Consider the following 72,089-nt stretch of genomic DNA (forward strand, 5'->3'; position numbering starts at 1 on the left):
AAAAGTTATCCCAAAATAAATTTTACTGTTAGTCTCCACTGTTAATGTTCCCTTCTGGTTACTATTGATCAGCTAATCAGCATCAATATAACTCTAAGATACAATTTGTTTATAGTTCTTTAATGGATCTAGAATAGCATATTGTCATACTTAATTCAAATGCTCTAATGCAAAAATTCAGTTTTTTGCTTGAAGCTTTATTTGTTTAAAGTGGTGCAAGGAAGTAACAACTCATATATAGTTCTTCAACTGTTAACAAAATTTTGAATTTTTTGAGATACTAAGGAGTCTTTTGTAGATGAAACACGCGTCTGGCGTATATACAAAATTTAGTCCTGGTATCTATGATGAGTTTATTGCTAAGGTAAAACTAGAAAATCGCATCAGACACATAAAGTTTGTAATTTGTTGTCATGTGCCATACATGGGGAACCTTCCTGTTAATATTTCTGAATAGTTTGGTTCACCAGTTGTGAGTAAAATTTCAGTTCCAAAAAAAATCTTCAGACTTGTTTACTGTGGAGGATCACTTTGTCTGCAAATAAGTCAGAACTTGTGACATTTCTTACTTACATTCTGACACATTTGGTCTCATTAAAATTGTTATCAGCCATTCAGGAAATTTTATTAACAAGTGTTTACAATAGACAACTTTCTAGTTCGATGCATTTCCATCAATAACTTAGGTATAAGTGAACGTCATTTGTGCATTTAGGGGCTTCGTCTTTTCCGTTCCAATGTTGAGCGAGTGGTTGGAAAACACAATGTCATATTGTACAAATTATTCGGCAAATTGAATTCTCATAATCGACAATCAGCACTGCTGTCATTAGGAAACTGTGATTACGTACCTTCAGAACAACTATTATTTCTAGTTTATCCTGCACAATGACGATCACTGACACGCTTGATGAACGTTAATAGTGCGGGAAAACAAGGGATCCCCTCTATCTGGTAAATGACGTCATAAAGGCGCTCGTAATTGACAAGTTTTTCCGGTGACGGATGAACTCGAAATTGGTCTATTGATGGACACCAAGTAATTGAATGTTATATAAGTCATGTTATAAGCGATAAACAATGAATAACAAATGATGGTAAAATTCAAAACTGACAACTGGCTAAATTTAAATGAACTAATTTACAATATATTTTTATTGAAGTTACAATGAAGGTTTTCTTGAATTAAATACTTTGACACCATTCTGCATAGATGACCTGGCATACTTAGTCAAGAGTCCACCAACATCTAATTTGTCTGTAGTCAGATCTCTGAAGAGAAAAAAGATATTTTAATCAAAGCGCTGTAAGCGCTGAAGGCAGTTAACCAAAAACCAGGCAAACGTAATTATGTGCAGTGGCGGATCCAGAAATTTTCATAATTGGGGGCCCACTGCCTGCCTAACAGGGGACCTGCTCCAGTCATGCTTCAGTGATTCCCAATATAATCAACCAAATTTTTTCTCAAAAATGGAAGGGGGGGGACTGAAAAACCCTCTAAATCTGCCTCTGATGTGGCATTAAACATTCATATATTGTACATTTATGTTTATCTAATGAATTAATTATTAAGGCAAATAATTTATATGTTATCAAGGTTTTAATAGCAATGAATATATAAATGTATATTTTTTATGGTGAGTCTGCAGTGGTACAAGTTCGCAATGATTGTAGTTGTTCTAGTTGGTAGTTAACGTTGGTTTTAGTTGACTGTTAGTTGTACGTGTTGACTTAGTACGAACATGTAATAGTATGAATGGACTGGTTTCCCTGGAAAGAAAACTAAGTATGTGTTCTATAGTACAATAGTTATGCGACACAAATCAGACAAATGTTCACTACTGCAAGGATCAAAGGTGAGGTCTGACTGACCTGCCCATAGTAAATGTAAATGATTTGTTATATTGTCCCATACATGAATATATATGGTTTAGGGGTGGGGATCTCGAGGGTTTTCAAGTTCTCAAACAGGAAGGGGTAGGGTGACCCCAGGGACTTCCCCTATATTTCATTTGATTTGTTATATTGTTCCATACATGAATATATATGGTTTAGGGGTGGGGATCTCGAGGGTTTTCAAGTTCTCAAACAGGAAGGGATAAGATGACCCCATGGACTTCCCCTATATTTCATTTGATTTGTTATATTGTCCCATACATGAATATATATGGTTTAGGGGTGGGGATCTCATCGGTTTCCAAGTTCTCAAACAGGAGGGGGTAGGGGGACTCCCCCTATATTTCATTTAATTAGTTATATTGACCCATACATGAATATATATTGTTTAGGGGTGGGGATCTCGACCGTTTCGTAAGTTCCCAAACAGGAGGGGGTGGGTCACCCCATGGACTCCCCTTATATTTCATTTGATTAGTTATATATATAGTCCCATACATGAATGTATATGGTTGAGAGGTGGGGATCTCATCCGTTTCAAAGTTATCAAACAGGAGGGGGTAGAGTGGCCCAAAGGACGCCACCTATATATCATATGAAGGTAGTTATTTGTGAAAATAAAGTAAGAATCTTCCAGCTACTTTAACTGACCCTTCAAAATTGAGAAAAAAAAATACCCCTTCAAAATTGCAGTAATATGTTTACAACTTTAAAAGCATCTTACATGCATTATCAACATTTATCACTGATAAAGAAAATTTATACTGTGACCAGGAACATATATAATGTTAGATATACTGTACCCAGCCGTCACATTGTATTGGATTTTGACATTAAAATTTGTCAAAAGTAATTTTGAGTTTCTGTTTAAAATATTTTCTGCTTTTTCTTTCTTTTACATATATCTTTTGGTTTTCAATTCTAGTGTTTATATTCATTTACCATGAATAGATGTATTTTGTTACCTGCCTGGATTCGCCAAAAACCCGGAATTACCCTTATCCGCTTCCGGAATCGGATCCGAAATTGTAATTGTCTTTTCACGGCAGCCATTGTCATTGTGTTCCAATGTTGTTTTTGTCAGTCAGATACGATTTTACTCGTATTAACACATTTTTTGTCGGCGATTTTCTGTATATAGAGTAGCGATCGAACAAAATTGACATCGCTGTCATGAATAATAATGATTAAAATAAGTTTTGAGATCGTTTATTTGGAGACTTTGGCGAAAAGGTTTGCAAAGCTATTTTTATTTTCTTTCAAGTGGAACTGAGACTACTATAACTGTGATATAGTTGTATCAGAGTGGAAGGCCCGTCGGGCGTGGCTAGTAACCAAGTTGAAAGTGGAAGGTCGCGGACCTCGGACCACCGCTAATTTGAACCCCTGCCTCCAAATTGAAATGATACGAATTTCGTCTTCTAATTTGAAATTGCTGCCAACAGCATGAACAGTTGAACTTATTATATAATAGACTACTGACGTAGTTGTACTACGTATTGACGACAAACAATATTCCTACGACTTTTGCCATTTGGGAAATCTAAACTACTAGTCTTAAAAGATTTTCGGCGATTAAATATTTCGTACAATTGTTTTGTGACATCTTAGCCAAAAGCACAGGCGATAATAAACTACATAAGAATTCCTAATGAGCACTACTTCCTATGTGCAACTTCAAAAGTTGTGGGTGATTCGACGATCATTTAAAGGTTTTTCTAGTCATATTTTTTGTAATCCAGAATTAAAAGTATTAAAAAAGTGTTCAATTAGTTATATATAACATAGTAGCCAGCTAGATAATAACAATGGCCAGTATTTTAGCATTTATTGGGTAGACCACAAATCTAGGGTGCTCGCATAATGCAGATTAACTGCATAAAAATATTGATTAATCTACTATCCACATTTCAATACAAAATGAGCTATGCTTGAAAATGAAAATGTATGATCAAGTTAATTGTCTAACTTAATAGCTAAAATTTCAACAAAACAATGCAAATCCCATGTTTGTAATTTGACATATAGGTTTATAATTTATTGATCATTTATCTATCAGATAAATAACCTAATAAAATATGTCATGTATGTGTTGTGATTCAAATGATTAAGTAGTTACCTTCCTACATAAAGTCACATCGTGAAGAAAACTTAAATATCAGTTTTGAACTACATGGACATATAAATGTGAATTACTAATTATAACCCAGCTATTATATTCTAGATTGATATTTATCTGTTTTTAATTTACATACAGCATTTCTATTGCACTTGTTTGCTCATCTTATTTTGTTGGAATTTTTTACCAGTTTTCACTTTTTTTCTTCTCATTCTTTTATAATTTCAGAAAGAAACAACAACATATGTAAATAAGGGTCCATTTAGGATTATAACCATGTTGACTTATTTGTTTATCTAACTTTTGCTAAACATTTTGGTTCTATCTATCTCCATCTTATTATAATTTCTGCAAAAACACAACAAATTGGTAAAAATCTTCTCTTGAGTGCAATAACTCCTTAATTGATAATTCTGGGTGTGTTAACTTATTTGTAGATCTTATCTTGTTGAACTGTTGTTGTATAAATATTTTCTGAATCAAGTTTCTGCCAAAAAAATCTTCATTGAGTGATTGATAGGCAACAACTCCTACAGGGGTTCAATTGATGAATTTGGCAATGTTGACATTTTGAGAAACATTTTTGCTTTTTAAAGATTCTCTCTTTCTACTAAAATTCTGCCAAAAATTCCCAAAAGGGTGAAAGTCATCTTCTATATCTGGTAAATTGACCATCTACAAAAGTTTGTAATGTAAGATAATAACTAAACAATGCAAATTTGCTTTCAAAGGCTTAACTTCCAAATGTGAAGTCAAAATTTTCTGGGAATTCTATAGATGACCTATAGATATTTTTACCCATAATAGTATCTATAAAACTGCTTTAAATTTTTGAGATATAAGCCAAAAACAGCTTTTAAGCCCTGTGATTTATTTATTTCAACAGCGTCGGTTTTCTTTTATGGATAAAATCCACAGGTTTAATTTTTAAGGAAGCTGGCTTGTCATGTTTTGGATTTTTTGTCAGATTTTCGTAATCCTTTGGTTTTATCCAATTGAATGCCTTGAAAAAATTTGCCCGGTGACACCCATTTTTCTTTTTGTAAATCTTTTACATGTATCATGATAAGCCATCATTTTAATTATTTTTTTTATATAGTTTTTGAGAACTTAAACTTGTCAATGATAAAGCTATGAAAAGTCAAGAGAGAATATTTTCCCGCCAGAATTTCAATAAAAGTTAATTACTGTGAAACTGAGAGGCCAACTCCCTTAAACTTGACTGCTAAAGAAAAATTCAATTTATAAAGCCAATTCGTGATAGATTTTTCTCAAAGTTTACCACAACAGAGGTTTAGAGATGGTAATAGCTCACCTGCCCTAAAAACTATTTATTTATATGGTTTCAGATGAACAAAAACACTTTTGCCTTTATAAAATTCACACTTGAATGCATAAAATTTGCATCTTTTTAAATATTTTTGATATGTATGAAACCAAATATTCAAGCAAGATTAAATAACACCTTGATTCAAAGATGGAATGTGCTAATAAAATGAGAACTAGTTCTGTCAATTAAGGGGTCATCCATAATTGTCAAACATTTTCCAAAGTGTACAAAACGTACACTTGGGGGGAGGGGGTTAAAAAATCACCATTTTTACCGTATGCTTTTTTTTATTTCGGAAATTTATTTCGTTTCCGTAGGGAAGGTCAATGTATAAAATCGAGAATTGGCTTGGGTGTGTTTCTCTTCTTATTTCTTCTTTATTATTTTCACTTGATATTTATTTCGATATCATAGTTCTCCTCAATCCGGATTGAACGATTAAAAGATTAAATCAATGAAAACTAAATCTTTCAAAAATGTGAACTAGTAAAATTATTTAAACAAAAAATTTGCAAGCATTTCTCAGTACCCCCGATTGTCAATTTCACCTGCTTCATTATAGATCATTATCGTTTTATTCTGTTTAATAAATAAAATCGATGGAAACACTAAATTCTTTGAATATTTTGATTTTGACAAGACACGATTTTGTGAAAAGATTTTAAAACTTGTCCTTCGATTAATTTCCTTGTCAATGCTTGTAATGCATTCCAAAATAGTAAACCAGTAATTGGAAGTAAACTTATTTTTCGTAGTATAAATCTCTTTTAATTAGGAGCACCTCCATATGAAGTTTAACCTTAACTTAAAAAATAACCAATATATGTACACGTTACAGTATATAGATACATAAACGATAATAGTGCCATGAATGGCAAATTTATAGGGACTTTTTAAATAGAAATACAGGTGTGAAATTTATAAACTTAAAATGTTTTAAAACATTACACTTTTATTGATCGCTGTCTTGAGCTCTGATTCCATCAACAGCTGTCAGTCCACACTTTACCAATGCAATATAACCTTGCATTTCCCTTTCTTTGATTCTTAGCATAATTTATGTGCCCTTTTGTTAATCTTTTGCATGCTCTAGGTGCCCTTTTTCATTGGAGTTACCAGTCTCACTGTGTGATAGGGGAAACACTTATCTTTGTACTCTTTATTCTGACAAAACACAAGCATCACAGATAGATGCCATCAAATAAAACAGTCAGATACGTTTTAGTTTAATTTCTATATTAAACTAAAATATAATAAGCAGGATCTTCTTTTTATTTAGAATGATCGATTCTTCTCTTTGAACTCTGAAAATGGTTGATGTACACTTTTTGAGGGAGGGTGGGGGGTCTAAAAAAGTGTATGTTTTGTACACTTTGGAAAATGGTTGACAATTATGGATGACCCCTAACATGACAGTAAACAATAACTACACTTTGACACATATATATTACAATGGACACATGACAAGGGGTTTATGTCAGGGCTTCCAAAAAACATTTGAGCCAGCCGGACATTTTATATCTGATTCCGATTTTAATCCCTTAAGACTTAATCACAAAAGGCAATTATGGTAATCAGATGGCCATTCCAATGATAATGACATTAGATTAAAAAACGATTTTAAACTTTACTTTGATATGAATTTGATGTTTGGATGTAAACTGTTAAATTGGCAGTGCATCATTCAAAGTATGCACATCAGCGTGCTCATATCTGCCATAGACTCTTTATTTGTGCAAAATGACATGTCAAAAACTTTATTTTTCGTTTTTAAAATCACATTTTTCTAAAACCGGATGTTGACTTGACAATGGTAAAACATGGACCATAAACTGATACGTAAAATCCGTATACGTTTCAAAGCATGACTGAGTGAAGAAGCTCTTTCCATGTTATTTCTTCAACAAAATACTTGAAATGAACGATTAGATACAGGTATCAATGATAATTTTAGCATTTTGAAGAAATAAAGGATGCATAATTAAATTTCCCACCTTTGCACATGCGCACACGTGTTCTAGTTCATTCAACGTAGTTCGGACTATTTTTCATTTAAACCTTTTAAAATTTTTCATCAAATCATGTAGATAAACTAATTTCTTATAATTTTAATCTTTTGGACTAAATCAATGAGCTACAAACCGCTGAAATGTAAGAAAATAATTGTGAATAGACTGATCAATTTATACGATGTCCAGTACTGAACATAGTTTACCTGTCACCAAAACAGGTAGATATCACCTGTCCAACAATTAATTAGCCTTGATTAAAATTAGAAAGTATTGATGTAGGGGTTGTTTTGATAGTAAATAATCATCATGTCACTTTTATGACCGGAAATGGCGGAAATGTGTGGATGTTAAAGGCAAAGGTTTGGTCAAAAAGATCGTGAATTATGTTAAAATGACCGAAAAAAGCCTTGAAAACTAAAATGTATATGACCGTTTCATGCTTTGCCCAGCCGGACTTTTACCGGACATTATTCAAATGTCCGGAATATATGACAGTTTTGGAAGCCCTGGTTTATGTGGAAAGTTCACTTTGTATTTTCTTCTTTCCTTCATAAATACTGACCTGATATAAGGTGATATTTCTTCTAATGACCACTTTTCTTTTGTTCTAAATAGCTCATCAAATCTACAGTAAAAAGAATAGTTAAATAAATTAAACCTTCAATCTAGATGGTACAGGTCTTTCCATGTACAGCATGACCAGAGAAATGGAAGGAGAACTCCTTTCGAAAACAACACAATCTATTAGCTCTTTCAATACTATTAAAGTTTGTTTTTTATTCTAAGTCTTGTTTCATTTATTGATTAAATTTGTTGAGTTTAAATACTGATTGATTTTTGATGTAGAATAAGATCTTGAGTTTTTAAAACTCTTTGGTCAACAATACAAATTTCCTGTTTAATAAAAATAAAAATCCTGCAAAATCTGAAAATCTGATAGTCATGGAACATGGAATATTAACTCTGTTGGGTGTACTTTCAGATATTTACTTAGAAAATATATATACCTTTCTGCCACATCCTCAGGAAGATCATCAACAGAATAGTAAGTAATTGTCTCCAGCTGACTACTTCTGTCTATTAGAGCCATACCCTGGAAAACATTATACAAAACTCTGGTTACAGCAATCAATACATTACTTTGATGATCAAACTAAAATAGTTTTGTGGCTGCTAAATGACCAGTGTCTAACCCTAATGGATACGATAAAAAGAAAATATGAAACCTTGTGTGGTTCTAATCTCAATTTCAATAACATATTTTTCTTTATAGAATGCAGGTGTATTACTGATATCAAAAACTCCATTACAAATTGATTAACATATTATTTTACATATCTTCTACCAATAATTATGAAAGTACATATGAAAAAATGTTTCATGCTGTTCTTAATATTATTTATTTTTATATTGGCAAATTTACACAATTTACAATCCAATTACTTATAAGGCCAAAGACTTAAAACAACATTTTTTTTTGTCAAAGACTGACTAGAGTTTAAGCTTGCCATTATTTGATTTTGTATTTTTAAAATAACAAGTTGTTGGTGAGAAAAATACAACAAACTTTCTCTATCATTTTATGTTTAGAACATACATGTATTGGGTTAACAGGAAGTTGACAAGTGAGAAATCTGTAATTGTGTTACAGTATAGCTTATAAATATGAGGCTTGACACCAAATATGCAGAATCTCTCTAATTAGTAAATGCAAACAAAATGCAAAAAACTGTTATAAGGACAGGCAGAGATAAACCAGTATATCTCACTTTATTTGAGCAAGGGTATAACTTTGTTAAAGTTCAAAATTATACAATATTAAAATCATTATGCACATTTTGGATTTTTATTAAATAAACTTACATGAAAACTATTTATTTTAAGAAATTTTTAAACCAAATTCTAAATAACTCAAAAGAGTTAAATCATTAAAGAAAATTTTCAGACAGCCATAAACTACTTCAAAAGTTTTTACAATATTTAAAATAACATACAAATTCCTTAAACATTTTTTCACCCTTTCTTTCCATTTCTTGACCAACTTTTAATAAATTCTAAAGTAAGCTTTATATTAAAAATATTTCAATCAATAGTAAAGTCTATTTAAGGAGGCTCTAGGGTACAAAAATTTAGCAAAATTTTAAATATTTTATTTTTCATTACACATTTTATTTTTTACACTATAAGTTGTTACTTTGTGAAATGGTACAAATATCAAACAAAAAAAAAATTGTTTTATTTGGCCCAAGATGACTTCTAAAATGTTTATATTATAGAAAAAGCTGAAAATTATCTCGCTTTGGTGCAAAAATGCCATTTTTTTGCATTAAAATTGAAATATCTTTTTTAACTCATCAGTGACCTATATTTTTTATTATGTTTTTCAAATAAGCTGTACTTAAACTAACAAATTGTAAAATTTAAGTAATTTCTGTAATTAAGTTCTTTTTTGTTTTGATATTACCTCTATCTCTCTTATTAAGTTCAACAGAAAAAAAGTACCTGATCAAAAATGCATGCTTCTATCTAAGGCATTTTTATCAAAAGAATATAGCAAAACTAGGCATTTTCATTTTTTCTTGGGAGCTTCAAAGTATATTTATTTGATGAAATCTGAAAACATCAAAACTGATATGTTTAAGACAATGTTTGTTTGAAACACTAAAGAATTCTACAGACCACTTCACCTTAAAGATAGTTGTTTTGCAAGTAATTCACTCATGACCTTTTCATCAAATCACAGATAGAAATTATAATGACTGACCACTCCTTCCATCATTATAGTTATAATACTGACCTGTAGTTGTTGATCCATTGTCTGCATACCTGAGGGAACTGTTTGCTGCCAAGTATTACTAAAATCTTCATAGTTAAACTAGGGAAAATAATAATACTATAATTTTACACAAAGAAAAAAACAAATCTTTTTTCTTAATTTAATGAATAAACAAGAATGTGTCCCTAGTACATGGAGGCTCCATCTGCATTATCACTTTCTATGTTCAGTGGACCGTGAAAATGGGGTAAAAACTCTAATTTGACATTAAAAATTAGAAAGATCATATCATAAGGAACATGGATACTAAGTTTCAAGTTGATTGAACTTCAACTTCATCAAAAACTACCTTAACCAATAACTTTAATCTGAAGCAGGACAGAGGGACGAAAGAACAGACAAACAGACGAACCGATGCCAAGACCAGAAAACATAATGCCCATAAATGGGGCATAAAAATTTAATAGTACAGGTATTTGGAATAAATTGTTCACTATGACAAAGTCATATCTAACAAGAATGTATCCCTAGTACACCGTGGCCCCATCCACACCATCATTTTCAATGTTCAGTGGACCGTGAAAGTGGGAAAAAATTTGTAAATTGGTATTTAAATTAGAAATATCACATCATAGGAAATTAGTATACTAAGCTTCAAGTTGATTGGACTTCAACTTCATCAAAAACTACCTCGACCAAAAACTTTAAACTGAAGCGGGACGAACAGACGTACGTACGAATGGACCCACAGACCAGAAAACATAATGTCCATAAATAGGGCATAATAAAAATTTGTAAGGGTTCCATGGAACCCAGTGTCTCGCCTACTTCTGCTGTTAATGGCAGACTCAACAAAAATGAGGAAAAACATCAATAAAAATTTCCCTCTCGATACTGTCTTTTGATTGAAAGAAGCTTCCAAGTTTGGTAAAAAATTCAGGATAGTTTATGAATCTAATAAATGTTTTATAAACTTTAACTGCAGACTGTATGTAATGTTAACTGGAAGAATCAAAGCGCGAAAGCGCTGTAAAGGCAGTTAATTACAGGTTGTGTGTATTTCTAGTCCAGTTATATCATTATCTTCCATAGAACAGAGGTGGTTTGTAGTATTTAAGATTTAGAGTTCTCTTGTACCTAGTTCACCTATATATATAGTCTACTGTTTACAGTATATTTTCTGTACCTCGCCATGAAATGCATTTTTAAGACATAAGAACTTTTCCTTTTTAATGTAAATAAAACTATTTTTAATTATTGATTATATACACATATTCAATTACTCCTATCCTATGAAAAATAATTCACAAAGATTAACTAGTCTCCGTTCTGTGTGTATTGCTAGAACATCAAGTAACATAATGGTTAATGTACATAGTAACATGTCAACTCTTTTGAAGACAGAACTTTTTTAAAATTCTCCCTCCAAGCAAAATTATTTTTCAGTATAAACATGATAAAGTTATCTACCTGTATTAATGACCTAGAGACTCTCAAGAGCCTGTGTCGCTCACCTTGGACGGTCTATGTGCATATTAAACAACGGACACATATAAAATGACAAAATTGTGTTTTTGATGGTGGGGATGTGTTTGTCGATCTTTCTTTACTGAACATTCTTGGTGCTACAATTATCTCTATCTATAATAAACATGGCTCAGTATTTACAGTTGAAAATATTTTTTAAAAATTAACAAAAAATACAAAAATTTATGAAAATTGTTAAAAAGGGCAATAACTCTTTAAGGGGACAACTTAAAATTTTGGTCATATTGACTTATTTGTAGATCTTACTTTGCAGAACATTATTGCTGTTTACAGTTATCTCTATCTATAATAATATTTAAGATAACCAAACTCTGCAAAATTTCCTTCAAATTACTAATTTGGGGGCAGCAATCCATCAACGGGTTGTCAGATTTGTCTGAAAATTCCTGGGCAGATAGATCTTCACTGAAGAGACAATTTCACCCTATGTCAGATTTGCTCTAAATGCTTTGGTTTCAGAGTTATAAGCCAAAATCTACATTTTACCTGTATGTTCTATTTTTGGCCATAGTGGCCATCTCGGTTGGTTGACCGGGTCTAACCACACATTTTTTAAATTAGATACCGCAATGATGATTTTGGCTAAGTTTGGTTAAATTTGGCACAGTAGTTTCAGAGAAGATTTTTTGTAAAAGTTTATGGACGACGAAACCAAGTGATGAGTCAGGTCAGGTGAGCTAAAAAGGAGTTTTTAATCAAGGTAACAATGACATCTGGTGGCCATAAAAGCTGTCTCATTAGCATTTTAACCACTTCCCATATTTGCTTTTAAGACAATAGAAGAAAATTATTCAATGCAAAAACAAAACTTACTTGTAAATATGAAATTCTCTTTACAGTATGAGTTTTTCTCATTGTTGGAGATTGTACAGTAGTACAGTCCTGTAACTGCTTATACCCATTTCTTATCCCCTTTAGATTGATAAACTCACAGAATATCATATATTTACATTGTGCCACATCTCCTTATTTTTATATGCATTACAATAACATGAACAATTGTAATTCAAATCTATATATCAAAGCAAAATGAATTTCACTACTTTCATTCATGCATCCTTTGGAAAAATATAAGTTCTAAAATGACACAATATATGTTTATTTATATAAAAATAATATTTAGTTTTCGACTCTTAACAGGTATAAACAAGAATGTGTCCCCAGTACACGAATGCCCCACTCGCACTATCATTTTCCATGTTCAGTGGACCGTGACATTGGGGTAAAAACTCTAATTTGGCATTAAAATTAAAAAGATCATATCATAGGGAACATGTGTACCAAGTTTGAAGTCGATTGGACTTCAACTTCATCAAAAACTACCTTGACCAAAAACTTTAACCTGAAGAGGGACAGACGGACGGACGAACGGACGCACAGACCAGAAAACATAATGCCCCCCTACTATCTTAGGTGGGGCATAAAAATGCACAGCTGTGTCATGATTTGTGAAATCTGTGCTGAAAACATAGGCATTTATGGTGTTTGAGTAATTCCATCTGTGAAGCTCAACATTAGCTCGTCAGTTGGTGGTGGACACTAGGGTGGACAGGTATAAATCTTTCCTGCAGGATGAATGTACATCTGTTCAGGAAAACCAATTTCACAAATCAAAACTTTCCTCTAGATTTCTCCTACAATATTCATCCAGTTTAGTTCTTTTGGTTTAACGGGACACCGTCCTGATTTTTAATTTTGTAAACCATTCAGTCTCTTGCTTACAAATGGTGCATGAAAATATGATGGGAATGCATGGCAGTAAACAAGTCTCTATAAAGTGGGTATGTGCCCTGAAAAAAGTTTTATAACATTAGCTTTTTTGAAACTTGTGAAAGACTTGTGCAACACACATACCTAAATAACTATAACATAGGTGGAGAGCATCATTCATGTCAATGTTTTGTTCCTGTTTACATTGTCATTGATATTTTTCAAGAAAGCCCGAGGCATAGCTCATGAATTCTTGTCATTACAACCGAAATTTACATAATTACTGCTAAAATAATTATCAGTATAATATATATCTCTTGTAGAAAAACCATACAATTGTAGTATTAACCAAAAAATGTCAAACAGATGATATTGAATCGTAATCCCAAAAGTTATGACGTCTTGAATTCACCCCCCTTTTTATTCTAAAATGATAATTGCGGTTGCAAACAGACTTTGGTTTACTTGCATGGCGATTATATAAATAACAGTATATATTTCTTAAAGAAAATAAAGTTTTACCATGAATAGTTTCCTGAACGTAGTAGTTTTCAGTAAAATGTGCCTTGCAAACAACAGCTGGTTCTACGATTGCATCGCACATGACAATCTACGTTTGAGCCATGGCGTTGATCCAACTTTTCCTTCTTATTAAGTCATTTAGAAATGCAAGTCCTCCTCTTAAATGACACTCAGGTACACACCAACAAGGACTAGGCATCGTTAATTGTGTGATTGTTTTGCAGTGCAAAAACAGAAGTTAAGGACGGAACTGACTGGTCTCACTAATAAGAGACAAGAAGAATTTTAGAGACAAACAGCGACAAGAAGTTTAATTTAGTGACGAAGCGACAATAACTAACAAGGGACAAGCGAATCGTAATTCTCTCACGAGGCTATTCTCATTTGATGTGATAGGGTGAAGCTACACCTATCAAATATGTCCCTATGAAAAAGAAGAATTTCACTGTTAGAAAGGAAATGATATTGCATGGTTTTGATTCAATAAATTCTTTAAAAGGAAATTGAATTTTTTTTGTTTTGATGGCCAATTTTTAGCGTGTGCATAAAATATATTTTTTTTTATATCTAATAAAAACTAATCCCTTTCTTCTTAACAAAAACATATTTTTATCTATCAATGTACAGTAATATAAAAAATGTTTTATAACCGCCGCTATAATAAAAAATAATGCATGTTTTTTTTTATCTATGGGGAATAAGTTGTTGCAATGACATTTTTTTTATTTATGTATAGTCGCTATATAGTCTTCTTGACGCTTCTTCTCGCTAAATTAATTATATTGTCGCTTCTTATCGCTATTTTAATTTTATTGTCGCTTCTTATCACTTTTTGACGCATCTTGTCTTTAATTAGTGGAACCCTATTCAAGAACGATAATTTCATATTTTACATAACTGAGACCGAAATAACTATAACGTCATACGGCTTCACGTACAGAAATACTTTAAATTGTATATTATGCAATATAATTCACGGTCAGTCGACTTTTAATTATAATATCATGTTATATCAACGAGTGAAATGATTTTAAAATATCTTTAGATCGCAAATAGTACTCGAAATTGAACGGACCTCTTTCCACACAGAATTCGAATAATGATAGTTTGTAATCAGATTGACTGCTTATAATGCAAAATACACATTAATAAACAGATTTTTAAAACGAACAATACACACTGATCGTTTCTTTATTTCCCAATGTTAATGAAAGGAACAAAAACCAATACATACCACAAAAAGTAGAGGAGAAATTTAAACATTTCCGGATCTATTTCTTGCAAAATGACCCCCAGCAAAGATTTGCGTAAGGAAAGATGAACCTCATGACTTGAAAGTCAGGCCTTAAGGCACTGCCTTTAAAAACTAAGTCCATTTATAAGTAAAATACGGAAAAAGTGAATTTTTTTTTTACAAATTTAGCTTCTGAATAATATCTTATGATCAGAAACAAGCTTTTGTCTAAGTTTGGTAGAAATCCAGGATAGTCTAAGAACATTATAAAAATTTTAAAAACTTAAACCACAGAGTGAATGTTTTGTTTCTGGCAAAAAAACTAAGTCCATTTATAAGTAAAATACGGAAAAGTGGAAATTTATTTTTACAAAATTTTCTTCTTGATACTATCTTATGATCATAAACAAGCTTCTGTCCAAGTTTGGTACAAATCAAGGATAGTTTATGAAAGTTATTAAAATTTTAAAAACTTTAACCACAGAGTGAATGTAATGTTTCCTCGCAGAAAAACTAAGTCCATTTATAAGTAAAATACGGAAAAGTGGAAATTTATTTTTACAAAATTTTCTTCTTGATACTATCTTATGATCATAAACAAGCTTCTGTCCAAGTTTGGTACAAATCAAGGATAGTTTATGAAAGTTATTAAAATTTTAAAAACTTTAACCACAGAGTGAATGTAATGTTTCCTTGCAGAAAAACTAAGTCCATTTATAAGTAAAATACGGAAAAAATGGAATTTTATTTTTACAAAATTTACTTCTGGATACTTTCTTATGATCATAAACAAGCTTCTGTCCAAGTTTGGTAGAAATTCAGTATAGTTTAAGAAAGTTATTAAAATTTCAAAAACTTTAACCACAGAGTGAATATTTGTGGACGCCGCCGCCGCCGACGGAATGTAGGATCGCTTAGTCTCGCTTTTTCGACAAAAGTCGAAGGCTCGACAAAAATCTGCATATTATCTTGTTGTTGACTTTCGTTGCAGGTGAGACAACAAATATTTAATAAATATATTTTTATAATTAAGAATTTATTAATGATTACAAGCTAGAGGCTCTCTATATTCTTTAGTTTTTGCTCGAAACACTTTAAAAGAGGGTAAACAAATTATCCTAATTTAAGGGCAATCACTCAAAATTTGACTTGTTAGTAGATCTTGCCTTGTATTTTAGGTCAATTTTGGTAAAAATAAACCATAATTTTAATTATTTTTGGCATAATTAACCTTGGCCGCTATCTATCATCCAAAAAGATTTTATATTGATGAATTCTATATCAAAGTTGGAATCTTTTAGTTACAAAACATTTTGAATCGTAGGTGGTGGCCAATGTTTTCCTTTAGCTTTTAAGTCTGAAATTGCACAAAATCATTATAGTTTGACAAAATTTTCAAAATGGGCCTACTTTGGAGAATATTATGTACTTTTATGAAAAGAACAGATTTATTTAGCATTAAGGCTTTTGAAATAGACTAATTTAAGAACCAAATTGTGAACTTTTGGATATTTTATGATAAAGTTGATATTTTAGGCCATTTTGTGCCATAAGTGAACCTTGTCTTTTATTCGATAAAATCTGGATACATCAAAACTGATATGCAGTAGACAAGGTTTGTGTGAAACACTAAAAAAATTCTGCTGGCCATGTCACCTTAGAGATACAGCTGTTTTGTAAGTCATTCTCTCACGACCTTTTCATCAAATCACAGAAAGCAATTGTGATGATAACTTTTAGGCCAGGTGAGCTAAAAAGGAAATAAATGAACATTTTACTATACCTTTCCTTTTGAATGTTTAAGAATTTGTTCTGCAAAAAAACGGCAAACTTTGTCCTTATTCAGATAATAAAAATCAACATCTGAAAGGGAAGACAAAAATAAATTATTATAACTTGTTTTTAGACATAACATGACAGTAAGCAGAGTAGTTAAACTATATTTGTTCCTTAAAAACTTCTGAAAGTGCCCTGTAATTATTGAGGCTCACAAGTTTTTGTAAATGCATCAAAATTGCATCATTACAAACTGGAGGCTCTCAAGAGCCTATGTCGCTCACGTGTTACTGTATTTACTGATGTCAACCATCTTGGTTGGTAGGCGGGGTCATTACTCATTAGACACTTTTTTAATATAGATACCCTAGTAATGATTGTGGCCAAGTTTGGTTAAATTTGGCCCATAGTTTTAGAAAAGAAGATTTTGTACAAGTTACAGAAAATGACGAAAAAGTTGTTAAAATTGACTATCAAGGGCAATAACTCCTTAAGGGGTTGACTGACAATTTTGGTCATGTTGACTTATTTGTAGATCTTACTTTGCTGAACATTATTGCTGTTTACAGTTTATCTCTATCTATAATAGTATTCAAGATAATAACCAAAAACTGCAAATTTTCCTCAAAATTACCAATTCAGGGGCAGCAACCCAACAACAGGTTGTCTGATTCGTCTGAAAATTTCAGAGCAGATAGATCTTGACCTGATCAACAATTTTACCCCAGTCAGATTTGCTCTAAATGCTTTGGTTTTAAAGATGTAAGCCAAAATATACGTTTTACCCCTGTGTTCTATTTTTAGCCATGGCGGCCATCTTGGTTTGATGGTCAGGTCATCGTACACATTTTTTAAACTAGATACCACGAGGATGATTGTGGCCAAGTTTGGTAAAATTTGGCCCGGTAGTTTCAGAGGAGAAGATTTTTGTAAAAGTTTACGGACGACGGACACAGGACGCCAAGTGATGAGAAAAGCTCACTTGACCTTTCAGGTCAGGTGAGCTAAAAATAAAGAGATATGGTATGATTGCCAACGAGAGTGAGAGAAGACTATACATCCTAGACTGATTATATATGACAAGAATGTTAAATATGACTGCTATTATTTCAATTTTTTTTAAGGGTTTATCACACTTAATTCAAGCCTAACAAAATTGGAGTAAAATTTACCAATTTCCATTTGATCTTCATCATCTTCTATGTTAGATGGTTTAGCTTTGTCTGCATAACTCTGTAACACATGGTCTAACACCTCTCTAAAAGTGAATGCAAATTTAAACACTAATTGTTATGAATAAGAGGAAATATTGGAGAATACATCAGTTATTAGTGAGACAGCAGCATAAGAAAATACAATCAGAAAAGATGTCAACAAAAGAACCACATGTAAAACAAGCTCTATGGGAGCCCATGGGAATGAATTTGACAGACACTTTCAAAAAATTCCTAAAACATCATAAACTTATTAGAAAAACACACAATAAAATAAAATAAACAAGAAAAACTGTGAGCTTCTGCTCACTGATGATACCCTTAAGTGGATAATTTTAAGTGTAAAAATATGTAAGTATTCGGTAAACAGGAAGTTGTTGATTGATGAATCTGAAAAGGCATCACACGGTATAGAGGACTTATACATATTATATAAACCCTGAAACTAAATTTCAGAAATCCCTGTAGGGTAGATCCTGGGAAAAACATGATGAAAATTTTCAACTTGGCTATCATGTGTAAAATTGTGCAAGTGTTCAGTAAACAGGAAGTTGTTGATTGATGAATCTGAAAACAAATCACACGGTATAGCTGACCTTATATAAACCATGAAACTAAATTTCAGAAATCCTTGTCCTGAGAAAAATGGAACAAAAAAAATATTAAGGGATCGACGGACAGACAGACAGAGGTACATTTTGTAAAACAGTAAAGCCACACTTTTTTAAAGCGGGGGTATAATAACATTGATGGGTTGTTGTCTCAGAATCAGTGTTATTACCAAAAGTATACATGTAGCAGAGTTAATAAAGAAATAGTGATGCAATTTGGGTTATTCCACATACATGAATGCATGGGATCCCACTAACATGTTTATCCCTCCTACATTATGTATGTCTGTGCAGCTCCCACGTTAGCAGCCTGTAATTCAGTGGTTGTTGTTTGTTGCTGTGTTCCATATTTGTTTTTCGTTCATTTTTTGTACATTAATAAGGTCGTCAAATTTCTTGTTTGAATTGTTTTTTACATTTCTCATTTCGAGGCCTTTTACAGCTGACTATGGGGTTTTGGCTTTGTTCATTGTTGGAGGCTGTACTGTGACCTGAAGTTGTTAATTTTGATTCATTTGGTCTTTTGTGAAGAGTTGTCTCATTGGCAATCCTACCACATCATTTTTTTATACATTTTGATTCAAGATGAAGTCAACTTTATCTGTAATACCTTGGGAACAGATCCTCTAATGTCTTCATACATTCTTCATAAGGCATCCCTGACTTTATCCAATCATTCTCGTCACACAGTTGTATCACATGACTTAATACCAACGATAAAAACTGGAAATCAAGTATTCTCCAATACCCTATGAATAGAAAATATATCAATATGATAAAAACTGGAAATAAAATATTCTCCAATACCCTATAAATAGAAAATATATCAATATGATAAAAACTGGAAATCAAGTATTCTCCAATACCCTATAAATAGAAAATATATCGATATGATAAAAACTGAAAATCAAATATTCTCCAATACCCTATAAATAGAAAATATATCAATATGATAAAAACTTGAAATCAAGTATTCTCCAATCACCTATAAATAGAAAATATTTAAGGAATGACTGTAATATTTTTTCTGTCTCAAGAAATAACATAAAAATGTGGTGCACACTGAATAACCTGCATATAGGTTATATAAAGTGTGCACCACATTTTTTATATTATTTCGAATAGGCAGAAAATTTTTTACAGTCATTTCTTATAATTTAATTCTTAAGGATGTTTACTGCTCAGTTTCAAAATAAATAACTTTACTTAAAACTAGCATGTATTGATAAGAAATAAATTGAGGAATCAAAAAAGCAAAAAAAATATAGTGGTCAATGTGCTTGTTTTTCGAGATATTAGCCATTGGAATTTTTGCAGGAAAATATTCTCTCTTGATTATTTATAGCTTTATTATTGACCAGTTAAAGTTCTAAAATACTATTAAAAAATAAATAAGATTTTATAAAACTTTTACAAATGACTTATAATTATACATGTAAAAGATTTATCAAAAGAAAAATGGGGGTTCATGGGGGTTCCTGGGGATTTTTTTTTATATGCCGGCATTCAAATGAATAAAACAAGAGGATTCCGGAAATCTGATAAAAATTCCAAACATGACGAGCAGACATCCTTAATTTCATTTTAAACTGGATTAAATCATGAAAAAACGGTGATGACGTCATGGTTACATGACAAAATTATGTCTATGAGCTGATTAACAAACCGATGTCAGCCAATAAGAAGATGTGTTACATCTAAAATTAAATTATATCAATATGATAAAAACTGGAAATCAAGCTTTTAATAGAAAATATATCAATATCACATTATTTGTTCAGTTTTTGATGTAGTAGATTTAAATAGAAGAGGTTATCACATAGAAAGCAAACCTAGTGTCTTATATTCATAGTTAAAGCAATCAAGAGCATGACAACAAATACGCAAACATATTTGTATACTACTTTATATATAAGTAAAATACTCAAGGGGAGGCAATCAATTTTTTTAAAAGGATAAGGCCACAATTAAAAGAATGTATGTTTCCCCAAACCCCTACCCACATTTTTGTAGGTGGGTAGGTAGGTAGGGTTTTTTTTTTTTTTTTTATATCTTGATATTTTTTTTAATATCCAACAGAGCAAAACAAATCGATTATGTGTATGTCTGGCATATATAGCCATCTGTAGCAACTTAAATGTACGTGTTAAATTGTCTAAATGTTTGTAGCTCTCTGTGTCAGGTGTCAACTTGACATTAATTTTATTTTATTTGATTTTATTTGGATTTGTATCTCAGAATTGTTCATGACTGTGATTTTTTTCCCTCTTTGACAGTGACTACTAAGTAGCAAACTGTTTTAAATATATATATGCATGTACTGTAGTTGTTCAACCTGAAGAATGTTCCATCAAACAATTTACCCTCTGACAGCTCAGGACTCAGATTTTGCTTCTGACATTGAGGAAATCACCAATATTAATAAAATTATTAGAATGAACTTTATTTGAGCTAAAAGATAACAAACTAAACTAATATGCATATAGTCTCAATAGATACAAAGTGATTTTTAAGTCCTGAGTAATGAGGGGGTAGATTCTTTGCTGGAATAGCCTTGACACTTATTTATCAATACATCAGACAGATTTTAATGCTTTAATGAATTTTGAATTAAACAAATGACTAGATTGAAAACAAATTAATAGAAATAAAACAAATGTCAGACAGAACTTCAAACAATGAATCAATAAAACAGCAGAAAAACTGTTGCGGTTCTGGGTGTCAGAGTCTCTTCATTAAGTACTTTTGAAAATACAAATATGAATGTCAACATTTCACTTTTTGGGATTTCTTTTGGGGATATCTTTCTTTCTTTGGATACACTCTCCACAAACAGGTAATATGACTTTAAATTTTTTTAGCAGTTCTTGATTCTTGTTCGTTTCAGGTGAAGCACAATGAGCACATAGATCCACCCTACCAATATTGGAGGCATAAAAGGCAAATTCAATGTGGCTAGAGCATGACAATTGAAGTCTTACAAATACTTTCCCATGTAGAACATCACCTGCAAAAAATCAAATTTCAAAATTTAAAATAATCCTATATACCATTAAAGTGTTCATTTGAATGATTTGAAATCTTTATCATACATGACATACGTATTCTGTTTTCAAATTAAAATTTCTTTGAAAAATATATTTACAACTGTAGTAAAAGGTAACAACACAATATTGACGGTGACCAGAGTCGAACCCATAACCCTTCAGTAACTAGCTGCGGAACCGTAGCTCTTTAGGTCCTTATGTTATTTTTTTTATTTTTAGCGGAGTCTGCAAAAAATAAAAAAATACCACAAGGACCTAAAGAGCTACGGTTCCGCAGCTATTCAGTAACAAGCCCTTCCTCTTACCACTGCCAGGTTATCATTCAGGTGTCAAAGATGCAAAAAAAAAAAAAAAATTGGATATGTGGTTTTATCTGTATGGTATATTAGTTTTTTTGAACAAATTTGCTGTAACCAAAAAAAATTTGAGCAGGGGTTCCCCCCATTTTAAAGCTTTTTACCCCCAACCCTTAACCCAGGACTGTCAGATGCAACAAAAAAGAGGAGATGGGAGAAGGTTTCCCTTATCCTAAAGAAACCAATCCCCTCTTTGAGAAATGATTATGTTTCAATTTACCTACCTGTGAAATTTGCTGCTTTTATATCCTTATGTTTGGGATCCTTTTTAGAATTACAGGAATTCATCATGACAGTGAAGGCCGACTGTGTTGTAGAAGTGGTTTTCCTACTGTCTGGGTTGGTCAAACCAACATCTTTGTCTCTGTTTATAGTAAAGGTTACATATTTCAATGTTCTGTCAAATTCCTTTACGATTCTGATGGGTTCTTCCATATCTGGTTTAAAAGTTGCCGTTCCCGTTAATGTATCGGAAACACATGTAGTAATAGTGTCAGTTTTGTGGAACGGGAAGTTTTCTCCTTCCAAAACGTCATGCAGCACGTCGTTCCATGTTTCTTGATCCTCATACTCGTACAGGTGATTTTTGCACAAGTTTTTTATTTCATTACCACATTTTGCAATTACTGAAGAACACAAGGTAAACGTTCCGCCACCCTTAACTCTTTTGTCTCCTCGTGTAGACGACATTTCATAGCAGACCACCTAAATATTCGTATCGTTTCTTGACTTTTAATAGAATCCGATGAAAAATTAGAAACTTCCGGTCACCATAAAATGATCATTGGCACCGGAAACAACCCCGAAAAATTTCCGGAAATAAAAAAAAAATGTTGCAAAAAAACGGAATAAAAACTTTTGAGTCGGCGGGATTTCTCTGAGTCGGTCGGGCGAGGGGAAACAAGCCATATTTTTATTTTGGCCTAAACTTCAATTCACCAGATAGCTCTATAATTCTTAAGCTGTGAATGCAATTATAAAGGAACATTCAACTGATTAGTTTAACATAGACACCAAGGTAGAGTTAAAATAATTCACATTTGTTAATAATTTGCTTTAAACCAACTGATTAGCAATGTGAGTATATCACACCTCTGGAAATCAACTTGGTCAATATAACTCTAGGTGGATATATCATCGTATTGCGCTCCTAAAAACGGTATACCAGTAATTGTTTTATGTCAAATGAAACATGGTATGATTGCCTATGTGACATCTATCCAAGAGTCCAAATGATGCAGATTTTGGCAATTATAGGTCACCAAAATGCCAGCAACAAGATTATTTACATTTAACCCTTTTACTGATAGCTGCCCAGACAGAAGCTACTCTGAGATGATGGCTTCCCTGGCTACTTTTACTCAAGTAGGAGATCTTCATAATAAATGTCAATAAAAACTTGTCTGTAGTTATTTGTGTCTTTATTTCATTCACTAACACCATGTTCACAGTTTTGGTCATGTTTTGATAAAAAAAAAAATTCATAAAGTATTCAAATTTTCAAATTTTCAGCATTATCTAGGTGAAATTCTCAAAATTCTGCTCTTAGTCCCAAGATCGTAATTTTTTAACCTAAAACGGCAAAATTTTGAAAAAGTTAATGAGGCTGTATAAATTCCTTATACTGAAAGATGTCCATTCCAAGCGTTTTAAACATAAAACAACATTTTATGTAAAAAAAGTATACTAGTTTGGCTTCAATTCTTCCATATTCTTTCCAAAAAAATCCTCATTTCAAATTGGCGTAAATTCCAAAAATTTCTCTGATTTTGACATGGTTTTCAACAAATGGAAGCGCCATGTTTACACTTTCATCTGGGTATTCAACAAAGAAAGATAACTCGTGTTTGCACTGTTTTGAGCGGGAAATATAAAGGAGGTATCCCAATCCCGGTAAAACGGGACTCATCGTCAGCTATCTGAAGCGTGAATGCTGGTAAAACGTGACTCATCGGCAAGAGACTAACATACTAAGACTAAATGTCACTTTTGACTATACAGTATACCCATAACTATTTTTATCATGTAGCTCATACAATCTTACCTTCAAGCTTACAAGCCTGTACTTTCTTTAGTGCTGTTTGTAGCTCAATTCTACTGGCTTGAACCAAGTTCAATAGGTCATCATAAGTATACTACAAAAAAATGATTACTGTAGAAATTATCTAAATAGCACCCCACAAAATATAAGTGAAAAATTTAATGTTTAATATACTACAATTAATAAGTTTCAAACATTTATAGGTTTTGGTATTCTAAAGGATTGTTTTAATCTTTGTATTCATACATATTTGATTTATACGGTAAATAATATAATTAACTCTTACACTTAAAGTGTCGAGCAACCAACCCAAGATTTTTTATTGGATATATTCTTTACAAATGGGTGACAACTTTGACCATAATTTTCTTCTGGAATCATGCTGCTAAACATAACTAGTCTTTAGGTATACCTTCTTTCCCTGATGTTCTTCATCTTCTTCGCATTCTTTTCCACTGTACATATTTTCTTCCAGTAATAGTCTTAATTTCTTCACCTTAGGTTTACAGTGTCTCAACTCATAGTAGTTATATTTAGTAGAGGTAACCTACAGATAAATATTTTTTTCACATTAAATTATTCCCTCCATTTTATCTCTGTATCTTACTAGACTTCATTATTATAAGTTCATAGTTCTGGTATATAACTGGTTACATCACTGAAATCTCAACACACTTACAAAGAAATACAATGACATCTGACAGGACTGCAAAAGTCTTTAAGTGATATTAATATCCTCTGAACAATACAAAATTACTTGTATATGTTTTATGTTTTTTATGTGTCATTGGGTTGCTTATGCCTCAATGGTGCATACCCCAAATCTTGTTTTATGCATAAAGAAAATTTACAACATCTATCTGTTGAACTCAATAATAGAACTATTATCATATACATGATATTAATTAGATTTGTTTTATGTTTCAAGCATATTTGTCTTGTGCAAATCACATACTACTTTAATCAGCTTGCATCAGATGTTTTTTTTTTGCGAATCATACAACCTAATTTGACAATATTATTTTACCTGTCTGATATTAAGTTCCTGACCAAGACTATCACCATCTAAATCTTGACCTGTTTTAAGTTGAGGTATAATTAACATAGAATTAGATATCTCTGCTTCCTTGATGTCGTATGTTTTGTCCTTGGTACATAATACTGCCATATCATCTTTGTCTCCACGTATCACCAGTCTGGAAAAAATAATCAGGCCAATTAGGAGTACTTTTAACTTCATGACCTCATTTAGATATAATACAACTAGAGGCTCTAAAGAGCTTGTGTCGCTCACCTTGGTCTATGTGAATATTAAACAAAGGAAAAAGATGGATTCATGAAAAAATTGTGTTTTGGTGATGGTGATGTGTTTGTACATCTTACTTTACTAAACAGTCTTTCTGCTTACAATTATCTCTATCTATAATGAACTTGGCCCAGTAGTTTCAGTGGAAAATGTTAATAAAAATTTACAAATTTTATGAAAATTGTTAAAAATTGACTATAAAGGACAATTACTCCTTAGGGGGTCAATTGACCATTTCGGTCATGTTGACTTATTTGTAAATCTTACTTTGCTGAACATTATTGCTGTTTACAGTTTATCGCTATCTATAATAATATTCAAGATAATAACCAAAAACAGCAAAATTTCCTTAAAATTACCAATTCAGGGGCAGCAACCCAACAACGGGTTGTCTGATGCATCTGAAAATTTCAGGGCAGATAGATCTTGACCTGATAAACAATTTTACACCCCATGTCAGATTTGCTCTAAATGCTTTGGTTTTTGAGTTATAAGCCAAAAAGTACATTTTACCCCTATATTTGTATTTTTAGCTGTGGCGGCCATCTTCATTTGATGGCCGAGTCACCGAACACATTCTTTAAGGCCAAAAAAAAATATACGTCTGTTTCCTGTTTCCCGACCGACCCTGACTCAAACCCCCCGACCCTAGATCTTTTTATTCAAATCCGGAAAAAAATCGTTTCCGGTCGGAAAAATTCATTTTCGGTCCGATCCAGATCCGTATTTTACTATGCCCAAACAATCAAAATGGCTGCTCCCAGCACAAATGTGCTACAATTAAGGTTTAAAAAATGTCAGCACTGGGAGGATTATTCAATTAAAGCTTCTTTAAAGGGATTAAATCATTTTGGGGTACAGGACCCTAACCAAACATGACATTTAACCGACTGCAAATCTGACAGGGAGTGCAAAAATAAAAAAAAAAAAAAAAAAAAAAAAAAAAAAAAATCCCGACCTATCGACCCCGATTTATTTGCCTTGGAAGCAGGAAACAGACATATATTTTTTTTTTTGGCCTAAACTAGATACCCCAAAGATGCTTGTGGCCAAGTTTGGATTAATTTGGCCCAGTAGTTTTAGAAGAGAAGATTTTTGTAAAAGATAACGAAGATTTACGAAAAATGGTTAAAAATTGACTATAAAGGGCAAAAACTCCTAAAGGGGTCAAGTGACCAAAATTTGTAAATCTTACTTTGCTGAACATTATTGCTGTTTACAGTTTATCTTTATCTGTAATAATATTCAAGATAATAACCAAAAACAGCAAAATTTCCTTAAAATTACCAATTCAGGGGCAGTAACCCAACAACGGGTTGTCCGATTCATCTGAAAATTTCAGGGCAGATAGATCTTGACCTGATAAACAATTTTACACCCCATGTCAGATTTGCTCTATATGCTTTGGTTTTTGAGTTATAAGCCAAAAACTGCATTTTACCCCTATGTTTCTATTTTTAGCTGTGGCGGCCATCTTGATTTGATGGCCAGGTCAACGAACACATTTATTAAACTAGATACCCCAAAGATGATTGTGGCCAAGTTTGGATTAATTTGGCCCAGTAGTTTCAGAAGAGAAGATTTTTGTAAAAGATAACTAAGATTTATGAAAAATGGTTAAAAATTGACTATAAAGGGCAAAAACTCCTAAAGTAGTCAACTGACCATTTTGGTCACTTTGACTTATTTGTAAATCTTACTTTGCTGAACATTATTGCTGTTTACAGTTTATCTTTATCTGTAATAATATTCAAGATAATAACCAAAAACAGCAAAATTTCCTTAAAATTACTAATTCAGGGGCCGCAACCCAACAACGGGTTGTCTGATTCATCTGAAAATTTCAGGGAAGATAGATCTTGACCTGATAAACAATTTTATCTCGTCAGATTTGCTCTAAATGCTTTTGTTTTTGAGTTATAAGCCAAAAACTGCATTTTACTCCTATGTTCTATTTTTAGTCATGGTGGCCATCTTGATTTGATGGCCGGGTCACCGGAAACATTTTTTAAACTAGATACCCCAAAGATGATTGTGGCCCAGTTTAGAATAATTTGGCCAAGTTTAGAATAATTTGGCCCAGTAGTTTCAGAGGAGAAGATTTTTGTAAAAGATAACTAAGATTTACGAAAAATGGTTAAAAATTGACTATAAAGGGCAATAACTCCTAAAGGGGTCAACTGACCATTTCGGTCATGTTGACTTATTTGTAAATCTTACTTTGCTGAACATTATTGCTGTTTACAGTTTATCTCTATCTATAATAATATTCAAGATAATAACCAAAAACAGCAAAATTTCCTTAAAATTACCAATTCAGGGGCAGCAACCCAACAACGGGTTGTCTGATGCATCTGAAAATTTCAGGGCAGATAGATCTTGACCTGATAAACAATTTTACACCCCATGTCAGATTTGCTCTAAATGCTTTGGTTTTTGAGTTATTAGCCAAAAACTGCATTTTACCCCTATGTTCTATTTTTAGCCATGGCAGCCATCTTGGTTTTTTGGCCGGGTCACAGGACACTTTTTTTAAACTAGATACCCAATGATGATTGTGGCCAAGTTTGGTTTAATTTGGCCCAGTAGTTTCAGAGGAGAAGATTTTTGTAAAAGTTAATGACGACGGACGACGACGGACGCTAAGTGATGGGAAAAGCTCACTTGGCCCTTTGGGCCAGGTGAGCTAAAAAAGACTCATGGTTTTAGAGTTCATGATCATGCTGATTATATTATGTGGATAAACTTTAAAAAAAAAATTTATATATGCTTGTGAAATAGTCACAAGGGTAATTTATTTCAATAAAGTCTAATAACAGTCCCAAGGTGTAACTAGTTACTAATATTGTTGTTTTTTTGTGTTATTAAATAGCTTTTTTAAAGTCAATAACTCCTATAAGTCTTTTAAACTGAGTTTGACTGCATGTATTGCTATGTGTTTCTTTCTTCTACATTAGCAACAGGTACAGGGTAGGGTTGAGATATCACAAAACATGTTATACCTCATGTATTTTTGCACCTGTCCCAAGTAAGGAGCCTCTCACCTTTTTAAGTCTTGTTTGTTTTTTAATTTTAGTTCATTTATATGTTTTGGAGTTTTGTGTGAAGTCCATTTCACTGAACTAGTACACAATTTTATGAAGGGGCCAGTTGAGGATCACCTTGGGTGCAGGATTTTCTCGCTGTGTTGAAGACCCATTGGTGGCCTTTGGCTGCACATTCTTTGGGTTGTCTCTTTGACATATTCCCCATGTCCATTCTGAATGTTATATAATCATGATAATGTTTGAACAAATTGGAGTCATATTGGCATTTTTCTGTGTATTGTATTTTTGGTACCAATTAATGCACAATCATTTGCCATCTAAGATGGCAAAATACTCATAAGAGTATAAATGTACAATTGTAGTGCATGTAATATACTTGTTCATGTACTACAATTGTCAAAATCTACTCAAACTGCAAAAATATTTGTCATTTCAGAAATGATTGCTAAATTTTTATTAGTGCTAATAAAGTGACTGGGTGACTATCCCAATAATAAGAACTTGCATTCTGATATCTGTTACATATTCATATACATGAACCTGTATACATATTTTCCGGATATCAAAATAATTAATCTCAAATATTTGTCCATTCTTCAAAATTCCAATAATAAATGCATGCAACAATTACTGAATTTACAGCTTAAAAATCACTTAGACATTAAAAGTATATATGTTAGACTCAAATCGACATCCAAATTTGACGTCACATTCTCAAATTGACGTCCAATATTTTGATCCTCAAATCGAAGATCAGTAATTTAGAGACTCTAATCAACTTCCAATGTGACAACATGTATTAACAAAATGAAGTCCAATTAATTCTGGTCTTCCCTTAGCGAAGTCTAACATCAATGAATGATAAATTACTGCACTTACACTTCTACATTCAAAGGTTGATTTAAGGATGGGGTGAGGGAGACCATTTTGTTGGAGTTGGAAAAATTTGTTTGATTATATAGGGAATTACTTAAGCATGACTGGAGCGTGTCCCATCTCAGGCACTCAGTGGACCCTCTCTCATGGAAATTTCTGAATCCGTCACTGACATGTAATGTTTTTGTAGGCTTCTTATGACAACATTTTCAAACATTTGTACCTCAGTACCTTCCATATAGATTTTTTCTATCCGAAACAGGTAACATGCATGTTGATATTTATCTTGATAGAAGTTTTATCAATGGATCTATGTTGTAGTGTGGCATACCTGTTCATATTTATGGGTGACATGCATGTTAGTGTAAATCAATTAAAAAAAAACCAAAGACAGATAGAACCGAACGACATTTAGAGGGCAGTATTCAGTCTTCACCCCTTTTTTTTTTATTTTACTATAATTTGTTTAGGTCCCAATTTGGCGTTTTGTTTCTTTGGTTGGATATTTCCATGTAATTTTACGACATGTCACCACAAAATGTCATGGTGCGTTTGGATCTTTGCATATTCTTGTTTGTTTCTCTTTTTTTTTCCAAAGCAGATTAAAATATTATCCTACAATAGGTACTGCGACTTGCTCCATTGCTGTCTCAAAGTCATCAGCGATATGATTATCATTTTATAAAGTTTAAACGTCATAGCTGCAAGTCCTTAGAACGGACAGCAATAAGAGAAGCTAAGAATTGGACATCCATTAGAGAATTCAAAAATTGGACGTCGATTAGAGATACATAAAATTGGCCGTCGATTGTTATTTTATTGTGACGCCAGAATTGGACGTCGATTTGAGGAACGGACGTCGATTAGGGACCAGACGTGGATCAGAGTCTTACATATATATGATGGTTGTCATGTTTAGAGGAGCAAGGTCCAAGATTCGTTTGAACTTCTAATCTTGCCATTTGATAAGGGACTTCTGTTTTGAATTTTCCTCAGAGTTCAGTATTTTTGTGAATTAACTTTTTTTTAATATAAGTATATAAAACAGAATATGTTAGATACGTACTGCCAGAACTTGGTATTACTTACTCATCTCCAACTTTTATAGTATTTAGAATGCAGCTATCCACTTCCATAAGTTTAAAGGCATCATTGTCCATTTGTGAAGAGAAATATATACTTTGTATTGATGGCTTCACCTCAGATTTATCCAACTTGGCATATTCCATTACCAAGTTGATATCTTGTAGTGTTCTACAGAAAAATCAAATATATAAATCAGAATGCCTCAATGCTGTACACTAAAACATATCATGAACATGAAGGTTATCATTTAACTAGTCAAATACTAAAGTATCATCATAAAAATTTCTTTATCAAATGAATTCATTAATGAAATATTTACTTTAACTTTGATAGGAAAATGCATTTAAGGTTTGTGGAAATTATACAGAAAACTATCAAAATGCATGTATATTCTCTTTAAACAAAAGTGAATTCAGTTTACCATACATGTATATACAAAAAGCAATTACAGAAAAACAATCAGCTTTAAATAAGGAATGTTTGTAAATTTTAGACAAGTAGCAATACAGAAAACTATTCATAAAATTATACATGATCAATCCACATACATGTTTACATGCATCAAAGGTAGTTGCCATAATGTTAACATACATGTGTCCTAGCCATAAACTGTTAAGAATATATCAACACACATGCATACATGTACACAAGCTTTATGACACAACATATGCACAATTCCTTATGTCAAATACTGGTGACCTGTAAAGCATGATTAAAAGTGAAGGAACAGATAGAAACTTAACCTTAACATACACTGGTACCCGGCAGTTATTGACAATAATTTTTGTATATTCCGAAGGCATAATGATTATTTTATGTAGGGAACCAACCTAACCTTAACCCAACTACTAGAGCATACATGTACATATATATATGTATAGATTCTACCAATGCATTGAGTGTGATACAATATTACTCCACTTGAATGCCAGTTAAATTTTCAAATTTAAAAAGCAAGGCTATCTTAGCGGTGGACAGATGGACAAAGCAAAATTCACCAGAGCTGTAGTGGACATGTTCAATGTACTTATACAATTGTATTAATAATAATATATTCTATGCTAATAGTATGTGTTATATTTCTATTATATATATGCATATCACAAAACAAGCACACTATTGTTACTATACCTGGTGTCTGGAATCTCATTCCTTTAATAAAATAACATAAATAAAGCAGAATTTTTAAAAACATCTGGAACTATTATGTTAATCAGTTAAAACCAGAAATTGATAAAGAGCCTGTGTCGCTCACCTTCGTCTATGTGCATATCATAAACAAACAAGAATGTGTCCAAAGTACACGGATGCCCCACTCGCACTATCCTTTTCCATGGACCGTGAAATTGGGTAATTATCTAATTTGGCATTAAAATGAGAAAGATCATATCATAAGCAACAAGTGTACTACAAATGTAAGTTTCAAGTTGATTGGACTTCAGTTTCATCAAAAACTACCTTGACCAAAAACTTTAACCTGAAACTCCCACTTTCATTTTCTATGTTCAGTGGACCGTGAAATTGGGGTCAAAAGTCTAATTTGGCTTAAAAATTAGAAAGATCATCTCATAAGCAACAAGTGTACTAAGTTTCAAGTTGATTGGACTTCAGCTTCATCAAAAACTACCTTGACCAAAAACTTTAACCTTGACGTACGAACGGAACCACAGACGGACGGACGGACGGAGCCACAGACCAGAAAACATAATGCCCCTCTACTATCATAGGTGGGGCATAATAAAAAATTACGAAATTGACAAAATTAATGAAAATTGTTAAAAAATTCACTATAAAGGGCAACAACTCCTTAACAGGTTAATTGACCATTTTCATCATGTTGACTTATTTGTACGTCTTGTTTTGCTGTACATTATTGCTGTTTACAGTTTATCTCTATCTATAATAATATTCAAGATAATAACCAAAAATGGCAAAATTTCCTTAAAATTACCAATTCAGGGGCAGCAACCCAACAACAGGTTGTCCGATTAATCTGAAAATTTCAGATCAGATAGATCTTGACCTGATAAACAATTTTACCTCCTGTCAGATTTGCTCTAAATGCTTTGGTTTCAAAGAAATAAGACAAAATCTACATTTTACCCCTATGTTCTATTTTTAGCCAATGGTCATCTTGGTTTGTTGGCCGGGTCACCAGACACATTTTTAAAACTAGATACCCAATGATGATTGTGGCCAAGTGTGGTTAAATTTGGCCCAGTAGTTTCAGAGGAGAAGAATTTTGTAAAAGTTAACGACAATGAAGGACGACAGATGACGACGACGGAGGATGGAAGCCAAGTGATGAGAAAAGCTCACTTGGCCCTTTATTAATATTCTTCTTAACCCAATTCTTAAAATATAAAATTTAAATATTTAATCATTTCCTAAAATGTTTCCATTGGTTTGTACATGCAGGCATATTCCTGGCAAATTTAAGAACTGCTTATATATTGATCAATAATTTGTTTTAAATATGATCATGATGATCAGTATTTAAAGAAAAGAAGTATTATTAATGTCATTATATAAACCACAGATGCACAATTTTCTGAAACAGATGAAAATAGTCTTCACAGTCAGTACTTGTTACTCTGACATCGTTTTTTAATGTACATGTAGTCATTTCTACTAAACTTCTGGTTCTGCCATTTGGGGTCGACCATCATTACATTATTCTGCAAGTATTTGACAAACAAAGGTCAGGGACCTGTCATTTCTAGGAGGGAACTTTGATTTTGAAATTGTTAGTTACAAACCTCTAATTCTTAACACTGAGGCATTACACGTACTGTTCACTTTCTTCAGTACAACCTTTTACTTAAAATTAAAATGGTCTGGACTCCTAACCTTTAATTAACTTTTAAAAACAAGGTGTGTGAATAATATGCGAATTTACGATGAAATTGAGGGAGTGTCACGCTAATTGTGCAGCTAGGCAGCGCTGTAATGTCATGTTATGGGATAGTCTAAAATAACTCTGACGTCCAACGGCTATTTTGCCAGACAAGCTGGGGCCTACCTTGACTGGCAAAACAGCCATTGGACATCAGAGTAATCTCAGACTAGTGATGGGACTGCTTTCGTAACTTAAGGCAGTGCTCTAACCAACTTATCTTACATGTCCAAAGAAGATTTTTTTTACTCAACCAATAATACTGCATTTGTATACCATGTATATCCAGTTCTAGTTATACAACAGAACTACATCTGTATCATATGATGATAAATCAGCAAATTGATGAGGGGGGTCGGATCCTGATCCCTAAATTCCGGGCTTTAAAATATGAAATACTGAGGTCCCAAATTTAAGGAAACTTAAATTCCAACATCCCGAGCTTCAAAACACCTGATCTCAACATCCCGAAAAAGGTCCTGCCCTCCCCCCGCCCCTCATTGATGACACAATTACCACTACCAGCTTTGTCTATGGTTACAAAGATTTCGAATATAAAAATTAGAGGACGAATTAACATGAACCAGATTAATGAGGAACTTCATGTGACTTTTAAAGTGAATTTGAACCGTTGTTGGGACCCTAGTGAAACCGGAAGACATGAACAAATCATTATTTTCATAAATGAATGGAGATATCTATCATTTTCATAAGAATATATATATGTTTATCATTTATGACCTAGTATAACTGCTGTCTGGTTCTTGCTCGGACATTTTGCAGGTTGTTTCCTTGGTTTTCTCTTGCTGGCCAAAGTCAATCTTGATTGTTTTTTCACAGATGGCGCCAAATTTGCAAATTAAAGAACCAACGTCGGAAAAGTTTTCCGGAAACTTATTTCCTCTCCAGGAACATTGCGTGAGGATATACAAACGATCACAAACGGACATCAGCGGAATCTTTTATTTTAAGTCTCTATAAATCAATAATCAAAACGCTTCAGTTTAAACAAGGACGTATAACCGTAACATACGTCCTTGAGTTTAAAGTACAGTTCTCTCTCAAATAAACGTTACAAGTAGCCAATATAAAATTGAACTGGTGGAAGATACTATTATTTTACATGACACTAAAATGTTTGCAACAATTTTAACATTTTTTTTTTTGTAAATGTTGTCAATCATATGTTAACCTGGGTACTATATGATGTTATTGCGGGAAACGCCACTAACCCTTGTAGTAATAAATTGAAATTAACATTTAGTTACACACAACATAATTCACTCATGATTGTTTTTTTTAATTTGAAATTCTGGGGGGGGGGGGGGAGGATTTTGAAAATAGATAACTCAGCCATGATAATCATAAAAATAAATGGTTTGTTCTGTGGTAGTTTGAAAATAAATTACCTGACTGGCAATGTATTGAAAATAAATAACTCAGCAGGTCTAATGGAAAGTATGAGATGGCACCAGATTCTTCGTAAATTCATCTTTTCCAAAAAAAAAAAAAAATCGCGAAACACTTTCCAAATTTTTTTAATAATAAAAGTATAAAAATTATTTAAATATACTTGATATGTTTGAAAATTGGTTTTACTTAACTTGAGGTATCTTGTCTCAGGAAACCTTTTATTATAACATATTTTAAATGCTTCATGTAGGAAATTTCAAACTAAACACTTGTCTCCATATCAAATTGTGTTCACAGCGAGTGCCTTGCAAGAAGCAAATTCTGTTTTCCCTCAGACGTAGCCCTGATTTTTCGCCGGATCAATATTTCTTATTTATTTGTCTTTTTTTCATTGATTGCCCTTCTGTATTCTGTTAGTGTTGCATTCCTTTTGTAATCTAGTAATTTTGTTATGAACTTGATCATGAGTTTAAAAACGGCAGCCACAGACTTTACTATGTGATTTCCATTTTTATACGCCCGTCAAAATTTTGACGGGACGTATTATGGTATACAAATGTCCGGTGTCCGTCCGTCTGTCTGTCTGTCCGTCTGTCCGGCGTAAACATGTCGCACCGTAACTTGAGAACGACTTACTCAAATTTCATGAAACTTAATATAGTTGTTTCTTATGATGGTCAAATGATCTGTATACTTTTTGGTGAAAATAAGATTTAAACTTTTTGAGTTACGGCACTTTATAACTAGAACAGGGGTGTGTTTTTTTCACATGTCGCACTGTATCTCAAAAACGATTCTTGATTATGACTTAAAACTTTAAACACTTCTTAGTTATATTAATCTCAATATCTGTATACTTTTTGGTGATGATTCAAAATTTCGTTTTTGAGTTATTGAGTATTTTGTAAAAAAGGGGGAGGTTTTTTTTACATGTCGCGCCATATCTCAAAAACTATTTATGATTATTGCTTAAAACTTTACACATGTCTTTGTTACATTAATCTAAAGATCTGTATACTTTTTGGTAATGATTCAAAATTTCATTTTTGAGGTATTAGTATTTTGTAAAAAAGGGGGAGGATTTTTTTACATGTTGTGCCGTATCTCAAAAACGATTTATGATTGTTGCTTAAAACTTTACACACTTCTTTGTTCTATTAATCTAAAGATCTGTATACTTTTTGGTGATTATTCAAAATTTTATTTTTGAGTTATTGAGTATTTTGTAAAACAGGGTGGGGGGTTTCACATGTCCCGCCGTGTCTCTAAAACAATATATGGTTATTGCTTAAAACTTTCTCAGAAACTATGATTATTGCATAAGACTTCCACATAAGACGTCGGGCGTATCATGCGCTCATGGCGCAGCTGTTTATTACTTTATCATGCACATTGGTCTTTTGATGTTGTCCCTAGAAACTTAAGTCTTACACTGAATTTATACATTTTGCTTTGAGACCAAAATATTGTCAAAACGTTATTAATACAAAACTTGCATTTTCAAATTATGAAAGGGTCTTCGGAACACTCAGAAAGCATGATTTTGCATCATTTGTTCTATATCTTCTTGGGCCTTCAGTGGCTCCAAAACCCTTTAAAAAATTTGTCTCGCTCCGCTCGGCGAAATATGTTTGCCAATACTTTTAAAAGAGGCCTTACAACCAAACTTTAATACTATGAATGTATGCAATACATGTATATGCAGTTGGGAATATAAAAGATTTATTTCTGCATAGGATGATGATTAATTCTGATTAAAATGGTACATATTAATGTCTTGACTATACATGTATTATTTATAATAAACAAATCATTTAAAAATTGTATGTTTTTGAATATCATAAATATAGTTGTGAAAATGAATAATCAGTCCCTTGCTTTAATGAAAATGAAAAATCTTGCTTCAATAGTGCAGAAAATGAATAATCTGTCCTCTTAGTTTACAAAAATAAATAACCGATCAAAAACAAATCCTCCTGCCACCCCCCCCCCCCCAGAATATCAAATGGTCGTCCCCTAACTGTTACATAGCGTCTAACCCTGTTACTAGGTCGCTCACTCATCATAGTGCAACAATGGACTCTCTCTAACATTGTAGACATTCAAAAAAGTTCAATCTCTGGGGAAAGTTTAAAATTGAATGGGATAGGGCAGACTTAAATAAGTATCAAGAAAAATTAAAAGAAACTCTCCAAGAAAACCAATCTCCGAATTTAACCTCTACAGAGCTGGTTGGAAATTTAATATACTGTCTAAAAAAGTAGAAAAATTTGTTATACCGTCAAGAATCATTAAGCTGAATGGCCCCAAACTGAAGGTCTCAGCCGAAACCAAGTGTTTTTGATTTTGCTATTTGATAAGGGACTTTTCGTTTTGGAGTTTCCTTGAAGGTCGAAATTTTGTTATTTTACTTTTCACAAGGTTTTTTTAAAGGCAGACACCACTGAGAAAAGAAGAGTTGACGGCAAAGAATAAGATTGGAAGAATATTAAACATCTGGGATTGAATTCTCAAAGGATCAATGCTGTTTGGTCATCCACTTTTTCAGTGTTTTTTTTTTGTGTGTATATAAACGAGTCTAAATTGAAAACTACGTTCAAACCTATGATTGCGTTGGATAAAAACCGCAATTTTTATACGTGTGCTTGTAAAACAAATTTCGTTGTAGAAGGGTCTAAATACAGCACAAACAACATTTTCCAAAAGACCAAAAAAGTGAAAAAGTATATTTAAACAAAACGCATTTGACTAACAGGTCGAACAACTGATGTTCTTTAACCCTGCTAACTGCCAATGGCAATTGCCATATAAAATTGATGACAAGATGTAACAAAATGGATCTTAATATAAATTTAATACTAACCAGAAAAAAAAACTTATGGCCACGATGTTATGCCACAAACATACGGTGTCAATATTTTTTTAGTACACCAGATCCGGATTTCGACAATAAATGTCTCTTCAGTGATGTTAGGGATCGAAACGGTATTTGGCAGGCCATATAAAAAGTACCCTCATTTTTAGAAAAAGCACCCTCATTTTAAGGTAGACTCTTGAATTTTAAGAGTCAATATAGGATGAACGGATCATATAAACCGGAGGGAAAATATGATACAAGCCCAAACGAAAAAATATAAACGAGTCTAAATTGAAAACTACGTTAAACGTATGATTGCGTTGGATAAAAACCGCAATTTTTATACGTGTGCTTGTAAAACAAATTTCGTTGTAGAAGGGTCTAAATACAGCACAAACAACATTTTCCAAAAGACCAACAAAGTGAAAAAGTATATTTAAAAAAGTATATTTTAACAAAACGCATTTGACTAACAGGTCAAACAACTGATGTTCTTTAACCCTGCTGACTGCCATTGGCGATTGCCAAATAAAATTGATCTTAGATGTAACAAAATGGATCTTCATATAAATTTAATATTAAACAGAAAACAATTAACTTGTGGCCACGATGTTATGCCACAAACATAAGATGTTAATATTTTTTTGTACACCAGATCCGGATTTCGACAATAAATGTCTCTTCAGTGATGTTAGGGATCGAAACGGTATTTGGAAGGCCATATAAAATGTACCCTCATATATATATTTATATATATAAACGACAGGCTACCAACCAGACCACTTAGTGGCTGATGTTTATATTTGCGGGTGATCAGTCTAATTCAACAACAAAGCGACGAACATATTCTCCAATAAGTTTTGAAAAACATAGAAACATGGAGTGATACATTGCTATGGAAATTTCATCCGAAAAATCCAAACAAAAATTTGGACCTTTTGGATTATAGCCTTTCATTTTTTATATAAGCTTTGGATTTCAAATATTTTTGCAACGAGCATCACTGAAGAAACATGTATTGTCGAAATGTACACTTGTATTTTTATATCACTACGAAACACAGAAGTCAAAAATCTAGATGCAGAAACGGTAACTTTTTAAATTTCTATAAGTAATTAAATCATAGTGGTCTTAATTAGGTCTTTCCACTTTTCGTGGAAAGACCTTTTGTTTTTCTTCTGATTATTTTTTTTTTAGGTCTTTCCAGTTTTCCGTGGAAAGACCTATTGGTTTTCTTCTGATTATTATTTTTTTCTTCCGCCAACTTTTTTTTCCTTCATACTTTTTTTGTTTCGCAAGATGTCGCTTAGACATATGGTATATGATATCGAACAGTTATTATGCTTTTGTAACTGACACCGCGTAACCAAAATCTTTTCAATGTAAGAGTTATCTTCCCGAACACTGTTTTTCTTGTTATCGCTTAATATTAGCAACCGTATAAGAAACCGACAAATTTATTTTACCAAATTGCTCGTTATATCCTCAGGATGATTTGATTAATTTTGACCGAAGCTATCCGGAGACTCCATATGAGAGTTATTTCCCCTTTTATATTTGATATAAGTGATATGCATTTTTAACTGGAAAACCATAAGTGTTAGAGGCCTAGGGTCTTTTGATTTGAGGTCCTTGGTCCAAAACAATGAAAATGAGGTCAAGGTCAAAGGTCAAGGTCATGATTAAAATTTTGATTTTGGCTTGTTATCTCTTATTTTCAGAAATCATATAAGATATCGACAAAATATTTTCACAAAATTGTTAGTTACGACATGTCGTAACACATAAATCTTAGTCGAAAGGGTACGTAGACATTTGACGTGAGTTTTCCCCCTTTTTATATCTAATATCATACATTTGGCAATATAACTCATTAACAATATAAAGTAGAGGACTAGAGTCTTTATATTTAAGGTCCTTGGTTTATGATCTTGAAATTGAGCTCAAGGTCATATGCTTATTTAACGCTCTAGATTTTGACCTTTGCTTTTACCTCATATGTACACATGAAAAAGCCATGGGACTTTTTGCATTAGGTTGTAAGCAATGTGACCTTTAAAAAGACAACCGGAAGTGACATTTTGTCAACCGGAAGTAGCTAATTTTTGTACTAAATCAATGTAAAAGTATACAGAACCATATATTTTTGGAATCAGTGTCAAGTAAACTATCAAACAATACCGGAAGTAAATTTTTTAAACCGGAAGTAAAAGATTATCTTCCTTTTTTATATTTTTTTCTATATAGAAACCATATATTTTTGGAATCAGCGTAGAATAAGCTGTCATTTGATGCTGTTACTGACATTTAAAATCAAATTTTAATATTTTTATTTTTAAATAGATTCTTCCTGGTGGAAAGACCTTCAATTGTTCTCTAAACAATTGGTTTTTAATATTGTTCTTACATCTCTTCTGAAAAAAAAATCCACATGTTTGTTATCAGTTATACTCTGAAACTACAAGTCCAATCGACCCCAAAATTTGCAGTCAGCAGGGCATACATGTACTAAAGGTTCATAAAACAACGTGGTGCAGATATCTCTCAAGAATTTTCCTAGAGAAAACAAATTGCCATTTCTTCACACGACCTTTAAATGTATTTACGAGTTAAGTAATTTTGCAAACAGTTGCCGGTTCTAATGTGTTGTGTATGTGAGTTTTTAGTTATCAAAGCTTTTGAAAATTCACTGTCCGAAATTGTTGCTTATTTTTACAATGTTTATATCTCATTCTGATAGTTTAAAGAATCGGTTGTTAGTTTCTTAAGTTCATAATGCTGAGATTCTGGAGGTGTCAATTCTTTCGCATTTCTGAATTTGTGAAGAAATCTGGTTTGTGTAATTTGTGATATCATAGTTTGTGTTGACGCTCTTGTCAGTTGATTTTGAAGTCTTTTCTACAGTTTTATTGATGTTTCTAGTTCAATGCTTATGATTTCTAGTTGAGTTGATAACATTTTTCATTTTAAACAGCAACACTCTATCAAGCACAATATGATCCTAATATTTTATACGTGCAGGTGCAATTTACCAACACGAGACATCATACATATTCAAACCGGGCTGAGCTGAGTATATATGCAATCTGTCTTTTCTGATGAAGGTAAATCCAGAACAGCGCTTCGAACGGAATTATTTACATCTTGTTTTCATTCTTTATTTCTAGTTTTGTTGTCGAATGAGAGAACTCCATTGACCACCATATTTCTATACATCAAGCGTCCAGTACAACTAATGAAAAAAAAAAGTAAAAGTACAAAAATACTGTACTCCCAGGAAAATGCAAAAGTCCCTAATCCAATGGCACGACCAAAAGCTCAAACGAATGGATAACAACTGTCATATTCAAAACTTGGTACTTTTAGTAAAATAGTGTGCTAGTGACCTAATACGGTATATATGGAGTGGGAGCGAAGTTCAAATCCCCATATGGAATTTACTGACCCCATATATACCGTATTAGGACACTAGCACACTATGTAACGAATTTATCTTACCGACTATCTTAACGTGTGAAATTTAGACTAGTGACCTATCAAAATGAGCAAGTCTTCATACTGTTAGCATTAAGAAACTACTTCCATTGATCCTACAAAGACAGATACCAACAATAACAACTTGTTAGGTTTAAATGTGTTTTATGAATTTATTTCAATCTTAATCATCACTTTCTTCGTCTGTTGAATCCTTTACGATTTTTTCTCAGTACCGTTTTGTTTTTATAAAGGGACATAACACCACTACTAACCGTGTATTAAATAAGCCCCGCCTTCCTACTACCTTATAAGGAATATAAAGGGACGTAACACCACTACTAACCGTGTATAAGATAAGCCCCGCCTACCTACTAACCTATTTTGAAATATACATGGTCTCCACGAGGGTGCTTTTAACCAATCACATTCCTAGAAATGTATAGGAGGTAAGATAAAGGCATTTAAGTGTGTACAAAATGGCGGATTGAACCTGGTTTTATAGCTAGCTAAACCTCTCACTTGTATGACAGTCGCATAAAATACTATTATATTGACAACGATGCGTAAATAAAACAAACAGACATAATATGTAAAAATGTCAAAAATAGAGGTAAAGCAGTCAACATTGATTTATAATCTTAATCACTATAAAAACAAACAAATATGTAATAAAGATGCACAAAAAAACATATATCAAATTTAACAACCTCATGCATTGCTTTTTTATTATTCGATTTTTTTTTATCTATGTTAAAAACTCATCATAGATACCAGGATATCTTTGAGGTAGGGCCATTTTGTCGTGATTTTTTTTCACATAAGGGCCAATTTCAAAAAGTGCCGACAGAATAGAATTTACTATAAAAACAAAAAATAAAAATGCTTTTTGATCAATATCTCGATTTACTTATATTATGATAGGTGTGATAAATAGTTAATTAAACCCTCAAAAAGGATGAAAGTCCAATATATGGAATCTATTGTGATTTTAGGTGGGAAAAACAGGGAATCCCCCAGAAGGACATTTCAAACCAAAAAAAAGTTATGTTTTTTGTGACTGTTGTAATTTATACTACTTTTTCCCTCAAAAATGAAATTGGTTTGGTGTGTCCTTATTACATAAAAACAGCTTTTTAATAAACAAATTGTAACATCGCTAAATTGTACTGATATACTCCTAAATAAGACAGTATAACCAAGCGTCGCCGTGGCTCCATGAGTAGAGCATAAATTGTTTTAAATACTAGTGAATTCGGAGACTTGCCGATTCACATTTTATTGTACATATTGTGAATAAAAATTTTATTGAATGAAAAAAAAAAGCATAGAACTACTAATCAAAGACCGTTTGAAGATAAGGTTCGAATCTCGCTTAGACGTTTTGCATTTTTTGTGTTTTATATATTTAATTTTAATGTTTCTATCATATTTTTTCGAATGTTGGCTTAATTCATAGAGTCATTCTGGTTCATTTTGACTTGATAGTATACTTGTATATCATTTTATTAAAGAAAAAATAATGTATCGTTTATTGTGTGCATTCCCATGACTGTCCATACTCTTGACTTACTTTCTATTCAATGTTTACATTTATCACATATATATGCAAGGAACAATCGCGTCAACTGATGTAGGTGCCTGTACATAACCAATAACACGAGATAATGCTGCGTGTGTAATATACACATAACTTAAAATGAGGCCATTGTATACAAGTTTCAAAACAACACATACAATTTTTCGAAACGTTTTTTGAACATGGTATTATGTGTAACAAATGCAGTCAACAGCAATTTTGTCGCAAATTCACTAACTGTGTAGATACTAGTAATGTCATTTTTCCACCGTCCCTGCACCGGTACCTAAGAAAATAAAACAACACCACAGAACAATTCAATTAAACTACAAATCGTGATTGTAGGTAAAGCATCAAGAAGCTACTGCATCTATATCACAACGAAGGGCCGATTTGTTAAAATGCCAGAAAAAGGCCATCTAACAAGCTGTGTTAGTAATTCAAGGTGTTCTATGACCAACTGATGTAAGATGTTCTCCGGTTAAAATATATATTATTTTATCTTATCTTATAGACGATAAAACCTTAAAAGAAAAATATAGATACGTGGTATGGTACCTTATGAGCATAAAGGCGGTTAACAATTAAACAAGGACAATATAAAAAAAATCAATAGTCTTGGCCTTGTTTTTGGTAGGAATACCTGTTCAAGGTATAAAAATAAATAATGTGATGTATGTTCATGTACCATAATTAGCATCTATCTGACTATTTAAAACATGATTTACCTATCTTATCGAATGAAAAGAATTCACGGGAAAATGGTTCTAGCTCTTTTATATTTGCGCCAGAAGATAATTTATTAATATGTTAGAGTTATCAATCTTAGACTAAAAACATTATTCCAATAACTAATGTTTCACGTCACAATAATTCTTATATCATTTGCATATCTATAAATACTTGAATTGGATTGGTCAATTAGAATTTTTCTCTAGGTTTACACTTCGATAAACCATGTTTCCGAAACTACTTTCGTAATCTATACATGCGCGATACACATTCTTGCAGGGATACTGGTATTTTCAGCAAATTGACATTATAAAACAATTGCGTAACAGTTGTTTCTATTCTAATGCATATATAACAAAAAAAAGAGAAGAATTAAAATAAATGCACTAAAGCTTCGAAAATGTATAAAAATAAAATTTAAATAAAATTCCGCGAAATTTCATGGAGGATTTGGCGAATTTAGTTCATAGCAAAACACGACGTCAAACGGATAAAAATTTTCAAGGGAAAGATTATTTCGTTACGTGTACGCTTCAAATTCGGATAATATTGAATTAAAATGAAGTTTTTGAGGTAGGTGCTATTTCATTTTAGATTCTGTTGCATTTATTGATCATTTCAGTTATGGTTTTTAGAAAGTCAAGATGGCGGCGTACTCCTTAGTTACGACATGCCATTGTGCTTTTGATGGGAAATATAGCAGCCATCAAACAAATAATGTAAATAAATAATCGCGTATGTTTGGCTGAAGAATTATAAGGATTAAACACATTTTTTCTAGAGGTTATTGGTGTGTAAACCGGGTTTCTCTAATTTTTTGTGCTATTTTCACATTTCCTGACCGGTGTGAGAAAAATATTTCTCCTCACTAGTGAAAAATCTGTTCTCGGCAAATGGTTGGTTTAAATTTGATTGTGACGTCAAAATGTTTTGTTTACTTTTGATTTTTCCTATTGTGACGTCATGAAAAAAGGCGGCAATGCCTGATGACGTCGCATTTAAAGAACACAAGTTTCTGAAAATCTTTGAAAACGACCGATAAAAATCATTAGAGAAACAGATTCCGACACTATAAATTACGATATTTCTCCCCTCTCGACAGTTAAATTTTAATTATTTAGCTTTAAATAATAAAATTTAACTGTCTCGATTGGAGAAATATCGTAATACACTTATTGCAGTGTAGGAATCTATATCTCTTACTCACAAACTTGACATTTATTCAGTTTGTGAGTTAATCGCCCCGGTTTACACATCAATAACCTCTAGAAAAAATGTGTTTAATTCTATAATGAATTTCAGCCGTAGAGTAATTAGCTAGGCTACTTCATTATCGTTTTATGTCCGATCATACGGGAAACATTTGAAAATTTTAAGGTTTGGTAATCCTGATAACTCACATTACATTTATCTATTTTGTTTCTATCATTTCTATCCCATGGTTGACTGAGAAATAGAAGTATGGTCATCCCTTGAACTTCTCCTATTCGGCAGTAAAACTCTTACTAAAGTGGGGTGTCTGTTACCTGTGCGGTATGTATGAATGCAGAAACACGTCCAGCCAAATGAGGATGCTTCGTGCAGAGAAAGAGTGTCATACCGATCTTTGCAACAAATTCATAGCTGGCCGTTTGCAAGGCACAATTTCTGACCTTATTCAATAAACCAGCATTTTACGACCAGCAGTCCTACTGTATTAATTGTAAATCTATTCTCTGCTAATCAGGAATGAAATACTTGCCACTGGATGTTAGACTTACCACAATCAATCATTCCATTTTAATCTATATTGCTTCATCTAATTCAGGTTATCTAGATACACATATATGAGGAGATATGGTATGTGAGTGCAAATGAGACAAGTACGCACCGGAGTTCAAACGACGTAACCGTGAATGCTCCTAATCTACTGAGATGGTACATGATGATTCCAATATAAACCTGCTGTACAGAATGTTTCACCAAAAGAGGCAATATTTGTTAGACACCAGTAATGTCATGTTATGTGTCGATTAACATGAACTCAGAATTTATCTTCACACATTATCGAAACTTCTTGTTCGACGGTCCCTCTCAACCTCGTGTCCATTCTAGTATCTGCGCTGTAATTTTGTTGTTCTCTGTAATAGATGATGAGTTAAGTTAAAATATTGTAATCACTGAAATGAAAGATATGATAAAATTTGATAACTGACAATACTTTAACCGACTCTTTTAAAATTAACCCAGAAACGTGCTTTTTTCACTATATCTATATAGTACCTATCCATGTTTTTATTGATTTTTATTGTAGGTCTTCAACATTTAAAACTTTAAAAAAAAGTTACAGTTATATTATACCATTACCTGCACTCGTTATGCATTATTATTGCTAAATTAGCTTAAACATTTTGTATCAATATCACGATTTTGTAAACAAATTTAGTCTATGCTAAATTCTTGATTTTGTACTTGCACTTAAATAATTTAATAGTTGTCATCTTCGTTCATGTTTTTATATCAATTTATGTGGGAGTTCGACTTGTAAAAGTGCAAGATTGGATTTTTTTTACTTTAACGATGAAAAATATTACTAAGAGGGTGTTTAACGACCTTGACTAACCCACGAGGGTCTTGCACGGTCGATAACCATAGAGTACATCTATTCACTAAAATTACATAACGACGTGAATGACTGAATTTGCGCTATAATTGAAGAAGAATATAAGTTTTTGCTTACATGACTTTTATGAAGTACATAGTGGCTGACTTAACATAGAATTTAGTTATTTAACACTATTACAACAGATTGTTACAACATGACGTTAGGGATATTATGCGTGCAATTGAACTGGTTCGACAGATGTTATAACCATGCTTTATGCTTTATGAATATATTATATGTCAATGTCATATCATTTAATTTAAAAAAAAATGAGATATAAAATCAAATAATTTATAATAATGTGCATGCATACATTTTATCATATCTTTTAGTTCAATAAAAATGAATGAAATGATGTATGTTGTATACACTCCTAAAATGTCTATAAAATGATTAAACAACGCAAGAGAATTTAAAACAACCGAACACATTGCCAGATGAAGTACATGTATCTTAACTGGACTTTATGTCTAAATTTTGGGAATTTAGGCAAACATGATGATAAAAAGTAGCAATACTTAACAGGGAACCAAGACTTCATCCAAAATTTAAAAACTATGTGAACGATATTTCCTGAAGCTTTAATAGTTGTTTTGGCAAAACTTGAAAACCCAACTCCAAGAAAAATTCAGAATGGACAGTCACTTATTTTAAAAATGCTAAGACATATGAAACGGATGCAAAACAACCGTCATTTCATTATGCAGAAAATGAATTGATTAAACCAGGTCTAATAGCTAGCTAAACTTCTCACCTGTATGACAGTCGCGTAAAATTCCATTAAATTGACAACCTTTTGTGAGCCCAACAAAAAGACACAGTAGGTAAAATTGCTCAAAAAGTTTGGTTCAGCAGTCAACCTCGTGTTCAACTTAATCACTATAAAACATCAAATTTTATCAAAGAAAAGCAAAATGGCATTTACACAAATAGATATTGAAAGATGTGGTGTGATTGCCAATGAGACAACTCTCCATCCAAATAACAATTTATAAAAATAAACCATTATAGGTCAATGTACGGCCTTTAACACAAAGCATATAGTAGGGTGCCCAATCAACAAATTTTATCGATTTACCATAACGGAATAACACACGGCTATATTTTATATCACTGGAAAGAGGAGAACAAACCTCATCGAAATATCGTTGTCGTCGTTGTCTGCCGTGGTCACGTTTTTTTTAAATCAGGGTCAAAGGTCAAAGCAAAAAATTCAGAAAAATGCAGAGTCACTTTTAGATAGCTGGTTTCTCCCACATATCTGCGTTTGGAGCAAAATAAAAACAACTAATTTATAGAAATATATCTTTTGTATCTATATTTAAAATTTATTTTATATTTTTATCCCCAAAAATGACTTTAGATTTAGAGCTGTTAAATAACAGTGACCTTGACCTATTTTAAATTCTAAATTTGAAATTTGTGTATCTAATTCATTACAAGTAACATCTAAAGATGTTTTAAAGATCTTAACTTTATATATAAATGATTTGTTTTGAAATTTGTGTAACATTAACGTCAAACTTGGTTGAATATGACGTTCTGTGTATAGCTTTGCTTTACAGAAGTAAAAATTAATGCAAACGGAGAAAAAGGGGGCTTAAAGTTATAAAAACAAAACGTCTATTAGAAATAGGTAAAACACCCCATCCTACATATACAGATGATTAAATGAGCAACAACTGGCTATGCTCTTTACACGTATTCCAAAAATAAAATAAGGGAAAGGGTTATGTACAGCACAGATGTATTTTACAAACAATTGTAAACAAAAAAGGCATGAGAAACCAAAGGGACATTATAAAATAAAGACAAGCTGACAACACCATTGCAAAAAAACACGAAAAAAAGAACAAATGCAAATAGAAAATTATGATCGAAGCTGGTATTACCTACTACGTTGAATGGTCTCCTGTGGTTTAAGCCCACCAACCACGGCAAGGTCAGAGACCATACGGCAGGTTTTTTTTTTACATATCTTTCCCCACTAGATAGATTATTACTATATTTCCAACGATTTCAAAATTGAGTAGATGATATATTTATTGTTTAGAAAAGATTATGGACTGCTTAATTTTCATTCAATAGCTAGCAATGATTCATAAGTTACAAACAGAAAAATGAAATCTTATACATCTACATCTTCGTAGTCATCAATGTTTCTAACTGCAACCAGACGAGTTTTTTTGCATTTTGACAAATGTCATTTGCCTGACATGGGCATAAATCTGTACATGATAGATTTTGTTCGAAACAAATGCAAACTTAATCTTGCCGAAATTCATATGACATCTGACCTTCGAGATAGAAAGGAACAAGTCATTCTTCTTTTCCTATCCTAACTTTTAGTATTGTTTTGCTATATGGGAAGACATCAAATTTATGTCTGGAGTGAAGCTCTTATTACATCTTGTTTAAAAGTAAATTTACAAGGATAAAGTTTGACAAGGGAGAAATTATAAATTGTAAAATTGACAATGGAAATGGGGAATGTACCAAAGAGACCACAACCCGACCATAGAACAGACAATTTTAGCCAATATTACGCTCAATTTGTTTAGGTCACAATTATCTATTTTGATTTTTGACTTGAGATCATTCAGCGTTACAACAAGATCTCGAGCTGCGTCCATAGATTCATCGATGTCACAATAAGAAAGGTTTGACAAATCGGAAAAATCATCTGGGTTTTCCTTTAAGACTTAAAAACAGCGCGCTTACCGATCCTAAGCAGGGACGGCATTGTATCGCATCATGTTAAAACATGTGCGCCTGGTAGAATGTTACAGATGGCAAACCCGAGACTTTTACATATTTCGTGGACAGGCATATAGCGGCGAAAATCTTGTGTGCAAGTTATAGTGCCTGTTTGAAAACATAGCTCATGCGTATGCTGCATGGAGGGGAAGTAATGAACGCATAAGATCAGAACATCTGTTTCTTGTGACTTTATTATTATCCTACCCTATATGCCTTTTACATCGAACTCTTTATCTACATGAATAGCATGTAAAATCATGCGGGTATCTACTTCATCGGGCGTACAAAATGATTCTCAAAACCTGAATACTCCTTCTGAGCAGAATTGGGGTCCTTGGAAGTGCTAGCTAGATAAATGACATATACTAAAATATACATGATCTTTTCGTGTTCCCAGACCCTCGATAAAGCTTTGTGTGTGTTAATTTCTCGCATATTAATAAGCAATTCAGTTATTAAGAACCCTGACATATAACACACGCATTTTATTCCTACTTTGTTTAGGGCTTGATGGGCATAGTTTAACAGGACTGTGTGCCATATTCCGGGTATGAAACGTGACCGAAGGATTTGATTTGTATATTTACTATACTATATATAAAAATATTAATTTTCGCGAACCATTTAGGTCACGGAAATTCCAAAATATGGCATCAGTAAGGAGAGTTGTACAAACAATGTAAATACACAGAACCCCATCCAAACTTGCTTCAGCTTATAGTATACATCTTTTTCTATTTTATATGTACAAACAACATTCCATTTTTCTATAATTTCGATTAAAAAATTCCAAAATCTGAGTTAAAATAGGTCGAATGCCCCAAATAAACGTTGTCTGATTGGTTGAAGTACTGTGGCGTCGATGATAAGCATAGAAAGCCTCGATGTAAAGCACACGCTTCACAGGAATAAGGAGAGTTTTACAAATAATGTGAATACACAGATCCTCCATCCTATTTATGTTTTGCTGAAAATGTTGCAGTGTTCATCATTTATGTTTTAATTCTGCTAACAACATTCCATTTTTTCTATAATTCCGATTTAAAGATGTGGAAACCCGTAATAAAAATAGATGGCCTCAGTGATTTAAAAGCAACGCAACGCAAAAGCATACGACCCTGAGTTCAACCGGGGTTATATAAACCGATTCACAAATAGATCTCCTAGCTTGCGCTCAAATGTAATTCTTAGTGAAGTATACGGGTACATTCGTTTATGGAAATTTATACACACTTTATCATTAATATATTACCAGGCTTTTGCATATTCACGTTTTTTTTTTATGCTCAACTTTAGTCAAATTCAATTCTATACATTTTTTTTTACGTAAAGCAATAGGAGTAAGAATATTATTTCGCGCCAATTTAACCAGCATCACCACCACCATCAAAATTATTTACCGTTATCTTTGTGAAATTACTGTTATATAGTTTATTAATTAGAGAAATTTTGGTAAGTATTACTTATTAATGTTCAGGTTCTACTGATGTGCTTCTCTAGACATTTTTGACGGTCAGTTTTATCCCATTTATCTCAATATTATCCCCGATGACAAAAATGTCAACCCGACCTATTCGTGTCAAAAGTGAAAATCGATCTATTTGATGAACTAATTTCTTCATAAACTGTACATGCATTATTTCTGTATTATTTGATAACTAATCACATTCACGTTGCATGTTTGCATACTAATGGGTTATGTATTAGTGGATAGTAAGGGCGATGCAACATGTGAGGTCTGCGCGATCACGTGACATTATTATTTGTAAACAAACATGCTCCCCGTGTAACACGTGTCTGAATTATCCTTTCAAAGTGTTATGAATCTTTCAATCACTATTTCATGATATATTTTTCTGTTTTTAGGTTTGCATATCAGTAGTCAAAGTGAATTAGACATAGTTCTGAGTATTGTGGTTTTTTTTTTTTTTTTTTTTAAATTAGAAGGTAAGTCTTCATAACTTCATAAGTCATTATTTAACTCTGAGACTACTATAACACATTATAGAAGTCTCAGTTTAACTGAAGTCTAAAAAGATGACTCAACTTTCCCTCTTATTCTCCCTCTATTTTTGAAACCTGCATACCAAATGAAAGGGCGTTTGCTCCCCTTCCCTGTCATTTCCCTTTAAATTTGCTCAAAAGTCATAGTCCATTTACAGTAACGGCTGATTTGTGATTTTACCATCTTAACTGCAATTTTCATATTGAACACATTTGACTATTCAGTATGAGTTCCCATGTATTTTTGTCTTATATGAAGGAGGTTTTAGGTCATGTTTTCCTAAACACCTTATTGCTATTTGTCTGTCTGGATTGTTAAAACCACAAATTCAAATATCGATGAATATGCAAGTTTTCAACAATCCAGGAGAATTGACATCCACGAAAAATATAGGAATCCACAGTAAGATTTAGGTTTTGATAAATTTTGGAAATGACATTAGGAAGTTATAAAACTTAATTCTTTGAATATGTTTCAAGCATATAACATGCATGCTCGGCACCACTTTTTATCAGGAATTTTATAATTTATGTTAAAATTCTGGTTTTTTCCATTATAATAGGTGGATTTTCAAGTTAATGAGAAAAATGCTTTGTTCACTAATTCAGCAATGCTTTAACTGTTGTGAATGTGAGCTCCCTTCGGCTATTATTAGAATCTAGATTTACATCATTCATTTTCAATGTAAGAGTTCTCCTTTCATTCAAAAGGTAGATTTCCATGTTTGCTGGTCACTTGACTAGAACATTCAGTGATATTGTTTGTCTCATTTTACGCCTGAATTTCAGATTTTTCCTAATTACCAATCACTAAAATAAATGTCATTTAATACGTATTAAATACATGTAGCATTGTATGTAACTATCATATTCATGTTTTTATTTGACATTATGAAAGTACTATTGAGATCCAGGATTCTGACTTGAATAAACAGTGTTTGAAAAACACATGGTTTTATCCGTTTCTTTCCCTTCCCTTAAAAGTATCTTTCAGTTTGAAACTACCTGACAATCATACTGAGTTCACAACTAATTTGAATTGGATTGCATTGACATTAACTAATTTGAATTAGTTTAATTCACATTTTAAACGGTTTACATTAACAAACATATAGTTCAAATGCGAATCAAATGCAAGTGAATTGTTTGTCTATCTATGGTCAACATGTTGGGGTATGACTATACCACTTTTACCAATTTTAAGGAACATTGTTGAATTTTATTTATGGAAGCTTACTTTTCATTTATATAAATTTAAGATTTATATTTCTGAGGTTATGGATTGTCTCTACTTATAAAGGGGGAGGATTCCCAGTTATTTAATATATTTAATTAAATTGTATTCAGGTGTTACAATTATAACAAAAAAAATCAATGCAAAAAAAAAAAAAAAAAAAAAAAACAATTAAAAATATAAAAACCAACAAAACAAATATTTCTTAAAACAAAACAACGATCTTCAAAATAACTCGACTATTCAAAACATACATATCGACCATACAACAAGTAAAACGAGAAATGAGTAAGTGACAATTGTCCTAGTTAATGACCTGATAGTGTAAGCTACAAAACGATTAACGGCACGAGAAAAGGCGTGTTTGAATCAAGGCAGAATTATCACTAATTTTGTGTTTAAATTGCTATTTTCTTCTCATCGATTAACATTACACGAAATATATTTGGCACATATATGAACAATGTCTTATTGATGAAATCAGAGTAAAAATCTTGTGAAAGTTATACACAATAAATTTTCTTTCGTTCAAAATGTGACAAATTTCAGCTAAAAAAATAGTCTTACAAAAATCATGAAATACTTACACTTAAATTATATAAATCTTTTCAGCTTTTTTTATATGATAAATTTAATTTTTAAGCTAGATGATCAGTATCATTTGAACAAATAACACAGAAAGCAATAATTTTATTTTTCGTGTTGAAGATGGCCTGTATGAGTAGGTATTTTTGGGTACCCTTAGAAAGCACAAAATTTTGAAAAACGTGACCACGGTAGCTTACGACGACATTCATGATTGTAAAATATAATGATTTTACAATAGTTTGCATATAAATATAGCCGTGTGTTATCCATTAACTTAAACTCGTTAACTAGACGCCTTTTTCGATACCGGGCACCCTACTAACAGAAGGAAACATGAAAGACAGGAATACAAGAAATAATTATGGAACAAATTATCACACTGCTGGGATGTATAAATACAGACCGACGCCAAGAGGATAAAATTATAACCAAAAATGTACTAAACAGTGAAGTTTAAAAATATACAAAGAAAAATTAAAAGAACACGTAATTTAGACGATAAGCAACGTCTGAACCAAAAACAGTGGCGGATCCAGAAATTTTCATAAGTGGGGGCCCATTGACTGACCTAAGAGGGGACCCGCTCCAGTCACGCTTCAGTGATTCCCTATAAAAGCAACCAAATTTTTTCCCAAAAAGGGGGGGCCCGGGCCCCGTACCCCCCCCCTAAATCCGCCTCTGAAAAATCTATACTTCAAGACCATCATATATTATTTTGAAGTTGATACGGAATAGTTGTCAACAAGGTCTTGGTATTATCAAATGAACTTTTGTTTTAGAAAAAGGAAACACGTTTGTTTGACATGATCCTGATTCATCAACCTTTTACTTATATACTGGTTACGTTATATACAACCTGACTAGAAGCTGCAAGCTCTTGACTATCGATTGAGTTAAGAAATGTATAGCCTCATATGCAGGTTAAGATGGTATATTGCTGATAAGGTGGGAAAAATTATAATTTCAATTTGTTAATCGTTCTTTTTTGCATATTTTGGGATGACAGCTCATGTCAAACTTGAGGTATAAGTCTTAAAAGAGGGACGAAAGATACCAGAGGGACAGTCAAACTCATAAATCGAAAATAAACTGACAACGCCATGGCTAAAAATGAAAAAGACAAACAGACAAACAATAGTACATATGACACAACATAGAAAACTAAAGAATAAGCAACACGAACCTCACCAAAAACTAGGGGTGATCTCAGGTGCTCCGGAAGGGTAAGAAGATCCTGCTCCACATGTGGCACCCGTCATGTTGCTTATGTGATAACAAATCCGGTAAATAGTCTAATTCGGTAGGTCATATTTTAAGATGAGGCACATGATTGTTTATTCAATATCTAACTCTGGAGGATATATAAATAGAACCCAATCAGAATAGTTTGGATTGCTTATGGAAAAAAAATCCATTAATATATCTGATGAAAAGACTTCTTTGAGACCTTTGAGACCATGAAATTATATATAGATATTTTTATGGTAATATGAAGGAAAATGATGACACAAGAGTTGTTTTGTTATGCACATGTTTCCTGTGAAGTAACATATTTCAATGAACGTAGTATATTATTCATACATACTATATAGGCTAAGTATTTTTATTCATACATATTTCATATATCAACATAAATCAACATAGGCTAGAAAGTTCATTAACAAAAGTGAAATCACAAAAACAGTGAACTCCGAGAAGAATTCAAAACGGAAAGTCCCTAATCAAATTGAAAAATCAAAATATATCATTTATTTCCTTTACCATTAGGTAGATACATAGATTGTTTTCACCCAAGGATTTTTTTTTGAGTGTACTCAATTCTGCAGAATATACTTAGGGAAAGGAAATGAATGTTTTATTCAGTTAATTTCTTTGATATCAAGATATGATACTTCGGTACATATAATTTCTTATATCCCCTTGATTTTAAAATCAAACCTGTTGTTTCTGATTCTTTGTGTTCGTGACTCGCGCCAAAGTTTTCAACAAACAACTGTGTAACGGTCTAAGCTAACTTCATATAGTAACAAAAACATTTTGACCGTACCGTTTTCAAATGATCATATTCTATATTTTCTGTCGTTGGTCAAGTTCCGTGAGAGTTCGGCAATATTCAATTATTTATAAAAATAATGGTATTTTTTATTATACGCCTGGATTGGGCGCCACATGATTTTGACAACCATTTTAAGGTGTAAAAACGTTGATGTGTTATAATAGTATTTAAATTGTGCGTTATGTCGTGCGAGGTAGATGTTTGATGTTCACGGGTATATACAATGCTACTTGTGATAGGTTGAATGAGTTACATGCAGTGAAGTAATATACTATTTGAAGTCTGTGAAATCGTGATTTTAAGCCCGTACCAAGTTTTGAATATAACAGTTGTCACAGTTGTCACAAGTTTTCTCTTTAACCTATTTGGATTCGAGCGTCACTGATGAGACGAAACGCGTGTCTGGCGTAAATACAAAATGTAATCCTGGTATTGATGATGAGTTTATTTCCATTCGTTTGATGTGTTTTGAATTTGATTTTTTTTTATAAAGGACCGTTTTGATTTTTCATTGGAGTTCGGTCTTTTAGTTATTTTACTTTTAAAGTGCAAATAGTAATCAAAGGTACCAGGATTATAATTAAGTACGCCAGACGCGCGTTTCGTCTACATAAGACTCATCAGTGACGCCCATATCAAAATACAGAAAATGTATTATAAAGCTGAAAGTTGAAGAGCATTGAGGATCCAAAATTCCAAAAAGTTGTGCCAAATACGGATAATGTTATCTATGCCTGGGATAAAAAAATCCTTAGTTTTTCGAAAAATTAAAATTTTTTGTAAATAGAAAATTTATAAAAATGACCACATTATTGATATTCATGTCAAATGTTCATATTATGTATTTTTTAAAATTTCGTTATTTAATGCCCCTATGAAAAAAACTGATTGTAAAATATTCCAAGTGTTATGTTATAAAAAAATGTTGGTTATTAAAAGTAAAGTTACAAACTATTTCAGGTCGTTAAACATTTTATTTGTCAAATTTTTCAAACAATAAATCAAACTGCTGTGTTTTTAATAGCGGTTCCAAAGACATATAATTATTGATTGCGTTATGTATCTTTTGATTGATGGTCTTACAGAATAGATATTGTCATGTTTACCAGTAATATGTTGGTCTGTTTTTTTTCCACTATGGCTTTATAGTTATTATATAAATCTTATTCAATCTTTATGTAAACCTTATATAATTTGTATGTTAACCTTATGTAATTTTTGGGAACCTTAGGTGTGAAAAGGATTTCCTTGATTATGTCAAGTAAGAGAAGATATATCTTATGTAATTAGCACTCATACTGTGTATTGGTTCAAATCAGGAAAGGTAATCATGTATATTTGCTTTTGTGTAGGTTTAAAATGAAATGGATGTTTCAGAGGTGTTAATAATGCAAGTAATAATTTAAAATCATTCCTTAAAAAAAACGATTGAAGTTATTGCACTCTTAGAGTATTGTAAGTGTTAGTGTATGCTGCTGGGTTTTATAATGAATTGTAAAGGTCGTTGTTTCATAACCAGTGTTATTCTAATTCAAAAATGAAATTAAAAATATAACTAGTATTAATTTTAAAAGTTAAAAAAAGTAACAACACACAAACAAACCAGCAAAATACCAATATTGGTCTGTGATGTTAAAGGATTCAAACTTTTAGAAACAGATGGATACTCTGAATGTAACTGACAATTACAATTAGCACATAATCATCAAGGTTCATAACAAAATAATCCAAGATTTCTTCTAAGTTTAGACATCTTTAACACTGACCTTCAGATAACTGCGCATGCAGTCTGATAATGCAGTATGAATATTTTCTCTACCAGTAGATATTGTTTTTATTGCCATTATCTTATTCGTTTAATCAATATTTTCATTGATCAAAATATTCTTGTTTCTGAATTTCCTTTTCACGAAAAGGACGAGCATGCGTTACATATACAGAACACATCTGTGTCAAATCTTTGAAAAAGAAAGATAACATTTATCTTTATGTTGTTAAAAATCATCAGAGAAACATGTAGATTCCATCACAGAATCTCGTGCACGACGACCTTTTCTCCACTCTCGACAGTTTAATTATATATATTTAAATATTTCGGCAAGACTCGGGTTTTTGATATCAACACTAAACTGTCTCGAGTAGGCAAATATTTAAAAATACACGATGCATTGGTTGAATCTATCATATTCACATTCGCTTATCTACAATTTGCCAATAACCATATTTTGGCATTGATGAAGGTCATGTTTTTCTCAGAACTACACTAAATCCAATAAATGGATGTTGGATGTGTACTGATTGATTATATAGTCTAAGATAATGATTTTTAATTAGCTGTTAATTATTGGCTTTGAACTAACTATCAGGAACTGCGAGTACTATCTGATCTGTGATTAGTGCTTTTTTGTGTGGGATGTATAAATACCCTCCCATGTCAGATCTGCTTTTTATCGATCTGATGAGATAATCCTTTTTCAACTGATTTGTACAGGTTGTTCTTATGTTGGACTGTTACACTTCTGGTCCTTATTGGGAGGAGGGTTTGGCACCAGCAAATGTTTAATCCCGCCACATTCTGTTTGTGCCTGACACAAGTTAGGAGTCAGCGATTTAGTGGTTGTCGTTTGTTGCTGATCATATTTCATCTTTATGACTGATTCATCTGCTGCCAAATTAAAGTTACAGTATTATGTGATCATTTCAGGAGGTTTTGCATGCATCTGATACTGTTGGGCACCGTTGACACCTTGTGGTTAAACATACATAGATATAAGAATATGTGGTATGAGTGCCAATGAAACAACTCTCCATCCAAATTACAATTTGTAAAAATAAACCATTATAACTAAAAGTACGGTTCTCAGCACGGAGCATTGGATCACACCGAACAGCAAGCTATAAAGGGCTTTAAAAATGACTGGTGCAAAACCATTCAAACTGGAAAACCAACGGTATAATCTGTATAAAACACGAGATACGAGAAATACTTCAGCACCACATAAAGTAACGACAACCACTACACACCAGGTTCCTGGCTTAGGACATTTTAGCATGGTATAAAGAGTGATTAAAAAATATCGACCTCAAGAAAATTCAAAATGGAAAGTCTGTAATCCAAGGCAATATCAAAAGCTCAAACACATAAAACGAATGGATAACTGCCATATTTCTGACTCGGTACAGGAATTTTCTTATGTAGAAAGTAATGGATTAAACCTTGTTTAACAGCTAGCTAAACCTCTCAAATGTATGACATTAACATAACATTCCATTTTATTGACAACGCATTGTTCAACTGTTGAACGCCGGTTATTCGATATTCAAGAATTTTTTTTTATCGCACACTTATTCACATTGTAATGTGATTATGATTGAAATGCAGATCCTATTGTTGAATGACCATTTTCAAAACTCTTTCTCGTTTTATCAACCATTGTTTGTATTTTTTGTTTTTGTTTTTGATCTGGGTTTCTTGCTATGTCTTAGGATGTTGCAATCAAATTTAGAACGCAAAATGACTATAATAATTAGTGGTGTAATTGAACATCAGATGAAACCATCATTACAAAATCAAGACATAAAATCAAGACATCAACTAAGATCCATATAATATAATAGATGGTATGCTTGACACAAGTTGTATTTACCATCACAGCATGTATGTGCAAAATACTTTGAATAAAAGTCTGGAAATAAGGTGATTATTAATCCTGATAGTAGAACAGATAATTATAATTGCAGAAAACTTTAAAGGTGTTTTACTGGAAAACAAATAAGATACAACATTAAACGTTTTAAAAGGAATAATTTAATGAACATTGGTATTATACTAACATCAAAGATGGGTACGCCAATCAATATATTGGTTTACCGTTCGTCTTGTCATGGGAAATTAGATCCCTAAAAAATTATTAAGAAGATAAGATAAAGAAATGCATACATACATGTATACCACACTTCTTCATAATAGATAAGTTCAATAAACGCCAGTAACATAATACAACATGATACATTAGTTCAATAAACTCTAGGTAATGAAAACTGCAGTAGTTATGCAATGATTTAAATCAGTATAAAACGTTTTCCTTATCTAACTGCCATCCTTTGAAGGGTTCAATATACTCGTTTCTCCTTCAAATATTTCTACAACTGTTATAATAAGAAATTATTGTGGTAACGTTTCATTTTATTATATGTAGTGGTAGCATTGAAGACCTTTTTAAAGTTTTTTCTTTTCTATTTCTTCTCTTCCTTATCCTTGTTCTCACCGTTTATTGACATATCCTCCTTCAGTTTTACTTGTTTTGTGATTCAAATTTTGTAGCTTCTGCTTTATAAATAGAAATCATCAAAATGAAAGTTGAGAAGAAATCGATCTCAATTTTAGGAGGCCGAAACTAAATCGTTAGAGAAAAAATTTAAGAGGACTATTGATAAACGTATGAGGGAAACAAAATAGAAATAGAATAAAAATTTTGAAATCCACTTATCCCAAAGAGTATTGGGAAATTTTGAATAGTAGAAAAAAAACAGAAAAGCCCTAGTATACCTATGCATATATTGTTAGATTATTTTAAAACTTTAAATGCTGGTAGCGCCAACGAAGATAGCCAAAACGATATAGATTAAACATGTCATTGAATGGACGATAACTATAGATAAAATTGAAAAAGCAGTTCAAAAGTTGAAACATAATAAAGCCTCTGATGACGATGTCATAAATGAGTATTTGAAGCGTTTATTTCATATTCTATCTTCTATTTTAGTAAAACTTTTTAATATTATATTTGACAGTGGCATTATTCTCGAGATTTGATTATTTTGAAATATTATACCAATATATAAAAACAAAGGTGACAAATTGGATCACAGAAACGTTAGGCCTATCACTATTATTAGCTGCTTTGGTAAATTATTTACCTCTGTTTTGTTTACAAGATTAAATAAACAAGTTTTCGGATGATTATCGAATGATTTGTGAAAATAAGCCAGGGTTTCGAAATGGAGACAGTACTACAGATAATTTTTTTTTATTTATATGTTTTTTTTAGTTTAATGAAAAGTACAAAAAAAAATGTATTGTGGCTTTATTGACTTTGCTAAAGCCTTTGATAGTGTATGGAGAAATAGATTGTATCAGAAATTGCTTGGACACGAAGTAAATGGTAAAATTTATAACGTAATATTCAATATGTATATTGGTATTAAATCAAGAATTGTTAATCATGGTCAATCATCTTAATATTTTCCTTGTAAAATTGGTGTCAAAAGTCAAATCACAAAAATACTGAACTCCGAGGAAAATTCAAAACGGAAAGTCCCGAATCAAATGGCATTATCAAATGATAAAACACATCAACGAATAAACAACAACTGTTATATTCCTGACTTGGTACAGGCATTTTCAAATGTAGAAAATGGTGGATATCACCTGGTTTTATAGCGCTAAACCTCTCGACTGTCTTGTCTCATACACAGTCATCTTAGTACCAGAATCTATGACAAACGAGGCGATTTTGATTTTGAAATTATCAATTTCCCCCACCTTAGTAGCAATACACCAACTTCACCTGCATATGGAATATACATTTCCCAACTTATTCGGTATTCAAGAGCTTGCAGCTCCTATTCAGACTTTGTAAAACGTCACCAATGTCTGAGCAGAAAGTTGATGAACCAGGGGTATGTCAAAGAACGTCTCGTCCTTTTTCTAAAAAAGTTCATCGGAAGGTACCCAGAACTTGTTGATAAATATTCCGTATCAACTTCACAAATAATACACGATGGTCTTGAAGTATAGATTTTGCGTACTGACGTTGTTTATCATCTTAATAACGTGTTATATTATTCTTTTATTTGTCTTTATTGATATTACTTTTACTGTTAAGTCTGTTTTTTTGGGATATCCCTTTTGACGTAACTCTGTGCTTATGTATCCCATCATAATTTGAACGACAAAATTATTTTATGATGTGACTCTGTACCTATGTATCTTGTCATACTTTGAATGACAAAAATATTTTATTTATTAATAGTACTTTTACTCTTAACCCACTTTTTTGTGATATACATTTGACGTGACTCTGTACTTATGTATCCCGTCATACTTTGAACCACACTATTATTTTATTTATTATTACTTTATACTGTTTAGTCAGGTTTTGTTATATCGATCATACTTTGAACGACAAAATTATTTCATGTCTACCTTTGCAAATTTCAAAATCGCAATTTTACACCAGTACTCAAAACCCTCCTTCCTTGATGGGTGCATTTTACATAGACAAATAAAATCGTATAATATAATCAAAATGAGGATGTTAATTTGATGTATGCCTTTTTGTGCTTCTTCGTTACATTTGTTGTTTTTATAGTGATTAAGATGATAACACAATGTTGACTGCTGTACCACTATTTTTGACATTTTTAACTATTGTGTCTGTTTGTTTTGTTCTCGCATCGGTGACAATATAATGAAATGTGACACGACTGTCATACAAGTGAGAGGTTTAGCTAGATATAAAACCAGGTTCAATCCACCATTTTCTACATTTGAAAATGCCTGTACCAAGTCAGGAATATGACAGTTCTTGTCCATTCGTTTTTTGATGCGTTTTGTTGTTTGATTTTGCCATGTGATTATGAATTTTCCGAATTGATTTTCATCTGAGTTCATTATTTTTGTGATTTTACTTTTTTGTATGACAGTCGCATCAAATTAATTCCTTTACATTTACCACGTTGCGTGAAACAAAACAGACATAAACGGTAAAATTAAGTATTAATGGTACCAAACCCTTACCCTTAACTGAAACAATAGTGTAACATCACAATATTGAAAAACACACTATAAAATAGCAATTGAAATGGAATAACTCATTCAAAAGATATTTACACAAGTGAACATACACTGATCAAATAAATTTGATCTATGATACAATATAAATACAAAATTAATGAAATAAGGGATGAAAAATTAAAGTAACAGTATTATACCGCTGTGAAATGTTAAACAATATCAGAAAAACAACAACAGCATTGAACAAAAAATACCATTATATTTTACACAGGTAAATGAATTTTGTTGTTAGGTTGTTAGAGTTTAAATGAAGAAAGGAAATATCGTTACGAAATAAATAATTTTGATGTTCATAGTATGAAATGAAAATATATAGTAATACAAAACACTTACTAAATCTGGTATATAGACCAGATATTACCCTGAATAAGTAAACATTAAATAACAATAAAGCATTACAAATAGTATCAACAGGTCAAATTCCCAAGTTAACACGATTCGAGAGTACTCGCATTTACTGACAGCTAGTTAAAAGCCAAACACAATTAATAATAAAAAATCATGTTTTACACTTAATATAGCTAAAATCATTTTCCTGTACATATAATCTAAGGTAATTTTCCTGTACAATAAAAACTAAGGTCATTTCCCATTACAGGTTTTAATTTAACCTCGTCAATGATGAACTTTTGTCAAGTTGTAATTTTCTTTCACTTGCCAAGTTTTGTGTTCTTAAATGATTTTCGATAGTCTGTTAATTTATTTTTTACTCGGTGAGAATTAGATTGTTTTTAATACCTACCATTACTGGAGGCCTGTATGTTGACAATTATATGTCTTATAGTTTCTAAATGTCTTTGGGTTCCTGTCCACATCTTATTGTATTCAAATAAGTAGTTAAATTTTGAACAGAAACTGAATCTTTGTTCAAACAACCTTAATCGAATTGATTACAATTTGTTAAAGGTCACGTATATACATTGCACTAAGAAACGCTATACAAATTTATAAATATCCTGAAATGTATATAACAACGTCAACATTATGCATTTTTATCCTTTTTATTAGAATTTTATGTCTTATGGTTTAATTGTTTTGAATAAAGTCTAATCAATCTAAGCAATTTATTGCAAATTTATTTTAGCCGTGGGAAGAATTTTTACTAATGAAAAGAAAAATGTATTACGTAAGTCTTTTAAATAACAATTAACATGTTTTTGAGAAGTACATTACTTAAATCTGCTTTTAACGATGTACCTAATGTAGTTTAAGGATAACATTTTTTACGGCAAGAACAAATTGAGATGGTATTACTATGTATGTGCTTATGCGGATAATGATTACGGAAAACGGTTTAAAAAAATTAAATTATACACGCCTTGTTAAGAAAGTACATATGACCATTATTTAATGGAAAACTATAAAAACTGTTCTAACCAGAGCTAGTTATCCTGTTGCTATTTTATTGTAAAAATTTGGTGAGATTTGTTGATGATATACAGCTAGTTGTACCAGATGCTATTCCTCCGTGTTTTCATATGACTCAATGGTCATTTATACCAAGTGTTTGCTTAATTTACACTTAAATGTATGCCCTGATATTTTGACACACCTAAAAAAAAACACCATTTTGGTTATAGTAAAAAATTACTACCAAAAATTGCAAATGTACACAAAAACGTCAACCACGTATTATAAATTACATGCTCCTGGCTTTGGACAGACATATCTTAAATGTGGTGGTCGGTCAGCACTCCTAAAATAATACAGTGATGCAACAGCACAACATAAAAACTTAATACAAAATCAAGTTGGAATAGTTTGACTCATCAGATCGAAACACGGCACAAAACAACAAACATGGAGACAAAAGACACCAAATGACAACCTCACATTACTAGAAGTTACTAAAAACTATGTCAACGCCAATAACAGCTAATACTAAAATCATACTTTCCGATTTTCTCGAAACATGGAAGTGGTGTGTGCATAAACATACAATATATTGTATGATTCATGTTAAAATCCAAAGTTATGCATGATATTTTCAAAAAGGAAAAATGATATCGGTTGACTATGTAATAGAAATATGGCATGACTTGGAGTTGGCGTTATTGGCAATACGGAGGTCATGATATCGAAGTCTAAAAAGTAAAAATAAAAAAAACCGAACTCCAATGAAAATTCAAAATTAAATCTGGCAAAAACCAAAAGCTCAAACACATAAAACGATTGAAAAGCGATTATAATTTATAATTGAAAAATGAAAGAACACTATAACATGCAATTAAGACGATGAACAACGTTCTTACCTAGAATCTATAGTTCAAGACCATAATGTATTATTTGAGAAATTGATACGGAATATTTATCAGCAAGGTCTTGGTATGTTCCAATGAGTTTTGTTTCGGAAAACAAAGGACGAGACGTTTTTTGACAGAACCCTAGTTCATCCAACTTTCTGATCAGTCTTTGTCACTTTTTAGAAAGTTTTGAGTAGCAGCTGCAAGTCTTCGAGTTGTTAAATTTATATCCCGTTTGCAGGTGCAGTTGGTATATTATTACTTAGGTTTCTGGTGGGGTGGAGAACTGATAATTTCAGATTTTTTATCGGCACGTTTGTCGTAGATATAAGTAATGAAATGGCCACTTATGTAAAATTCGAGGGATAAGTCTAGAAATGAGCACGAGGAAATCTTATCTTTTGTTTCTTTAATTTCAAGTTATGGAGGATATTTGTATGAAACCCAATCAGAAATTTTGCATTATTAATGGAAAAATTATCAAAATATCTGAATGTTAAGATAAATGATCTGGCTTCTTTGTTCTAATTGTTTTTGACAATTGTCTGAAGAAACTGAGACTTGTATGAAAAAAAGAAGAGGTCAGCAACGGGAAGTGCACAGTTTGTTCCCATAGGAGTGCCGACAATATTTTGAAAAAAAAAGTCTACCACATTAATTCTCATATATGTTGTTAATAAGAAACTCAAGCATGCTGATATTCCTCTGTGTAGCATGTTTTACCTTTTTGTTCACTATTAATGAAATTTGCCATATGGTATCCCAAAGTAACAAATTGAAAGCATATGCTCACTTTTATATATTGAAAAGGATTGTCAACTTAAAATATCATTACTTAAAGGTAAATTTTGAACAATCTGAACAATGACAGCACTTTTTGAAAACAGATTACTACTTTTTATTCAGAGTAAAGTGACAGCTATATGTTCTCAGAAGAGGATAAAAAAACCTATTACGATAAAAATAAAAAAAAAACACCGAATTTGGAACCGATCCATGAACATTTTGAATATATAGATACAATGCTAACACTACCAAACACATTATAACTAACATTCGATACGATTTCGCTTCCGCTTGTGGTCGAGACAGGTCATTACGACAAGCTGGATACGTCATTACATGATAGACTGTAAATTTTGACAGGGCAATCCTATAGAAACAGAAAATATTTTTCAATTAACTTTTTATTGGATGCAAGGAAGGAACTTTTTAATTATATAAAAATATTTTCATTCTTTTTATAATATTTTTAATGCTGACGACAAGTCTAGTTTTATATGAACAGTGATGACACTCAAGTTTGATAAGTAAAGACATTACATTCAATGCTTAAACGAGTACTGATAAAATTGTGAACTTGTAATCTTTTCTGGATGTACAAATAAGTCTTAATGAGTATTTGAAATCTTTATTAAAATATATTTTTGTTATTTTATTATTCACGTTTGGTATTCATTATAGCGTTTTTTGCAAGGATGAAAGTGTCATATATCTTGGAGGTGGGAATCTAATATGATTGTCAAGATTTTTGTTTAATGCAGGGAAGTGTATAAAGATCATGACAATATAATAAACCATTTACTTACATACTTTTTAAATACGTTCAAACGGTATAGGGCCTCGAGTTTAGAAAGATCCCATAATGGCAGTCTTCAAGGTAAACTGTCTGTTTCTATCAACAAATATTTATATTGGCAGTCTGAATTTTCCGCGCTTTATATCCTTCTTGACCTGCTTACAAAAAGAAAGTCTCCTGAATCTTATATATTATGTCGTCAAATTCGGTACACTTGAAATAAACGTTCTATTAAAATACACTGCAGTTATTGAGAACAGTTGATATTCATAATATAAATAGGAAAATAGTGGTGTTACACATTTGTATTATCTTTATTTTGTATGTGTATGTGTCTCTCGGTATACTTTTTCATAAGTCGGCCCACCATGTTAATAATGGCTTGTATTTGTTGATAGAATTTCCTAATAGTCATAGTTATAGTAACTAAATATCATTCCGTTATCATTAACTTTTTTTTTCAGTTTAAAGGAGGCATTTGAAGTTTTATTAATCAACAGTTCAACTCAAAGTCTTTAGTTTGCGAATTTACCAGAAGAGTGGTACTCCAATTGAGAAGCGGCAAATTACCTGTCTAGCAACTAGCGTTGAAAAGTTTTCAAAATGCCTTGGTAGCAATTCAAGATACGTTGTACCAGTTAATATCTGAATGGATGTTGACTTCGAATCCTGGCTGGCTGGTGAAAAAGCTGGCATGGATCCAAGGGTCAAAACTGCCCTGGCCTTTTCCTGACTGCTTGTTTCCGTTTTGGTTGTTGATTGTTTAGTTGAGTGGCTAACTGGTTGGTTCGGTTGCTGGTGGTTTTGTTCAGATCCTGTCCTGTTGGACGACTGGTTGATATTTGAATTAGATCGCCTTGTTATTTGACTTTTGTCGGTACGCTACTTTGGTCTACTTCTTTGTCGACCCCGGATACCACTGCCGCTAAAATCTGGGTTTTGTTGGAACAAAATATTACTCCGGGATTTTTCTCTCAAGATTTTGATAATTATTGCCTCTCATTATTGTCATTTTCCAATCTGATATTTGATGTTTTATTAAAAAATAACGAACATTATTTGTTTTTCTTTTAAATTTCATTTTTAAAAGCGGCCCGTTATGTCCCCGTCCTTAACAATTTTCAATGAAACTGAAAACGAAACAACAAAAAAACGGTAAAATATTTATAGGAACATAAACTATAAATAACACATGTGTAACTAGTATACAAATATCCCACCACACTGCAACGTGATCTCAAACAAGAATGTGATGTACGACCATTGAATATCTGGAAAAATTTAAATCTCACTTTTGCCACGAATCAGGGACTTGTGAGTGGTATGTTGATAATGTTAGGTCTTATTATTATTGTACTAAAGTAAGAAATTCCAAGTAACGGATCACTACAATTGAAGATAAAAATAGATGCCAGGCGATGTACATCATATATTCTTTCATTGAATTGAGAAACAAAGTTGAAAACGATGAAAAAACTTAAATATTACTTTTACTACATTTCAGAAAGAATTATTTCAGGCAGGGCCGTAACTACATTGAGGCAAATGAGGCAAATGCCTCATGTTTTAAATTTCAAAAAAAAAAAAAACTAAAACAAAAGATTGTCTTCATATGATTGTCATTTCGAATTGTTTTCACTGAAAGTGTCTTGCAAGAAGCAAGTTCTCTTCACTCTCTGATGTCGCCCTTGCATATTTTTCCTAATCCATGTTTCTATTTAATTTTGGTTTTCCGAGTTGATGGTCTATTGTTTGTACTTCTGTGTCCCGGGTTTGTCTTTTGTTCATTTATGACTAGTCTGAGTGTTGATTTTCATTTGTAAACGTGTCACACTGTGTAATGTTGCATGTCCATCGATGTCCAGGCATTCTCGCTACATTGAAGACCTGTTGGTGACCTTCTGCTGTTGTTTTTTCTATGGTCTGGTTGTTGTCTCTTTGACACATTCCCCATTTACATTCTCAATTTTAATTTTATTATGCGAGAAAATATTTTAAGAATATACGATGCTACTGGACACAGAAAAAAGTGGTCGTTTCTGCATAGAGAATTGAACTTGATATCAAAGAATACTAAACTGCCTTTCTTGTATATAAAACCATACCCAATTTTTCTTAGTATGGATTGCAAAATTAGGTATTTTCTGTAAGTGAAATATGCACAGAAGTGATAGATATGTATTATAAATATAGAAAATTGAATATCTTAATCAACAAAAAAAAAATAAAAAAAATAACTGTATCATATACCCAAGCGCCTGTTGATAAAACTAGATAGCTGACATGGTTTAAATTGAAGTAAGACCACCAATTTCCCGGTATCAAATCATTTGTTGAAAAAAACATCAATGTATTGCCATATGACCTTTTACGTTCAAGGGTTAAATTTGCATTAAGTCGTGTTCAGACCCTGGAGGGTCTTCAATAATGTAAGAAACATAAATACCGTAAAACAAGGTCAATATGGTCCCTAGTGGTGACTTGAGCAGTACTAGTATTTAACGTATATTACTGCACTAATGACTGTCACTATATTTAAATCTAGTCATAAAAAATCTCAAGTCAGCACAATACAAGACAAGAACAGACAGACAGATCCGGTATTAATGATTATGAGAATTACGATTTTTGCTTTATCCTACATATCGGTCTTTTAATGTTTTGAATTTCCCTAAAACTTTAAAGTCTTAAATAACAATGAATCTATGTTTTTGCTTTGAGACCAGAATATTGTCGAAAAAATAGCTAAAAATGATTTGCGTTTCTATGTCAGAAAGAGTCCGGGAAACGCTCAGAATGCACGATTTTGCGTAAGAGCTTAAGACCCCTCGCCAAAAATTTTTCTCCTCGCTACGCTCGGCGAATATATTTTGCCTCAGTATTAAAAGGGGCTAGTTACGGCCCTGTCAGGTATATGCACATTGCTGCAAAACAGCTTGAAGTCTATGAAAATGTATGATAAAGTGAAACGAGCTTGTTTTAAACAAGTGGAAGGGCATTGGACACAAAAAAAGAAAAACTGTAAACCGTACAAATGACACAATATGATCAATTTATTTGCTGATAAAGCCAATAATATTTTCCATTGCAGGTTTTCTAAATTAAAGTTTATATCCACATGTCGTTGTAGTTTTCTTTATCGAGAAGCGATAAAAGGTCCTTTGTGAATAAAAATCGTCATTAAATACTTTCTAGTAAATAGGTCTTTCAATGTAAAAACAAAAACGCTGCAAATTTCTTTATATAAATAAAACAAGAAAACTATTTTTTCTGACCGTTCTCTTTATTTTCATCTGTGGAATATATATGGCAGTTTATATCATAATTTTTAATGTTGGCGTTTGTTTTTGTTGCAGTTCAGTGTTTCTGTTGTTCCGTTGTGTTTTGCCTTATAGTTGATGTGTTCCGCTCAGTTTTGGTTTGTGACCCGATTTGTATTCCCCTTATTAAAGTCATAAGAAACTTCAAATTAAAAAAAAAATAATGCATATGTTTTTTATAACTAAATGGCTAGTTTTTATAATAAAACTAATGTACAAGAAAAATTCTATAATTTATCCAAATTAAGAAGAAATTTACTTTTTATTAATTTTTTACTTCTGGTAAACAATTCACCGATATGTTTTCCGTATGCAGGGAACTCAGCGTTACCTTTCTCGTAAAAATTTGGTGGTCGCAATACGCATTGATCTGGCATTGAAATACATTATTATCTTAATGTTCATGTTACGCACGTGCTCAATATCCATGCTTCTTTGTTGATTGTTGTAACAATCAGTAAACTACGGGTTCAAAATTCGGCAATTATTAGCTGCCACATTTTCACATAATAACAGACCGAGAGAATTTTTTTTTACGATCATACAATATGGATGCGAAAAAATGATAAAATCGTGCACAGAAGACTTATTTTTGTTTTTCGTTCATTTTTTTTAATATAAATAAGGCCGTTAGTTTTCTCTTTTGAATTGTTTTACATTGTCTTATCGGGGCCTTTTAAAGCTGACTATGCGGTATGGGCTTTGCTCATTGTTGAAGGCCGTACATTGACCTATAGTTGTTAATGGCTGCATCAATTTGGTCTCTTGTGGACAGTTGTCTCATTGGCAATCATACCACATCTTCTTTTTTATATTAGTTTGTGATATATACATTTATCATATACTTAGACTAAATAACATATAAATTTTACTGTTTAATAATAGCATTAAATTTACGTAAATTCCATATTTTTCGAATTGGTGCTTAGCGGGCTGATATGAAAAGTTTATTACATGCTTCGATTGTTATCACATGCCTTTCCGTAACGTTATGGCATGGCATTCCGGTGATACTCGGCATATCCCGGAAAATGCACCTCAATGCAACGTTTTCAGTGAAAAACATTACAAAGTAGTGTACAAAACAATTATTTGGATACTGAAAAGTATATTTGTGTAAAATAATAATAAAAAAACAGTTACTTTGAAAAAGTTGACTTTTCCAAACAGTATTCATTAAGTATATTGTTGATTTTTTTTTGTCGATTCGTCCATATTAAAATGATTTTCTTCTCTGTTGAGGCATATGATAGAAAGATTCATATCGAATGTACTAAATTTGGGGTCCGACGTCCGTGAACTTTTCACTCTTTGGACTTCTATTTGAGAACCACGTAAAAGGATCAATATATGAATCTGTTATTTTTCTCCATTGTTGAAGCATATGATAAAAATATCATAACATGTCATTTTTCATATCGCACGTATTATCAGCCCGCGAGCCATGCGGTTCTTTGGCTGATATTAAACCTAGGGCTGATAATACATGCGATATGAAAAATGCCATGTAATAATCTGATATTATCGCTATTTTGTTCATTTTTCCTTTGATCTTTTTTTGTGATAATTTTTCATATCATGCTACTCGCTTGAGATGGAAAATTATTGCTAGAAACTAAGGAGCCACGTGGCGTTGCTAATGAAATTGATATGAAATTGACAACGTCGTCATAGGTAAAATAGCGATAAACAGATTATCATTGGTCATCTCAACTCGATTGCTTTTCTCGCTTTAGCCGGTCACGCAATCTCGTTGAGATAACCAACGATAACCTATAAGTATTAGTTCCAGAATTAGATAAACATTTTTTTTCACCAGTCACTCGTTTCATATGACTTTAATCGTTTTTTGACTATCGAATAGCGATATACTACTGTTGCCTTGATTGATAGGTCGCTCAAATTTTGTGTCATTGCATCCTTGAAACTGCTCTTGTAACAAATATAAACAGAAGTTTATCTGTTATTTACATAAATATATCAACTTTAAGCACTCATTTGAAGACCACCCCGTCTTCAGTTCGTATGTATAATTTGCATCATTCACCGCAAACATGTCGAGAAGCCTGGAACCTGCTAATACAAGAAGGAAACGTATTTTATAAACAGAATTCTGCTTATGTTTGGTAAATTATATATCAGTTTTGATAAATTGTACATGGGCTATTAAATTAATTTACTTAATGCACATAATTAGCATACCTGTTGTTATAAATCATTTGTATCATAACATCAAATAAGCATTTATTTATTATGTAACTCGGTAAAGGAGAACTTCTTCAATAAACAAATATTAAGAAAATTCAAATAAACAAAACTCATGAAGTGTTTTCTACGGAAGCGTATTAGTGCCACACATTTTTCTTCTTCCTACCTTTGCGTTTAACGCAAACCGGTCATTATAACGCAAACATTTGCGAAATAACACAAACATTTGATTTATCTTATTTCTTATTTAAGATTCAAAGGAAACTACAGTTATTAATGGAGGAGGCTGTATATATTGTAGTCATTGTAAAGTAAAATGCTTGAATGATTAAAACATATCATTGACTAATAATGAGCAGAGGATGTGGTATGAAGGCCAATAAGAAAACTCTCAATCTATTACAAAGAAAATTTAAGTAAATTGAGGTTAGTTTAAACATATTTATTTATAGTGGATTGGGAAACAAGTTTTGCAACTTATATTAATCCCTTTCCACTTTGCGTGTGCGATTGCTGCCTTGTAGCGGCATTAGCCTGCTCTTTTTCGAAATCTACAAGGGTGTCTTTAACGTGCAAGATATATTGCTCTTTCTTAACACGGGTCAGCCATTTATCGTCCCCCTCCGACGAACTATCATCGTTTCCTCAAGATTCACACAAGCTACCCTTTGGCAATAGATGTAAAGAATGAAGATGTTATATTAATAAAATTATGTTCTCTCCATTCAAATTGCTACCCAAGCATCTTAAAAATACATCACTATATTGAAATGAAAATACAATGACTTTCTATCAAAAAATCTTTATCATATTCTGAGATTAAACTTTGTCTATTTGACTTTGAAGTTTCACAATTGTATGACATTATTTTTTTTTTTTATCTTTCAATTCAAATATGCATATATACTATACTAATATCTATTTTCTTTATACAAATCTTAATGTATAATTGAAATCAAGATATTTGCGTTGATCTATGCCTGTAAAATTTATTAAACGAAATGAATTTATTCCTTTTAGTAAATTTCTACAGTAAGAGTAGAAAATTTTAGATATTTTTTTTTAATTTATCAATTCACTGTAATCTAGACGGATTATGGCAATAAACCGCGATTCATAAAAATAAATTACGTTAG

General features: G+C 32.1%; 1 protein-coding gene and 2 long non-coding RNA genes across 4 annotated transcripts; all 3 read right to left on the bottom strand.

Annotated features, from left to right (window-relative positions):
* Window positions 1-1,140: 1,140 nt before the first annotated feature.
* LOC143049570 (sister chromatid cohesion protein DCC1-like) lies at window positions 1,141-34,284 on the bottom strand. 2 transcript variants are annotated; one of them, XM_076223182.1, is made up of 13 exons: window positions 34,145-34,284; window positions 31,639-31,659; window positions 30,511-30,675; window positions 25,220-25,388; window positions 24,605-24,739; window positions 24,196-24,286; window positions 19,359-19,497; window positions 18,096-18,181; window positions 16,931-17,010; window positions 10,155-10,232; window positions 8,365-8,450; window positions 7,920-7,982; window positions 1,141-1,272 (listed from the first exon to the last, which is right to left on the bottom strand). In XM_076223182.1, exons 1-13 carry the CDS (start codon window positions 34,177-34,179, stop codon window positions 1,164-1,166), a joined length of 1,257 nt encoding a protein of 418 aa, XP_076079297.1. In that variant the 5' UTR covers window positions 34,180-34,284; the 3' UTR covers window positions 1,141-1,163. The 2 variants fall into 2 exon arrangements, with proteins under 2 accessions (XP_076079297.1, XP_076079291.1); XM_076223176.1 differs by lacking the exon at window positions 31,639-31,659 and having other exon boundaries at window positions 34,145-34,268.
* On the bottom strand, window positions 12,765-14,510 carry LOC143049543 (uncharacterized). The gene is made up of 2 exons (XR_012970265.1): window positions 13,914-14,510; window positions 12,765-13,471 (listed from the first exon to the last, which is right to left on the bottom strand). It is a non-coding gene; the product is annotated as an uncharacterized LOC143049543 (long non-coding RNA).
* LOC143049551 (uncharacterized) lies at window positions 21,330-22,512 on the bottom strand. Its single transcript, XR_012970266.1, has 2 exons — window positions 22,376-22,512; window positions 21,330-21,755 (listed from the first exon to the last, which is right to left on the bottom strand). It is a non-coding gene; the product is annotated as an uncharacterized LOC143049551 (long non-coding RNA).
* Window positions 34,285-72,089: the final 37,805 nt, after the last annotated feature.

Source organism: Mytilus galloprovincialis, chromosome 1 (genome assembly GCF_965363235.1).
Source record: "Mytilus galloprovincialis chromosome 1, xbMytGall1.hap1.1, whole genome shotgun sequence".
NCBI lineage: Eukaryota > Metazoa > Mollusca > Bivalvia > Mytilida > Mytilidae > Mytilus > Mytilus galloprovincialis.

What these genes read in the sequence shown, in the direction of transcription:
- LOC143049570 (XM_076223182.1), bottom strand. Translation starts at nt 34,179, where the DNA reads ATGTCCGAGCAAGAACCAGACAGCAGTTATACTAG. An exon ending in ACAGGCTTGTAAGCTTGAAG is followed by an intron (nt 19,498 to 24,195) that starts GTAAGATTGTAT and finishes TTCTATTCATAG; the next exon opens with GGTATTGGAGAATACTTGAT. An exon ending in GAAATATCACCTTATATCAG is followed by an intron (nt 1,273 to 7,919) that starts GTCAGTATTTAT and finishes TTTTCTCTTCAG; the next exon opens with AGATCTGACTACAGACAAAT.